Raw genomic sequence first — 72,089 nt, 5'->3', positions numbered from 1 at the left:
GTTATTATTATTTGAACAAAATATTGCAAAAATATAAAATATTATTATGATGTTTTGGGCGGAAGTCGACGCTAGAAAATAAAAAAATATCTATGTATATGCTGTGGCGCTAAATGTGGCGCCAACATATATTTTATTTTTGTTTTTATTTTATTTTGGTATCACTTTTGGCATCAATAATTTTTTTTTTTACTTAGTTGTGGCACCAACTTCGATGCCTTTTTTTTTCTTATTTATAGTTCCTTTAATGGAGCCAAGAGTTTATTTTTGGTCCGGAAATCAGGCGCAAAGGAAATTGGAATCGCAATTCTGTAGCGGAGTAAAACTGTGACACATGCCGCGCCATTTGAGCATAAAAGTTGCGGTTTTGGCGCAGTTCATTCCGCGTCAATTCCTCATTTTTCTGGTATTATTGTACTTTGAGTTGTTTTTTTGCAGCATTCCGTTTTAAATTTTTCATGTTGCATCCTTTTTTTTTTGGTGTTTTTACTTTAATTTGAAGTTCACAGTTTCTCCCCTGTGAAGAGAGGTCAACATAATTTGTTATGCTTTCCTTCGAGATCGTATGTTAGTAATAAAGAATAAAAGTTACCAACATCCAGATTTTCTGCACAGTTTTAAGTCCAGTGTTAAGTTTCTGCATGTTCTTCGTGCTATTGATGTACTGTTCCATTTGCAATTAAATTTTATTTCCTGCAAAAGCCATACTACATGAAGAATGAAAAATCTGATGGATTTCACTTTTACGCATTTGGACTTTGTCTCTGCTCATCATCAGCTCTTGGGTCTGATTTTACTTGTTTCTACAGGTCTTAAATCAATGGCTATAAGGATAGGTCCGCATTTTTTTTATTAGTTGAGTTATGTCTAAAGTTCTTCCTTGTCTTCAAGCTAGTTATGTGAAACCATTACACAGTTCGAGTTTTTTTTCAACTATCAATTTTCATGTGATCAAAATTTTGATAGTGTATTACAATACATGTGATTTAAGAACAAGAATAACAATTGATAAGGACAAACGGAAATAAAATAACAAAAGATGATTGATGACAACCAAGACAAGAAAATTTTATGCGTTAATCAAATATAAAACAACTTCTTTCCTTTTTTTTTTCAGCTTCTGGTGATAGTGGAATACCAGAAGTCATGGCTGATCCCCAAGGTGCAGTTGCAAGAGAATTTCAGAATTTGGGTGTTTGTGTGGTGCAACAGTGTGCCAAAATTTATCAACTAGGCACGTCAATATTCTCGTCTTATATTGTGGTTGTAAATTTCTTTTCAAGAAAATGCTTAAAACTCTGGGGTGATTCATTAATGTTAGTTGAAAGCTTCTTATGCGTGTACTGTATAGTGTCAACGACAACCACTTATGATAAATTTATGCAGGAACCGATTCAAAGGTTTGTTCAGCAGTTTCAGTCCCTCCATCATCATATAATACTAAAAGTGATATATATGGTTCTAATTCAATCCTAAAATAGAGTGCATATTGTGAACTAATGCGCGTTTAACTTATGTAGAAGTTTGCCCTATTTTTATGGAAAATTAGTGCATGTTTAACTTATGTTTTTTTGATAGGAAGTGGTCGTGTGTCAATGAAGGCATGCTGTGTGAATTCAGGATAGCCAGATTTGAGTTGAAGTTATGTTTTTTTTTTTTTTTTATAGGAAGTGGCCGTGTGTCAACGAAGGCGTGCTGTGTGAATCCGTGATAACCAGATTTGAGTTTAAGTTATGTTTTTTTATAGGAAGTACTGTGTGTCAATGAAGGCATGCTGTGTGAATCCAGGATAACCAGATTTGAGTTTATTCCCTATGTTGATACAATTTAAACATTAAGTACCTCTATAACAATATGTGCAAGGTTGGCCTCACTTGATTCCTTTGTTGTAGACATATTTACAAAATGAGCTAAACAAGATTCCCCCTGAAGGGCAGACTCCGGTTGTTCGGAAGACTCTATACCGACGGGCTCTTGGGGGAAAAAGCAAGAAGCGCTCAAAGGTTGATAGTGCTACGAGTTTAGGTCATCCCCTCAATGAAGCAACTAGTTTAATAGATATTGTTGCATTTCAGCAAGGGTGGGAAAAAATGCATAATGGAATTGCAGAGTTGACGACAACGATGACTGAGTTCAAAAATATCAAGGCTGATGTGTATCCATTCATGCACGAAAACTCTATAACAGTTACTGGCCCATTTGAAGTAGTCATAATATCCGTACTTTGCATAATTGTATCCTATGTGCTTTGGATGGCTAAGGAAGTCACTATGATCTTCTTATACTTGATAGGCCACAGCTCGTATTGATACGGTCTCTGAGCTTCTCAGGCCTGTTTCTGAATCACCTATGACGGTATGATATCTTCTAAACCTGAACTTAACTAATAATCCGTGCAGTGTCAACTTTAGGCCAATTCTCTTGGCCAACTATGTTTCTAACTCATTTGTAATGTCTATTGTAGGTCGGTACCCGTGTGCTTATATTATCTTGTACCAGATAAAAGAAATTTTTTGCTAAGGGACTTGTGCTCTGCCCCCCGTGCCTGGTTCGTGGCATTGTGTCTTGAGTTTTTTCTTTTAAATCCTTCAATGTGATGTTCATACCACATCGTCGATGTTGTGACCATTCAGGTCTCATAGTGCAGATGATCATGGTTTTATTGAGTTTGCGCATATTCAGTTTGACATACGTGGTAGTTAGAATATTATGTATACGTAGGCCATTAATGTAGGGGCAGTGGCTATGTTGGTATTATGCCAATTCTGTGCTGACTTTATATTTTTTATCGTTCACATGACATTGTTTATGGCTATGTTCCTATTACACTATTTAGGTGCACATTGCAGTTCCAAAATTGATGAATGTTGGCCTTATTATTGAGTATCTTGTAGTTCCGAGCTGCCTACAACAGCTATTTATGTGATGAGGATCACTAACATATAACTTGATTTATTAGTCATCGGGGTACTCTAAATTTGAACTCATCAGCGGGTGTATGCTCATATTTAATGCATAAATGGTAATTAATCTCCATGGGACATGATAATACAACGCATATATGAAGTAGTCCCATTTGGAGCTAACCATATGGATTTATTACTTATTGAAATTCTGTTGAATCTCAAGTATTCAGTTTCACCACTAAGATAAGTAAACTCACTTCACATTTGGAATTTATTTTAATGTTGTACATGATCTGCTGCTTTACTTAGGTTTTATTGGTGGATAAGTTGTTTACAGTTCGAGTTGCAATCACACAGGAAATTAAAAAAAAGTAGTGTTTTTTGGTGCCTAATTCATGGGTCGAATACCATGTATTGTAGTACCTGTCTGAATGTACATACTCATGTTGTATGAGTTGGGAATTTTATACTTCAAATGTGTTATGGCATGTTATATATACAGTTTGATTGTGTGTTGATATTTATGGTGGACTATATACTCAACAATTGTACTTGTGAATGTTGTTGGTGACACATTTTCCTTGTCAAGGTCTTCAATACATTTGCCTCAGTCCCGGACACACCACTTATTTTTCCGACAATTGCTGGGGCGACTACCATTCGCGACGTTGTCGGTGAAGATCCTTTTGAGTGAAACTACAAGGATGTTCGGATATACTTTAATACCTTTCATTTATTGAATTCCAAAACTTAAAAGAAATATTACTTAAACTAAATCTCCTTCTGTTGGTAATTGCAGCTCATGCGTCACCCCTGAAGCATATCAACCGATTCCTTAATGTTTTGCCCCCGTTTGCCTTATGGATTGGGTACCGTAGATGTGTTTGGATGGTAGGTTGTTACAGCTATGTGAAATACCTATGGAATAGATGCCTACATTTGGAGTTATCTTTTGTGTTGTGAGAATTTTTGCTATGGATTGATGGATTTCCCCACTTGTTTATTACTAGGTTGGATGTTTAAAATGCTTGCGTTTTGTGGAACATAATGTCGAAGTGAAGATGTTGCTAGGCTTGTTTGATGGGTTACTTTATTTTGTTGTTTGGTGGTGGAAATCGACTAGTAAATATTGTTATGTTATATCCTATGTTGAGATTCCCTTATAGTGTTTATTGTTTGCAATTATGGCCAATCATTATATTTATAGCATGGTTGTATACAAAATTTCCTTTGGTGTAAGAAAGATCACAACAGGTTAATTTCTTACGCCCAATTTCAACAGTACCACACCTATTTTTTTTTATGAGACGCCATTTTTTCGTAACAAAAGAAAGAAATGACGTAACAAACTATTGTTTTGGATGGTTGCTGTTACGACAAGTTCTGTGACCATAAGAATGGATAGTTTTTTTAAGGGTTTAATGACGTAACAAAAAAATGAAATGACGTAACAAAAAGTGGTTTTTGGACGTAACAAATATAAAGGGATAATTTTGTTACGGCTGGTTTCGTGACCATAAGAAAATATATTGTTTATTACGGATTCAATGACGTAACAAAAAATCGTAACAAAAAGCGTTCTCTGACAAGCGGTCAAAGAAAATTTTTTGGTAACGCGAGGAACTTTTGTAACAAATATCGTGACTAAAAGTCCTTGCACACACGTGGGAAGCTCGACTTTTTATTACTAGAGAATATTCGTAACAAATATCGTAACAAGAACCTTGCCATAAGGAACGTTGACCAAGAGTAGTGGTTACGAAAATATGCGTGGCAAAAAACATTCGTTACGCGAGTACCCATTAGGGATAAAAGACGTCACTAAGGCGTAGCAAATACGCAAATTACACGAAAATTGGCTTTTTCTTACGAATTTCCGGCCGTAGTAGAAAACTGTTTTTTTGGTAGTGAGAACACAAAGTATAATCTCATAATGTTCTTTACAATGAAAAGGAAAAAACAATGATGAAACAAAAACGTTATTTACACTACCTTAAAGCACCACGTAACATATACGAAAAATACTATAATTATAACTCTAGAGCACAAAGTATAATCTCATAGAGTGCTATATAATAAAAAGGAAAAACAATGAAAAAAGAAAAGCGTCATTTATACTACCTCAAAGCACCATGTAACATATACGAAAAACATTGTAATTACAACTCTAGAGCACAAAGTATAATCTCATAAAGTTCTACATAATAAATAGGAAACACAGTGAAGAAACAAAAGCACTAACTTTATTCCCTTAAAGCACTATGTAAACAGTTACGAAAAGCACTATAATTATAACTGTAGAGCACAAAGTATAATCTCAAAAAGTGGTACATAATAAAAACAAAAACATTCAAGAAACAAAAATGCTATTTATCGCCTTAAAGCACGATGTAACATATACGAAAAGCACTGTACTTATAACTACAGAGAACAAAGTAAAATCTCATAATGTTATATATAATAAAAAGGAAGAACAAAGAAGAAACGAAAATGCTAACTATATTACCTTAAAGCACTATGTAAACATATACGAAACGCACCATAATTAAAACTCTAGAGTACAAAGTATAATCTCATAAAGTTCTATAAAATAAAAAGGAAATACAATGAAGAAACAAAAACGCTAACTGTATTCCCTTAAAGCAGTATGTAAACATATACGAAAAGCACAATAATTATAAATCTAGGGGACAAAGTATATTCTCCTCAAGTTCTATATAATGAAAAGGAAAAGTTGTGAAGAAACAAAAACGCTAATTGTATTACCTGAAAGCACTATGTAACATATATGAAAAGTACTGTATTTATAACTCTAGAGCAGACAGTATAATCTCATAGAGTGCTATACAATGAAAAGGAAAAACAGTGAAAAAAGAAAAGCATCATTTATACTACCTAAAGCACCATGTAACATATATGAAAAGAACTGTAATTATAATTCTAGTGCACAAAGTATAATCCCATAAAGTTCTATATAATAAATAGGAAACACAGTGAAGAAATAAAAGCGCTAACTGTATTCCCTTAAAGCACTATGTAAACAGTTACGAAAATCACTATAATTATAACTGTAGAGCACAAAGTATAATCTCATAAAGTTCTACATAATAAAAAAGAAACCAATGAAGAAAGAAAAATGCTATTTATACAGTGAAGGAACAAAAGTGCTAATTGTATTCCCTTAAACTACCATGTAACATATATTAAAAGTGTTGTAATTATAACTCTAGAGCACAAAGTATAATTTTATAAAGTTCTATATAACAAATAGGAAACACAGTGAAGAAACAAAAGCGTTAACTGTATTCCCTTAAAGCACTATATAACATATACGAAAAGCACTATAATTATAACTCTAGAACACAAAGTATAATCTCATAATGTTCATTACAATGATAAGGAAAAAACAATGATGAAACAAAAGCGTTACTTACACTACCTTAAAGCACCATGTAACATATACGAAAAACATTGTACTTATAACTCTAGAGCACAAAGTATAATCTCATAAAATGCTATATAATAAAAAGGAAAAACAATGAAGAAAGAAAAGTGTCATTTATACTACCTCAAAGCACCATGTAACATATAAGAAAAAGCACCGAAATTACAACTCTAGAGCACAAAGTATAATCTCATAAAGTTCTATATAATAAATAGGAAACAAAGTGAAGAAACAAAAGCGCTAACTGTATTCCCTTAAAGCACTATGTAAACAGTTACGCAAAGCACTATAATTATAACTTTAGAGCACAAAGTATAATCTCATAACGTGGTATATAATAAAAATGAAAACAATGAAGAAACAAAAATGCTATTTATACTGCCTTGAAGCACGATGCAACATATATGAAAAGTACTGTAACTATAACTACAGAGAACAAAGTATAATCTCATTATGTTATATATAATAAAAAGGAAGAACAAAGAAGAAACCAAAATGCTAACTATATTACCTTAAAGCACTACATAACATATACGGAAAGCACTATAATTATAACTGTAAAGCACAAAGTATAATATCATAGAGTGCTATATAATAAAAAGGAAAAACAGTGAAAAAACAAGAGCGCTATTTATACTACCTTAAAGCAGTATGTAAACAAATATGAAAAGTACAATAATTATAACTCCAGAGCACAACGTATATTCTCCTAAAGTTCTATATAATGAAAAGGAAAAACAGTGAAGAAACAAAAGCGCTATCTATACTACCTTAAAGCACCGTGTAACTTATACGAAAAGCTCCACAGTTATAGCTCTAGTGCACAATGTATAATCTCATAAAGTTCTATATAATGAAACGGAAAAACAGTTAAGAAACAAAAGCGCTATTTATACTACCTAAAGCACCATGTAACATATATGATAAGCACTGTAATTATAATTCTAGAGCATAAAGCACAATCTCATAAAGTTCTATATAATAAATAGGAAACACAGTGAAGAAACAAAAGCGCTAACTGTATTCCCATAAAGCACTATGTAAACAGTTACGAAAAGCACTATATTTATAAAATAGAAAACAATGAAGAAACAAAAACGCTATTTATACCGCGTTAAAGCACGTTGTAACATATACGAAAAGTACTGTAATTATAACTACAAAGCACAAAGTATAATCTCACCAAGTTCTATATAATAAAAAGGAAAAACAGTGAAGAAACAAAAGATCTAACTTTGTTCCCTTAAAGACTATGTAATATATACGAAAAGCACTATAATTATAACTCTAGAGCACAAAGTATAATCTTATAAAGTTCTATATTAGAAATAGGAAACACAGTGAAGAAACAAAAGCGCTAACCGTATTCCCTTAAAGCACTATGTAACATACACGAAAAGCACTATAATTATAACTCTAGAACATAAAGTATAATCTCATAATGTTCTTTACAATGAAAAGGAAAAAACAATGATGAAACAAAAGCGTTATTTATTCTACCTTAAAGCACCTTGTAACATATACGAAAAACACTGTAACTATAACTCTAGAGCACAAAGTATAATCTTATAGAGTGCTATATAATAAAATGGAAAAACAATGATGCAACAAAAGCGCTATTTATACTACCTTTAAAGCACTATGTAAACAAATAGGAAAAGCACAATAATTATAACTCTAGGGCACAAAGTATATTCTCCTAAAGTTCTATATAATGAAAAGGAAAAACAGTGAAGAAACAAAAGCGCTATCTATACTACCTTAAAGCACCGTGTAATTTATACGAAAAGCTCCGCAGTTATAGCTCTAGAGCACAATGTATAATCTCGTAAAGTTCTATATAATGAAAAGGAAAAACAGTTAAGAAACAAAAGCTCTATTTATACTACCTAAAGCACCATGGAACATATATGAAAAGCACTTTAATTATAACTCTAGAGCACAACGTATAATCTCATAAAGTTCTATATAATAAATAGGAAGCACAGTGAAGAAATAAAAGCGCTAACTGTATTTCCTTAAATCACTATATAAACAGTTATGAAAAGCACTATAATTATAACTGTAGAGCACAGAGTATAATCTCAAAACGTGGTATATAATAACAATGAAAACAATGAAGAAAGAAAAATGCTATTTATACCGCCTTAAAGCACGATGTAACATATACGAAGAGCACTGTAATTATAACTTTAGAGCACAAAGTATAATCTTATAAAGTTCTATATAACAAATAAGAAACACTGTGAAGAAACAAAAGCGCTAACTGTATTACCTTAAAGCACTATGTAACATATACGAAAAGCACTATAACTATAACTCTAGAGCACAAAGTAAAATCTCAAAAAGTTCTATATAATAAAACGGAACAGTGAAGAAACTAAAGCGTTGTTTATACTACCTTAAAGCACCGTGTAAATTATACGAAAAGCTATGTAATTATAACTCTAGAGCACAAAGTATTATCTCCTAAAGTTGTATATAATAAAAAGGAAAAACAGTGACGAAACAATAGCGCTATTTATACTACCTTAAAGCACTATGAAACATATACGAAAAGCACTGTAATTAGAACTTTAGAGCACAAAGTATAATCTCATAGAGTGCTATATAATAAAAAGGAAAAACAGTGAAGAAACAAAAGCGCTATTTATACTACCTTAAAGCACCATGTAACATATACAAAAAGCTCAGTAATTATAACTCTAGACCACAAAGTATAATCTCATACAGTTCTATATAATAAAAAGGAAAGATAGTGAAGAAACAAAAGCGCTAACTGTATTCCCTTAAAGATCTATGCAACATATACGAAAGGCACTATAATTATAACTCTAAAGCACAAGGTATAATCTCATAGAGTGCTATCTAATAAAAAGGAAAAAGAGTGAAGAAACAAAAGCGCTAACTGTATTGTCTTAAAACACTATATAACATATACGAAAAGCACTATAATTATAACTCTAGAACACAAAGTATAATCTCATAATGTTCATTACAATGATAAGGAAAAAACAATGATGAAACAAAAGCGTTACTTACACTACCTTAAAGCACCATGTAACATATACGAAAAACATTGGACTTATAACTCTAGTGCACAAAGTATAATCTCATAAAATGCTATATAATAAAAAGGAAAAATAATGAAGAAAGAAAAGTGTCATTTATACACCTCAAAGCACCATGTAACATATAAGAAAAAGCACTGAAATTACAACTCTAGAGCACAAAGTATAATCTCATAAAGTTCTATATAATAAATAGGAAACAAAGTGAAGAAACAAAAGCGCTAATTGTATTCCCTTAAAGCACTATGTAAACAGTTACGAAAAGCACTATAATTATAACTTTAGAGCACAAAGTATAATCTCATAAAGTGGTATATAAATGAAATAAAAACGCTATTTATACCGCCTTGAAGCACGATGCAACATATACGAAACATATAATAAAAAGGAAGAACAAAGAAGAAACCAAAACGCTAACTATATTACCTTAAAGCACTACGTAACGTATACGGAAAGCACTATAATTATAACTGTAAAGCACAAAGTATAATCTCATAGAGTGCTATATAATACAAAGGAAAAACAGTGAAGAAACAAGAGCGCTATTTATACTACCATAAACCACTATGTAAACAAATATGAAAAGCACAATAATTATAACTCTAGAGCACAATGTATATTCTCCTAAAGTTCTATATAATGAAAAGGAAAAACAGTGAAGAAACACAAGCGCTATCTATACTACCTTAAAGCACCGTGTAACTTATACGAAAAGCTCTGCAGTTATAGCTCTAGAGCACAATGTATAATCTCATAAAGTTCTATATAATGAAAAGGAAAAACAGTGAAAACCAAAAGCGCTATTTATACTACCTAAAGCACCATGTAACATATATGAAAAGCACTCTAATTAAAGCACTATGAAAAGCACCATGTAACTGTATTCCCATAAAGCACTATGTAAACAGTTACGAAAAGCATTATAATTATAAAATAGAAAACAATGAAGAAACAAAAACGCTATTTATACCGCGTTAAAGCATGTTGTAACATATACGAAAAGTACTGTAATTATAACTACAAAGCACAAAGTATAATCTCACCAAGTTCTATATAATTAAAAGGAAAAAAAGTGAAGAAACAAAAGTACTAATTGTATTCCCTTGAAACACCATGTAACATGTACCAAAAGCACTGTAATTATAACTCTAGAGCACAAAGTAAAATCTTATAAAGTTCTATATAGCAAATAGGAAACACAGTGAAGAAAGAAAAGCGCTAACTGTATTCCCTTAAAGCACTATGTAACATATATGAAAAGCACTATAATTATAACTCTTGAACACAAAGTATAATCTCATAATGTTCTTTACTATGAAAAGGAAAAAACAATGATGAAACAAAAGCATTATTTACACTACCTTAAAGCACCATGTAACATATATGAAAAACATTGTAATTATAACTCTAGAGCACAAAGTATAATCTCATAGAGTGCTATATAATAAAAAGGAAAAACAGTGAAGAAAGAAAAGCGTCATTTATACTACCTCAACGCATCATGTAACATATACGAAAAACACTGTAATTACAACTCAAGAGCACAAAGTAGAATCTCATAAAGTTCTATATAATAAATAGGAAACATAGTGAAGAAACAAAAACACTAACTCTTTTCCCTTAAAGCACTATGTAAACAGTTACGAAAAGCACTATAATTATAACTGTAGAGCAAAAAGTATAATCTCAAAAATTGGTATATAATAAAAATTAAAACAATGAAGAAACAAAAACGTTATTTATACCGCCTTAAAGCATGATGTAACATATACAAAAAGCACTGTAATTATAACTTCAGAGCACAAAGTATAATCTCACGAAGTTCTATATAATTAAAAGGAAAAACATTGAAGAAACAAAAGTGCTAACCGTATTCGCTTAAAGCACCATGTAACATATACGAAAAGCATTGTAATTATAACTCTAGAGCACAAAGTATAATCTTATAAAGTTCTATATAACAAATACGAAACATTGTGAAGAAACAAAAGCGCTAACTGTATTCTCTTAAAGCACTATGTAACATATCTTAAAAGCACTATAATTAATACTCTAGAGCACAAAGTATAATCTCAAAAGTTCTATATAGTAAAACGGAAAAACAGTGAAGAAACAAAAGCGTTGTTTATACTACCTTAAAGTACCATGTAAATTATACAAAAAGCTATGTAATTATAACTCTAGAGCACAAATGATAATCTCCTAAAGTTCTATATAATGAAAAGGAAAAAAAGTGATGAAACAAAACCGCTATTTATACTACCTTAAAGCACCATGTAACGTGTACGAAAAACATTGTAATTAGAACTTTAGAGCACAAAGTATAATCTTATAGAGTGCTGTATAATAAAAAGGAAAAAACAGTGAAGAAAGAAAAACGCTATTTATACTACCTTAAAGCACCATGTGACATATACGAAAAAGCTCAGTAATTATAACTCTAGAGCACAATGTATAATCTCATAAAGTTCTATATAATAAAAAAGGAAAGATATTGAAGAAACGAAAGCGCTAACTGTATTCCCTTAAAGCACTATGTAACATATACGAAAAGCACAATATTTATAACACTAAAGCACAAAGTATAATCTCATAGAGTGCTATATAATAAAAAGGAAAAATAGTGAAGAAAGAAAAGCGCTAACTGTATTCCCTTAAAGGACTATGTAACATATATGAAAAGTACTATAATTATAACTTTAAAGCACAAAGTATAATCTCCTAGAGTGCTATATAATAAAAAGGAAAAACAGTAAAGAAACAAAAATGCTATTTAAACTACCTTAAAGCACTATGTAACATATGCGAAAAGCACTGTAATTATAAATCTAGAGCATAAAGTATAATCTCAAAAAGTTCTATATAATAAATAGAAAGCATACTGAAGAAACAAAAGCGCTAACTGTATTCCGTTAAGGCACTATGTAAACATATACAAAAAGCACTATAATTATATCTCTAGAGCACAAAGTATAATCTCATAAAGTTCTATATAATACAAAGGAAAAACAATGAAGAAACAAAAACGCTATTTATACTACCTTAAAGAACCGTGTAACATATAGTCAGTAATTATAACTATAGAGCTCAAAGTATAATCTCATAAAGTTCTATATAATAAAAAGGAAAGATAATGAAGAAACAAAAGAGCTAACTGTATTCCCTTAAAACACTATGTAACATATACGAAAAGCACTATAATAATAACTCTAAAGCAAAAAGTAAAATCTTATAAAGTTCTATATAATAAATAGGAAGCACAGTGAAGAAACAAAAGCGCTAACCGTATTTCTTTAAACCACTTTGTAAACATAGACGAAGAGCACTATAATTAAAACTATAGAGCACAAAGTATAATCTTATAGAGTGCTATATAATAAAAAGGAAAAATAGAGAAAAAACAAAAGCAGTATTTATACTACCTTAAAGTACCATGTAACATATACGAAAAGCTCAGAAATTATTACTCTAGAGAACAAAGTATAATCTCATAAAGTTCTATATAATAAAAATGAGAAACAGTGAAGAAACAAAAGCGCTAACTGTATTTCCTTAAAGCACTACATAACATATACGAAAAGCACAATATTTATAACTTTAAAGCACAAAGTATAATCTCATAGAGTGCTATATAATAAAAAGGAAAAACAGTGAAGAAACAAGAGCGCTATTTATACTACCTTAAAGCACTATGTAATATATACGAATAGCACTGTAATTATAACTCGAGTGCACAAAGTATAATCTTATAAAGTTCTATATAATAAATAGGAAACACAGTGAAGAAAAAGAAGCGCTCACTGTATTCCCTTAAAGCACTATGTAAACATATACGATAAGCACTATAATTATAATACAGTGCACAAAGTATAATCTCATAAAGTTCTAGGTAATAAAAAGAAAAAATAGTGAAGAAACAAAAGTGCTAACTGTATTCCCTTAAAGCACCGTGTAACATATACGAAAAGCTCTGTAATTATAACTGTAGAGCACAAAGTATATTCTCATAAAGTTCTATAGAATAAAAAGAAAAGACATTAAAGAAACAAAAGAACTAACTGTATTCCCTTAATGCACTATGTAACATATACGAAAACTACTGTTATTATAAGTCTAGAGTACAAAGTATAATCTCATAAAGTGCCATATAATAAAAGGTAAAAATAGTGAAGAAACAAAAGCACTATTTATACTACATTAAAGCACCATGTATAATATACAAAAAGCACTGTAATTATAATTCTTGAGCACAAAGTATAATCTCATAAAGTTCTATATAATAAGTAGGAAAAATAGTGAAGAAACAAAAGAACTAATTGTATTCCCTCAAAGCAATATGTAATTTTTACGAAAAGCACTGCACTTATAATTCTAGAGCACAAAGTATAATTTTTAGCAGTGCTATATATCAAAAAGGAAAAACAATGCACAAACAAAAGCACTATTTACACTACCTTAAAGCACTATGTAACATATACGAAAAACATTGTAATTATAACTATAGGGCAAAAAATATAATCTCAAAAGGTGCTATAGAAAAAAAAGAAATGGCCGTAAAGAAACAAATGAACTAATTGTATTTCCTTAAAGCACTATGTACCATATATAAAAAGCACTGTAATTATAACTCTAGAGTAAAAAGTATAATCTCATAGAGTGCTATATAATGAAAAGGAAAAACAATGCGGAAACAAACGCGCTATTTATTCTACCTTAAAGCACCTTTAAACATATATGAAAAATATTGTTCAAGCCAAACCTAAACAAGAGAAAGTAACAATTTCGATTTGACTTACGTTGAAAACCTTTACTTGATAGACTGCTCCACCCTAGTTGAATCTGAGGAAGGTATTGATTGAAAATCGACCTCGAGGAATCATAGTCAGTAGGAGCAGCTCCGGCACCTATTGTATTTCGACAGCGGTTGCCTTTGCTTAGTCGATTTCTGTTCGGTCTCCGGGGTCCCCTTATTATAACTCTAGAACAAAAAGTATATTCCCATAAAGTGCTATATAATAAAAAGAAAATACAATCAAGAAACAAAGACACTAACCGTGTTCCCTTAAAGCACTATGTTACATATTCGAGTAGCAATGTAATTATAACTCGAGAGCATAAAGTATAATCTCATGGAGTGCTATATAATAAAAAGGAAAAACAGTGCGGAAACAAAACCGCTATTTATTCTACCTTAAAGCACCTTTCAACATATATGAAAAATACTGTAAGTACAACTCTAGAACAAAAAGTATATTCCCATAAAGTGCTATATAATAAAAAGAAAATACAGTCAAGAAACAAAGACACTAACCGTGTTCCCTTAAAGCACTATGTTACATATTCGAGTAGCAATGTAATTATAACTTGAGAGCATAAAGTATAATCTCATGGAGTGCTATATAATAAAAAGGAAAAACAGTGCGGAAACAAAACCGCTATTTATTCTACCTTAAAGCACCTTTTAACATATATGAAAAATACTGTAAGTACAACTCTAGAACAAAAAGTATATTCCCATAAAGTGCTATATAATAAAAAGAAAATACAGTCAAGAAACAAAGACACTAACCGTGTTCCCTTAAAGCACTATGTTACATATTCGAGTAGCAATGTAATTATAACTTGAGAGCATAAAGTATAATCTCATGGAGTGCTATATAATAAAAAGGAAAAACAGTGCGGAAACAAAACCGCTATTTATTCTACCTTAAAGCACCTTTCAACACATATGAAAAATACTATAATTACAACTCTAGAGCACAAACTATATTCCCATAAAATGCTATATAATAAAAAGAAAATCCAGTCAAGAAAGAAAGGCACTAACTGTGTCCCTTAAAGCACTATGTAACATATTCGAGAAGCACTATAATTATAACTCTAGAGCACAAAGTATAATCATATAAAGTAGTATATAATAAAAAGAAACGGCATGCCGTAAAGAAACAAAAGAACTAACTGTATTCCCTTAAAGCATTGTGTAACGTATACGAAAAGCACTATAATTATAACCCTAGAGCACAAAGTATAATCCCATAAAGTGCTATATAATAAAAAGAAAATGCAGACAAGAAAAAAAAGAAGTAACTATGTTCCCTTAAAGAACTATGTAACATACACGAAAAGCACTATAATTATAACTCTAGAGTACATAGTATAATCCCATAAAGTCCTATACATAAAAAGGAAAAATAGTGAAGAAATAAAAACGCTATTTATACTACCTTAAAGCACCATGTAACATATACGAAAAGCTATGTAATTATAACTCTAGAGCACAAAGTATAATCCCATGAAATGTTATTTAATCAAATGAAAGTACAGTCAAGAAACAAAAGCACTGACTTTTTTCCTTTAAAGCACAATGTAACATACACGGAAAGCACTCTAATTATAACTCTAGAGAACAAAGTATAATCTCATGGACTGCTATATAATAAAAAGGAAAAACAATGCAGAAAAAAAAAATGCTATTTATACTACCTTAAAGCACCTTTTAACATATATGAAAAGCACTGTAATTATAACTGTAGAGCACAAAATATAATATCATAAAGTGTTATATATAAAAACAGAAAACAGTGAAAAAACAAAAATTCTATTTATAGTATAAAGCACCGTGTAACATACACGAAAAACATTATATTTATAACTCTAGAACAGAAAGTATAATCTCATAAAGTGCTATATAAAAAAAAGAAATGGCAGTAAACAAACAAATGAATTATGTGTATTCCCTTAAAGCACTATGTGACATATACGAAAAGCACTGTAATTATAACTATAGGGCAAAAAGTATAATACCATAAAGTGCTATATAATAAAAAGAAAATGCTATCAAGAAACAAAAGCACGAACTGTATTCCCTTAAAACACTCTGTAAACAAATACGAAAAGCACTGTAATTATAACTCTTGAACACAATGTATAATCTCATAAAGTGTTATATAATAAAAAGGAAAAAGAGTGAAGAACCAAAAGCGCTATTTATATTACCTTAAAGCACCATGTAACATATACGAAAAAATCTATGTAATTATAACTCTAGAGCACAAAGTATAATCCCATAAAGTGCTATATAATAAATAGAAAATGCAGTCAAGAAACAAAAACACTAAGGGTGTAATACCCCGTAAAATAATCGCCGAAAGTTTGCCGGAGTCGGACAAATTTCATTTTGGGCATGATTTATTTTGGTCTTTTAGTGTAATAAATTAAAGAGTTGGGCTTAAATTAGAAGTAAAAATTGAGTTTGGGCCAAAGTATGATAAAATAATTAATAAAGGACTAAGTATGTTATGTTAAATAAAAGAATAAAATAAAATAAAAAAAAGAACAGCAGCAGTAGCCATCACGCCGCCGCCGCCAGCCCTTCTTCTTCATTTGGGATTCTTCTTCTCCAAAATTTTTCCTTTTGGTCTCTTCTCTTGAGGTAAGTGGGATTAATCTTAGATAGATTGATATGTTCTAATCCCTAGACCCCTTCTATTGATATTTTTCAAAATTATTGTCAAATGGGTTTTCCCTAAAAGTATTAGGTTTTGCCAATTTCTTCTAGGAAATTAATTATAATGTCATTAAGGCTTATGTGAAGATTATTATTGAATTTTAAATTGAAAATCATAGAATTTTTGGGATGAGTTTACACCCTAGTTTTGCCCTAACCTAGTTATGTTTTTCGGAAAAAGATTTACGATTATATTTAAATATTATGATTTTTGGAATTAGACCATGTCTATTGTGGTTTGCATGTTTTTCGAATGTTTATTTGGCAAAATAAAGTGTGATTATAGCGAACTAGTTGGTTTCAATATCCTACTTTTGCATAGTTAAATATTGACAATTGGAATATTTTGAGTTTAAAACACTCTTTTTGAAATTTGCCTAAGAGCATGTTGAGTATTTGATCAAATTGGTAATTGAAACTACCCGTCGAGTCCGATCAACTCATCGATTGTTTGGATGATAAGGCATAGCCTTCCACCTCTGTGCCTTGCAAACACGTGAGGGTATACCGGTATTTTAGGATAACTAGCTAACCTTGAACTAGATCCCGAATGGGCTAAGTCGAGGGATCGAGATGGCAGGTTCCCTTTTTGGGTGATTCCGAGGTGCCCGTCATTCACGATGAAAAGGTCTTTAGACCGTCATCCGTGATGGAGGGATGGATTGCGTACAATCCCCTCATGGTATGTTATATTGGAGACTAGAGGGTTGTGGGCCGTTTGGCGCCCCTCACAAACTAATAATAAATTGATTTACGTGTACTTTGGATTTCGAGCCCTTATGTACACATTGTTGAGTTTCCTTTGAGGGTTATGACCCTATGTTTGTTATGTGAAATTATGTGATGTGTCATACGAAGTAACAACGTTGGAAAACCGGGTCGAGCCGGCCCTGATTAAGGCTTAGTGGAGTTTTCTTCGTAATGTGCTCATCACTATTATTTGAGAATGAAAAGGAGGTATAAGGGAGGCGCTAAAAGACTCGTGCGTGTGAGTTCCCCTTATGTGATATGTGTCATTTTATTCAATTATCATTTTCAAATGATTTTGTGGCATTATGCCATATTAATTTATCTTCGATTAATTGCGCTTACTCAACCGTTGTGTTGACCCTCTCCTTACGATCCTTTTTGTAGGTGATCACGCTTCCGTTATGCCTAACTGATGCATTCACGTCATATGATCCATTGGCGGAAATGAGAACTACCTTACCTTCTAAAATGTTTTGAAATTCATTGATTATGTTTAAAGACTAATGCATTTTGAACTATTTCCAATTTATGCTTTTAAATTGAACTTTATTTACTTAATTGATGAGCCGGTGCGCTTTAATTCTAAGTTCCTATAGTTGTTGGTATTTATTATTTTAGCCTTACCGCCACAATGTAGGACTCGTTGGTTGACGAACGAGCCTTCCGGTGTGGCGTCGCGGTGACGCTCCGGTCACTACAAGAAAAAATCATTTTTGTAACAAAACTTTTTTGTCTCTAAATCTACTTTTTCCATTACTAATGACATTAAAGACGGAATTAGTAATGGAATTACGTTAGCTACGTGAACTTTAGGGACGAAATTCTGTTACAAATATATTATTTTTTTGTAGTGGGTTTGAGCCGGCCGGGGTGTTACTTTGGGTGTGTTTGTTTGGGGGATTGGATTTTAATTGCACTATTCATCCCTTTTTTTCCCCCAAAAGCATCAAATCAAACACGTATTTTTCATTTTTTATATTATACAAAAAATCAATTTTACATTCAAAACATCACATCAACACCTAATTATATCACATCATACAACTATTCAAATTCAAAATTTTTACTATTAAAATCTCAACTCAAATTCCAAACCCCCAAACAAACACACCCTAACTATGTTCCCTTAAAGCACTATGTAACATATTCAACAAGCACTGTAATAATAACTCTAGAGCATAAAGTATAATCTCATGGAGTGCTATATAATAAAAAGGAAAAACAGTGCGGAAACAAAAGCGCTATTTTTTCTACCTTAAAGCACCTTTCAACATATATGAAAAATAATATTGTAATTACAACTCTAGAGCACAAAGTATATTCCCATAAAGTGCTATGTAATAAAAAGAAAATGCAGTCAAGAAAGAAAGGCACTAACTGTGTCCCTTAAAGCACTATGTAACATATTCGAGAAGCACTGTAATTATAACTCTAGAGAACAAAGTATAATCACATAGAGTAGTATATAATAAAAAGAAAATGCATGCCGTAAAGAAAAAAAAGAACTAACTATATTCCCTTAAAGCACTATGTAACGTATACGAAAATCACTGTAATTATAACCCTAGAGCACAAAGTATAATTCCATAAAGTGCTATATAATAAAAAGAAAATGCAGACAAGAAAAAAAAAACTAACTTTGTTCCCTTAAAGAACTATGCAACATATACGAAAAGCACTGTAATTATAACTATAGAGTACAAAGTATAATCCCATAAAGTCTTATATATAAAAAGGAAAAATAGTGAAGAAACAAAGACTCTATTTATACTACCTTAAAGCACCATGTAACATATACGAAAAGCTATGTAATTATAACTCTAGAGCACAAAGTATAATCCCATAAAATGCTATTTAATAAAATGAAAATACAGTCAAGAAACAAAAGCACTGACTTTGTTCCCTTAAAGCACAATGTAACATATACGGAAAGCACTCTAATTATAACTCTAGAGAACAAAGTAAAATCCTGTGGAGTGCTATATAATAAAAAGGAAAAAGAATGCAGAAACAATACCGCTATTTATACTTCATTAAAGAACCTTTTAACATATATGAAAAGCACTGTAATTACAACTCTAGAGCACAAAATATAATCTCATAAAGTGTTATATTATAAAAATAGAAAACAATGAAAAAACAAAAATTCTATTTATAGTACATTAAAGCACCGTGTAACATACACGAAAAACATAATATTTATAACTCCAGAGCAGAAAGTATAATCCCATAAAGTGCTATATAAGAAAAAATGTGTATTCCCTTAAAGTACTACGTGACATATACGAAAAACACTGTAATTATAACTCTAGGGCAAAAAGTATAATACCATAAAGTGCTATATAATAAAAAGAAAATGCTGTCAAGAAACAAAAGCACGAACTGTATTCCTTTAAAACACTCTGTAAACAAATATGAAAAACACTGTAATTATAACTCTATAACACAAAATATAATCTCATAAAGTGTTATATAACAAAAGGGAAAAAGAGTGAAGAACCGAAAACGCTATTTATATTACCTTAAAGCACCATGTAACATATACGAAAAAATCTATGTAATTATAACTCTAGAGTACAAAGTATAATCCCATAAAGTGCTATATAATAAATGCAAAATGCAGTCAAGAAACAAAAACACTAAATGAGTTCCCTTAAAGCACTATGTAACATATTCGAGAAGCACTATAATTATAACTCGAGAGCATAAAGTATAATCTCATGGAGTGCTATATAATAAAAAGGAAAAACAGTGCGGAAACAAAAGTGCTATTTATTCTGCCTTAAGGCACCTTTCAGCATATATGAAAAATATTGTAATTACAACTCTAGAGCACAAAGTATATTCCCATAAAGTGCTATATAATAAAAAGAAAATGCACTCAAGAAAGAAAGGCACTAACTGTGTCCCTTAAAGCACTATGTAACATATTCGAGAAGCACTGTAATTATAACTCTAGAGCACAAAGTATAATCATGTAAAGTAGTATACGATAAAAAGAAAAGGCATGTTGTAAATAAACAAAAGAACTAACTGTATTCCCTTAAAGCACTATGTAACATATACGAAAAGCACTGTAATTATAACCCTAGAGCACAAAGTATAATCCCATAAAGTGCTATATAATAAAAAGAAAATGCAGACAAGAAAAAGAAGAACTAACTCTGTTCCCTTAAAGAACTATGTAACATATACGAAAAGCACAGTAATTATAACTTTAGAGTACAAAGTATAATTCCGTAAAGTGTTATACATAAAAAGGAAAAATAGTGAAGAAACAAAAACTCTAATTTTACTACCTTAAAGCACCATGTAACATATACGAAAAGCTATATAATTATAACTCTAGAGCACATAGTATAATCCCATAAAATGCTACTTAATAAAATGAAAATATAGTCATGAAACAAGAGCACTGACTTTGTTCCCTTAAAGCACAATGTAACATATACGGAAAACACTCTAATTATAACTCTAGAGAACAAAGTAAAATCTCGTGGAGTGCTATATAATAAAAAGGAAAAACAATGCAGAAACAAAAGCGCTATTTATACTACCTTAAAGCATCTTTTAACATATACGAAAAGTACTGTAATTATAACTCTAGAGCACAAATATAATCTCATAAAGTGTTATATTATAAAAATGGAAAACAGTGAAAAAAAAATTCTATTTATAGTATATTAAAGCAACATGTAACATACACGAAAAACATTATATTTATAACTCTAGAGCACAAAGTATAATCTTATAAAGTGATATATATAAAAAAAAGAAATGGCAGTAAACAAACAAATGAATTATGTGTATTCCCTTAGAGCACTATGTGACATATACGAAAAGCACTGTAATTATAACTCTAGGGCAAAAAGTATAATACCATAAAGTGCTATATAATAAAAAGAAAATACTGTCAAGAAACAAAAGCATGAACTATATTCCCTTAAAACACTCTGTAAACAAATATGAAAAGCACTGTAATTATAACTCTAGAACACAAAGTATAATCTCATAAAGTGTTATATAATAAAAAGGAAAAAGTGTGAAGAACCAAAAGCGCTATTTATATTAACTTAAAGTGCCATGTAACATATGCGAAAAAATCTATGTAATTATAACTCTAGAGCACAAAGTATAATCCCATAAAGTGTTATATAATAAATAGAAAATGCAGTCAAGAAACAAAAACACTAACTGTGTTCCCCTAAAGCACTATGTAGCATATACGAAAAGGACTTTAATTATAACTCTAGAGCGGAAAGTATAATCTCATGAAGTGCTATATAATAAAAAGGAAAAAACAGTGCAGAACAACGCCACTAATTATACTACCTTAAAATACCTTGTTACACATACGAAGTGCACTGTAATTATAACTCAAGAGGACAAAGTATAAACCATAAAGTGGCACATAATAAAATGAAAATACAGTCAAGAAACAAAAGTACTAATTGTGTTCCCTTAATACATTATGTAGCATATACGAGGAGCACTGTAAGTATAACTCTAGAGCACAAAGTATAATATCATAAAGTTCTATATAAAAAGAATGAAAAATAGTGACGAAACAGAGTGCTAGCTCTATTCCTCTAAAGCACTATGTAAACATATATGAAAAGCACTATATTAATAACTCTAGTGCACAAAGTATAATCTCCTAAAGTGTTATATAATAAAAAATGAAAAACAGTGAATAAACAAAAATGCCATTTATACTAACTTAAAGCACCATGTAACATATACGAAAAGCTATGTAATTATAACTCTAGAGCACAAAGTATATTTCCAGAAAGTGCTATATAATAAGAAGAAAATGCAGTCAAGAAACAAAAGCACTAATTGTGTTCCCTTAAAGCACAATGTAACATATACGAAAAGCACTGTAATTGTAACTCAAGAGCACAAAGTATAATCTCATAAAGTGTTGTATAATAAAAAGGAAAAACCAAGAAGAAACAAAAGCACTAATTGTGTTCCCTTAAAGCACTATGTAACATATACAAAAGCACTGTAATTATAACTCTAGAGCACAAAGTATAATATCATGTTGTGCTATATAATAAAAAGAAAAAATAGTGCAGAAAAAAAATGCTATTTATACTACATTAAAGCATCATGTAACATATACGAAAAACATTGTAATCATAACTCTAGAGCACAACGTATAATCCCATAGTGTGTTATATAATAAAAAGAAAATGGAGTCAAGAAACCAAAGCACTAATTGTGTTCCCTTAATGCACTATGTAAGATATATGAGGAGAACTATAGAGCATAAAGTATAATCCTATAAAATGCTACATAATAAAAACAAAATGGAGTCAAGAAACAAAAGCACTAACTGTGTTCCCTTAAAGCACTATGTAATATATACGAAAAGCAATGTAATTATAACTCTAGAGCACAAAGTATAATCTCATAAAGTGCTATATCATAAAAACGAAAAACCGTGAAAAAACAAAAACACTATTTATACTTCTGTAAAGTACCATGTAAGATATGCGAAAAGCACGGTAATTATTACTTTACAACAAAAAGTATTATCTTATAAAGTTTTATATAAAAAAAGGAAAAATAATGAAAAAACAGAAGCGTTAGCTGTATTCCCTTAAAGCACTATGTAAAAACATACGAAAACCACTATAATTATAACTCTATAGCACAAACTATAATTCCATAAAGTGTTATATAATAAAAACAGAATGCAGTCTAGAAACAAAGTTCTAACTGTGTTCCCTTAAAGAACTATGTAACATATACGAAAAGTACTTTAGTTATAACTCTAAAGCACAAAGTATAATCTCATAATGTTCTACATAATAAAAAAGAAGAAATAGTGGAGAAAAAAAAACACGATTTATACAACCTTAGAGCACCATGTAACATATACGAAAAACACTATAATTATAACTATAGAGCACAAAGTATAATCTCATAATGTTCTATATAAAAAACAAAACACAATGAAGAAACGAAAGCGCTAACTGTATTCCCTTAAAGCACTATGTAAACATATCCGAAAACCACTACAATTATAACTCTAGAGCACAAAGTATAATCCCATAAAGTGCTATGTAATAAAAAGAAAATGCATTCAAGAAACAAAAGTACTAACTGTATTCCCTTAAAGAACAAAATGTAACATATACAAAAATCACTGTAATTATAACTCTAGGGCATAAAGTATAATCTCATAGAATGCTATATAATAAAAACAAAAAAGAGTGAAGTCAAAAAGATGCTATTTGTACTACGTTAAAGATACATGTAACAAATGTGAAAAACAATGTAATTATAAGTACAGAGCAAAAAGTATAATCTCATAAAGTTCTATATAATAAAAAGAAAACACAATGAAGAAAGAAAAACGCTAACTGTATTCTCTTATAGCACTATGTAAACATGTAAAAAAACCACTATAATAATAACTCTAGAGCACAAAGTATAATCCCAAAAAATGCTATATAATAAAAAGAAAATGCAGTCAAGAAACAAAAGTACTAACTGTGTTCTTTTAAAGCACTATGTAACATATACGAAAATCACTGTACCTATAACTCTAGAGCACAAAGTATGATCGAATAGAGTTCTATGTAATAAAAAGGAAAAAATAGTGTAGTAACAAAAATGCTATTTATACAACCTTAAAGCACCGTGTAACATATACGAAAAGCTCAGTAATTATAACTATAGAGCTCAAATTATAATCTCATAAAGTTCTATATAATAAAAAGGAAAACCAGTGAAGAAGAAAAAGCACTAACTGTTTTCCCTTAAAGCACCATGTAACATATACGAAAAGCACAATAATTATGAGTCTATAGCACAATGTATAATCTCACAGAATGCTATATAATAAAAAGGAAAAATAGTTAAGAAACAAAAGCGTTATTTATACTACCTTAAAACACCATGTAACATATACGAAAAGCACTGTAATTATAACTTTAGAGCACAAAGTATAATCTCATAACGTTCAACACAATAAAAAGGAAAAACAGTGAAGAAACAAAAGCGCTAATTGTATTTCCTTAAAGCACTATGTAAACATAAACGAGAAGCACTATAATTATATCTCTAGAGCACAACGTATAATCTCATAAAGTGCTATATAATATAACGCAATAACAGTGAACAAACAAATGCGCTATTTATACTACCTTAAAGCACCATGTTACATATACAAAAAGCTCTGTAATTATAACTCTCTGAATAAAGTATAATCTCATAAAGTGCTATAAAATATAAAGAAAATACAGTCTAGAAGAAAAAACACTAATTGTGTTCCTTTAAAGCAATAAGTAACATATACAAAATGCACTGTAATTGTAATTCTAGAGCACAATGTATAATCTCATAAAGTGAAATATAATAAAAATTGGAAAATAGTGAAGAAACAAAAATGTTATTTATACTACAGTAAAGCACCATGTAACAAATACGAAAACGTTGTAATTATAACTCTAAAGCAAAAAGTATAATATGATAAAGTTCTATATAATTAAAAGAAAAAAACCGCTAACTGTAATCCATTGAAGAACTATGTAAACATATACAAAAACCACTATAATTATAACTCTAGAGCACAAAGTATAATCCCATAAAGTGCTATATTATAAAAAGGAAAATAGTGAACAAAAAAAAATGCTATTTATACTACCTTAAACCACATGTAACATATACGAAGAACTCTATAATTAAACATTTTGCACAAAGTATATTCCCATAAAGTGCTAAATAATAAAAAGAAAATGTTGTAAAAAACAAAAGTACTAACTGTGTTCTCTTAAAACACTACGTAACATATACAAAAAGCACTATAATGATAACTCTAGAGCACAAAATATAATCTCATAAAGTGCAATATAATAAAAGGTAAAAACAGTGAAGAAACAAAAACGCTATTTATACTACCTAAAAGCACCATGTAACAAATACGAAAAACACTGTAATTAAAACTCTAGAGTAAAAAGTATAATCTCATAAAGATCTATATAATAAAAAGAAAAAACAATGAAGAAACAAAAGCGGTAACTGTATTCCCTTAAAGCACTATGTAAACATATACGAAAACCAATATAATTATAACTCTAGAGCACAAAGTATAATCCTATAGAGTGCTATGTAATAAAAAGAAAATGCAGTCAAGAATCTCAAATACTAATTGTGTTCCCTTAAAGCACTACGTAAGATATATGATAAACACTGTAATAGAGCAGAAAGTATAATCTCATAAAGTTCTACATAATATAAAGGAAGAACAATGAAGAAACAAAAGCGCTAACTGTATTTCATTAAAGCACTATGTAAATATAAGCGAAAAGCACTATAATTATATCTCCCTAGCACAAAGTATAATTTGATAAAGTGTAATATAATAAAAAGGAAAAACAATGAAAAAACAAAAGCGCTATTTATACTACCTTAAATCATCATGTAACATATACGAAAATCTTTGTAACTAGAACTCTCTGCAGAAAGTATAATAAGTGTTATATAATAAAATGAAAAAATGCAGTCTAGAAACAAAAGCACTAACTATGTTCCCATAAAGCACTATATGACATATACGAAAAACACTGTAATTATAACTCTAGAGCACAAAGTATAATCTTATAAAGTTCTACATAATAAAAAACAAAAACAGTGAAGAAACAAAAATGCTATTTATACTACCTTAAAGCACCGTGTAACAAATTTGAAAAACACTTTAATTATAATTCTAGAGCCAAAAGTATAATCTCATAAAGTTCTATATAATAAAAAGAAAAAACAATGAAGAAACAAACGCGCTAACTATATTCCCTTAGAGCACTATGTAAACATATACAAAAACCACGGTAATTATAACTCGAAAGCATAATGCATAATCCCATAAAGTGCTATATAATAAAAAGAAAATGCAGTCAAGAAATAAAAGAACTAACTGTGTTCCCTTAAAGCAGTATGTAAGATATACGAAAAATATTATAATTATAACTCTAGAGCACAAAGTACAACCTCATAAAGTTCTACATAATAAAAAGAAAGAACTATGAAGAAACAAAAGCGTAAACTGTAACTTCTTAAAGCACTATGTAAACATAAACGAAAAGCACTATAATTATATCTCTTGACCACAAAGTATAATCTCATAAAGTGTTATATAATAAAAATGAAAAATAGTGAAGAAACGAAAGCGCTATTAATACTACCTCAAAGCATCATCTAACATATACGAAAAGCTCTGTAATTATAACTCTATGCACAAAGTATAATCCCATAAAGTGCTATATAATAAAAAGAAAATGCAGTTAAAAAACAAAAGCACTAACTGTGTTCCCTTAAAGCAATATGTAAACAAATACGAAAAACACTGTAATTACAACTCTAGAGCATAAAGTATAGTCTCATAAACTTCTATATTATAAGAAGTAAAGATAGTGAAGAAAAAAAAGTAACTGAATTCCATTAAGGTACTATGTAAACATATAAGAAAAGCATTATGATTATAACACTACAACACAAAGTAAAATAAAAAGAAAATGGAGTCAAGAAACAAAATCACTAACTGTGTTCCCTTAAAACACTATGTGACTTATACGAAAAGCACTGTAATTATAACTCTAGACCACAAAGTGTAATCTTATAAAGTGCTATACAATAAAAACGAAAAACTGTGAAGAAACAAAAATGCTATTTACACTACCTTAAAGCCCCATGTAACAAATACGAAAACCACTGTAATTAAAACTCTAGAGTAAAAAGTATAATCTCATAAAGATCTATATAATCAAAAGAAAAAACAATGAAGAAACAAAAGCGGTAACTGTATTCCCTTAAAGCACTATGTAAACATATACGAAAACCACTATAATTATAACTCTAGAGCACAAAGTATAATCCTATAGAGTGCTATGTAATAAAAAGAAAATGCAGTCAAGAATCTCAAATACTAACTGTGTTCCCTTAAAGCACTACGTAAGATATATGATAAACACTGTAATAGAGCAGAAAGTATAATCTCATAAAGTTCTACATAATATAAAGGAAGAACAATGAAGAAACAAAAGCGCTAACTGTATTTCATTAAAGCACTATGTAAATATAAGCGAAAAGCACTATAATTATATCTCCCTAGCACAAAGTATAATTTCATAAAGTGTAATATAATAAAAAAGAAAAACAATGAAGAAACAAAAGCGCTATTTATACTACCTTAAATCATCATGTAACATATACGAAAATCTTTGTAACTAGAACTCTCTGCAGAAAGTATAATAAGTGTTATATAATAAAATGAAAAAATGCAGTCTAGAAACAAAAGCACTAACTGTGTTCCCATAAAGCACTATATGACATATACGAAAAACACTGTAATTATAACTCTAGAGCACAAAGTATAATCTCATAAAGTTCTACATAATAAAAAGCAAAAACAGTGAAGAAACAAAAATGCTATTTATACTACCCTAAAGCACCGTGTAACAAATATGAAAAACACTGTAATTATAATTCTAGAGCCAAAAGTATAATCTCATAAAGTTCTATATAATAAAAAGAAAAAACAATGAAGAAACAAACGCGCTAACTATATTCCCTTAGAGCACTATGTAAACATATACAAAAACCACGGTAATTATAACTCGAAAGCATAATGCATAATACCATAAAGTGCTATATAATAAAAAGAAAATGCAGTCAAGAAATAAAAGAACTAACTGTGTTCCCTTAAAGCAGTATGTAAGATATACGAAAAATACTATAATTATAACTCTAGAGCACAAAGTACAACCTCATAAAGTTCTACATAATAAAAAGAAAGAACTATGAAGAAACAAAAGCGTAAACTGTAACTTCTTAAAGCACTATGTAAACATAAACGAAAAGCACTATAATTATATCTCTTGACCACAAAGTATAATCTCATAAAGTGTTATATAATAAAAATGAAAAATAGTGAAGAAACGAAAGCGCTATTAATACTACCTCAAAGCATCATCTAACATATACGAAAAGCTCTGTAATTATAACTCTCTGCACAAAGTATAATCCCATAGAGTGCTATATAATAAAAAGAAAATGCAGTAAAAACACAAAAGCACTAACTGTGTTCCCTTAAAGCAATATGTAAACAAATACGAAAAACACTGTAATTACAACTCTAGAGCATAAAGTATAGTCTCATAAACTTCTATATTATAAGAAGTAAAGATAGTGAAGAAAAAAAAGTAACTGAATTCCATTAAGGTACTATGTAAACATATAAGAAAAGCATTATGATTATAACACTACAACACAAAGTAAAATAAAAAGAAAATGGAGTCAAGAAACAAAATCACTAACTGTGTTCCCTTAAAACACTATGTGACTTATACGAAAAGCACTGTAATTATAACTCTAGACCACAAAGTGTAATCTTATAAAGTGCTATACAATAAAAACGAAAAACTGTGAAGAAACAAAAATGCTATTTACACTACCTTAAAGCCCCATGTAACATATATGAAAATCACTTTAATTATAACTCTAGAGCAAAAAAATAATCTCATAAAGTTCTATATAATAAAAATAAAAAACAATGAAGAAACAAAAGCATTAACTGTATTCCCCTAAAGCACTATGTAAACATATACAATAACCACTATAATTATAACTCTAGGGCACAAAGTATAATCCCATAAATTGCTATATAATAAAAAGAAAATGCAGTCAAGAAATAAAAGTACTAACTGTGTTCAATTAAAGGACTATGTAAAATATACGAAAAAAAACAGTAATTATAACTTTAGAGCATAAAGTATAGTCTCATAAAGTTCTACATAATAAAAAGGAAAAACAATAAAGAAACAAAAGCGCTAACTGTATTTCTTTAAAGCACTATGTAAACATATACTAGAAGCACTATAATTATATCTCTAGAGCACAAAGTATAATCCTATAAAGTATTATATAATAAAAAGGAAAAACAGTGAAGAAACAAACGAGCTATTTATACTACCTTAAAGCACCATGTAACATATACGAAAATCTCTGTAGCTATTACTCTCTGCGGAAAAGTGCTATATAATAAAAAGAAAATGCAGTATAGAAACAAAAGCACTAACTGTGTTCCCATAAAGCACTATGTGACATATACGAAGAACATTGTAATTATAACTCTAGACCACAAAGTATAATCTCACAAAGTGCTATATAATAAAAATGAAAAACTGTGAAGAAACAAAAATGCTATTTACACTACCTTAAAGCCCTATGTAACATATATGAAAAACACTTTAATTATAACTCTAGAGCAAAAAATATAATCTCATAAAGTTCTATATAATAAAAAGAAAAAACAATGAAGAAACAAAAGCACTAACTGTATTCCCTTAATGCACTATGTAAACATATATGTGGAGCACTGCAATTATAAGTTAGAGCACAAAGTATAATCTCATAAAGTTCTCTATAATAAAAAGAAAAGACAATAAATAAATAAAACAACTAACTGTATTCCCTTAAAGCAATATGTAACATATAGCAAAATCACTACAATTATAACTCTAGAGCACAATTTATTGTCCCATAAAGTTCTATATAATAAAAAGAAAATGTAGTCAAGAAACAAAAGTACTAATTCTATTCCCTTAAAACAGTATGTAATATATACAAAAAGCACTGTAATTATAACTCTAGGGCACAAAGCATAATCTCATGTACCGATATATAATAAAGAGAAAAAACAATGCAGAATTAAAAATGCTATTTATATTACCTTAATGCACCTTGTTACATCTACGAAAAGCATTGTAGTTATAACTCTAGAGCACAATGTATAATCCCATAAACTGCTATATAATAAGAAGAAAATGCAGTAAAGAAAAAAAGCACTAACTATGTTCCCTTGAAGCAATATGTAACATATACGAAACGCACTACAATTATAACTCTAGAGCACAAAGTATAATCTCAAAAAGTGTTGTATCATAAAAAAGAAAAACCGTGATGAAACAAAAGTGCTATTTAACTTACATTAACGAACCATGTAAGATATTCGAAAAGCACTGTAACTATAATTCTAGAGCACAATGTATAATCCCATAAAGTGCTATATAATAAGAAGGAAATGCAGTAAAGAAAAAAAAGCACTAATTGTGTTCTCTTAAAGCACTTTGTAGCATATACGAAAAGCTTTGTAATTATAACTCTAGAGCACAAAGTATAATCCCATAAATTTCTATACAATAAAAAGAAAATGCAGTCAAGAAACAAAAATACTAACTGTGTTCCCTTAAAGCACTATGTAACATATATGTGGAGCACTGCAATTATAAGTTAGAGCACAAAGTATAATCTCATAAAGTTCTCTATAATAAAAAGAAAAGACAATAAAGAAATAAAACAACTAACTGTATTCCCTTAAAGCAATATGTAACATATAGCAAAATCACTACAATTATAACTCTAGAGCACAATTTATTGTCCCATAAAGTTCTATATAATAAAAAGAAAATGTAGTCAAGAAACAAAAGTACTAAGTCTATTCCCTTAAAACAATATGTAATATATACAAAAAGCACTGTAATTATAACTCTAGGGTACAAAGTATAATCTCATGTAGCGCTATATAATAAAGAGAAAAAACAATGCAGAATTAAAAACGCTATTTATATTACCTTAATGCACCTTGTTACATCTACGAAAAGCATTGTAGTTATAACTCTAGAGCACAATGTATAATCCCATAAATTGCTATATAATAAGAAGAAAATGCAGTAAAGAAAAAAAGCACTAACTATGTTCCCTTGAAGCAATATGTAACATATACGAAACGCACTACAATTATAACTCTAGAGCACAAAGTATAATCTCAAAAAGTGTTGTATCATAAAAAAGAAAAACCGTGATGAAACAAAAGTGCTATTTAACTTACATTAACGAACCATGTAAGATATTCGAAAAGCACTGTAACTATAATTCTAGAGCACAATGTATAATCCCATAAAGTGCTATATAATAAGAAGGAAATGCAGTAAAGAAAAAAAAGCACTAATTGTGTTCTCTTAAAGCACTTTGTAGCATATACGAAAAGCTTTGTAATTATAACTCTAGAGCACAAAGTATAATCCCATAAATTTCTATACAATAAAAAGAAAATGCAGTCAAGAAACAAAAATACTAACTGTGTTCCCTTAAAGCACTATGTAACATATATGTGGAGCACTGCAATTATAAGTTAGAGCACAAAGTATAATCTCATAAAGTTCTCTATAATAAAAAGAAAAGACAATAAAGAAATAAAACAACTAACTGTATTCCCTTAAAGCAATATGTAACATATAGCAAAATCACTACAATTATAACTCTAGAGCACAATTTATTGTCCCATAAAGTTCTATATAATAAAAAGAAAATGTAGTCAAGAAACAAAAGTACTAAGTCTATTCCCTTAAAACAATATGTAATATATACAAAAAGCACTGTAATTATAACTCTAGGGTACAAAGTATAATCTCATGTAGCGCTATATAATAAAGAGAAAAAACAATGCAGAATTAAAAACGCTATTTATATTACCTTAATGCACCTTGTTACATCTACGAAAAGCATTGTAGTTATAACTCTAGAGCACAATGTATAATCCCATAAATTGCTATATAATAAGAAGAAAATGCAGTAAAGAAAAAAAGCACTAACTATGTTCCCTTGAAGCAATATGTAACATATACGAAACGCACTACAATTATAACTCTAGAGCACAAAGTATAATCTCAAAAAGTGTTGTATCATAAAAAAGAAAAACCGTGATGAAACAAAAGTGCTATTTAACTTACATTAACGAACCATGTAAGATATTCGAAAAGCACTGTAACTATAATTCTAGAGCACAATGTATAATCCCATAAAGTGCTATATAATAAGAAGGAAATGCAGTAAAGAAAAAAAAGCACTAATTGTGTTCTCTTAAAGCACTTTGTAGCATATACGAAAAGCTTTGTAATTATAACTCTAGAGCACAAAGTATAATCCCATAAATTTCTATACAATAAAAAGAAAATGCAGTCAAGAAACAAAAATACTAACTGTGTTCCCTTAAAGCACTATGTAACATATATGTGGAGCACTGCAATTATAAGTTAGAGCACAAAGTATAATATCATAAAGTTCTCTATAATAAAAAGAAAAGACAATAAAGAAATAAAACAACTAACTGTATTCCCTTAAAGCAATATGTAACATATACGAAAATCACTACAATTATAATTCTAGAGTACAAAGTACAATCTCATAAAGTGCTGTATAATAAAAAGGAAAAACCGTGAAGAAACAAAAGCGCTATTTATATTACATTAAGGCAACATGTAAGATATATGAAAAGCACTGTAAATATAACTCTAGAGCACAAAGTATTATCTTATAAAGTTTTATATAATAAAAAGAAAAAACTGTGAAGACATAGAAGCGCTAGTTGTATTCCCTTAAGGCCATCTCCAACCGCACAAGTCCATTTATGCAGTTATAACTGTAAAAATGCAGTTGCTACAGTAATTTAACTCCAACCCACAACTCTATTTTCAACTCGAAACAGAATATTCTCTAAATATTCTTTTTTATATATTATTTTAAACAACTTTTTATATATACAATTCACACCCAATCTTTATTATTATTTACGTAGTTTTAATTATTAGTTAATAATATATTTTCAATATAAATTATTATTTTTTACTGTTACAAAAAATAACTTTTACAAATTAAATACAAAAACGAACAAGTATTATATTAAATAAAAAAAATTACAAAATGGTAAATTGAAACAAATATTATATTAAATACGAAAAGTATACAATGCTAAATTAAAACAAACGTTATGTTAAATATGAAAATTACATAGACGATTAATTATCCGAATTACTATATTCCTCCCATATATGTTCAATCAACTCATTACAAAGTGATATATGAGCTTCTCTATCTATAAGTTGTCTGTATCGCTGAAAAAGAACCTTCACGTTGAGCATTTTGACCTCTTCCCAATTTAACTTCGATAGGCGGTGCTTCAACATGTTCAATGATTGGAGCACTGAGGTCGCGTTCCTCTTCTATTATCATATTATACATAATGATACAAGTAGTCATTATATCATGCAAAATATATTTTTGCCAAAAATGACCAGGTCCAGCAATTGTTCCACAATGCGACTGTGGAACACCAAATGCACGTTCGACATCTTTTCTACATGACTCCTGCTTTTGTGAAAAAAGTTTCTTCTTCGACCTCGTGGATCACAAATACTTTGCACAATTGTAGACCAGTTTGGATAAATGCCATCAGCTAAATAACAACCAGTATTATATTTTTTCCCCCGGATAACATATCTTACCGGAGAAGAAATTCCACTAGTGAAATTTGAAAATAAATGTGAATTCTCCAAGACGTTGATGTCCTTGTTGGTTCCTGGTAAACCAAAATATGCATGCCAGATCCAAAGATTGTAATCCGCCACTGCTTCTAAAATAATAGTTGGTGAACCGCTTCGACCTGCATATGCACCTTTCCAGGCAGTTGGACAATTTTTCCATTCCCAATGCATACAATCTAAACTACCCAACATACCTGGAAAACCACGAGATTCGCCAATTTGAAGTAGTCTCGCAAGATCATTAGCATTCAAAGATCTAAGATATTGTTCAGAAAAAACTTCCACCACAGCACGACAAAATCATTTTACACTCTCAATGACCGTTGATTCGCCTATTTTAAAATATTCGTCAGTTGCATCTGCTGCTGTACCATATGCTAACACGCGAAATACAGTTGTTGCTTTTTTATAAGGCGACAATCCAGGATGACCAAGTCCATCATATTGTTGTTCAAAATATGAATCATGTTGTTTAACTGCATCAATAATACGAAGAAACAAACTTCAAGACATTCGAAACTGTCGGTGAAAGGTTTGTTCATCAAATAATGGGTTAGGTGCAAAGTAATCATTAAATATATTATGAGCAGCTTCTTCACGATTACGATTAACAACTTTATGGCCTGGCACAGACCCTCCATGAGTTGGCTGTTGTGAATTGAAAAAATGATCATACCAAATATTATTTCGCTCGACAACTGAGATGGCTACCTTCGCACACTCCTGAGTATTTGCTAGGATGTGTTGGCCGATTCCATCATTTTCGGACGAAGATATTGATGAAGAAGAACTTTGAGCAACCACATTTGTAGACCCTCCCATGTTGAAATTCATTTTTACACTAGATAAATGTTTTTATATTTGGTTGAAGTATATAATATATGCCACAAATGTGTCAATTCATATAAGGTGTATAAGGATAGTGTTAGGTGGATCCAATGGCTCTCAATTGATCCTCGTGGTAGGTGAATCGGACGACTCTCATTTAATCCATCGTGGTAGGTGAATCCAATGGCTATCGTTTGATCGTGATTCACCTATAAAAATTGAATACTGTATATTTAATATTTTTCAGTTCGGTTCGATTTATATATTTATATTATTATATTTTATAATTTATATTAATAATTATATTCGGTCCGATTTTGGATCAGATATTTGAAATATTTGCAAATTTGTTTATTTAATTAGAATTTTAATTTTTTATAATATATACATTTTTTAAATTCGGTGCGGTTTTCATTATTTGTAAATATTGTAAATATTTTTGGTTAACCAAAAATTTGGTAATCGAAATTTTTGGTCCGAACCATACCCACCCCTAGTGGTAGGTGAATCCAATGGCTCTCATTTGATCGGTCGTGTTAGGTAGATCGAACGATTCTCATTTAATCCATCGTGGTAGGTGAATCCAATGGCCCCCATTTAATCGGCTATGTTAGGTAGATCGAACAGCTCTCATTTAATCCATCATGTTAGGTGAATCCAATGGCCCTCGTTTAATCGGCCATGTTAGGTAGATCGAATGGCTCTCATTTAATCTATCGTAGTAGGTGAATCAAATGGCTCTTGTTTGATCGTGATTCATCTATAAATATAGGGTTTTGTTTAATATCATATACACCACATTTTTCTAGAATTTAAGAAAAAAATGTCTTCTAAACATTCTGCTGGTTTCTCCCATGTTGAAGATTAGTTGCTTACTGAGAAATTTCTCGAAATTTCTCAAGATGTAATTACATCCACTGATCAAACATCTGTCATGTTTTGGACACGAGTGGCCAAAACTTACAATGCACAGAAGGAAGCAGAATGGGTTGAGCATAGTTTTCGATCAGTTCAGACTCAAATGGTCAAATTACACAAAGATATCAGACAATTTCTTGCATTATGCTTTTCACATTTACTTATTTCTTCCATAATTAAACTTAAAATAAAATAAAAAGTTTTTTGGCTAACGATAGAGCCATAAAGCAGAAGAATATTTCTAATGAAACACATAACTCTGCGCAGTGAGCCTACAGCCCTTCCAGGGATATTTGTCTACCACAGTTGTTACACGAAATTGGCGGAACGTACTCTGAATAAAGCACCAACTCTTCCACACCTTCTGTGGAGACGAACGGATTGGTGCTAGCTTCCATAGTAAATACTTGATCTCCTTCCCAAAACATGATTTGTTGATGGAGAGAAGAAGGCACGCATTTGGAAGCGTGAATCCAATCTCGCCCCAACATGACTGAATAAGTAGTGTTGGCATCTACCACGAAAAAGACTGTTGAAATCACCTTTGGTCCGACTTCAATAGATGCCACAATCATCCCTTCTGGTTTGGTTGGTTGTCCTGTGAAGCTTGTCATCTCGACATCCACTGGAGATAAATCGCCAATCCCTTTGCCTAATTTTCTCAGAGTTTTAAGAGGCATAACGTTGAAGACAGCCCCATTATCAATAAAAACCTTGTTAATCGGCTTACCACAAATGTGAGCGTTAACATACAATGGTTTCAAGTGTGGAATTGCTCCTTCTGGTATAGGTGGAAAAACCATAGGTGGGGGATTGCCAGTCATCGCCGCCTATTCCGGTTCTTTTTCTTCCTCGAACTTTTCCCAGATGGGCTCTTCTTCCTCCTCGAACCATCGCATATCCGTCATCCTGACTTCAAACCCGGCTTTATCAATCTTCACTATTTTGCTGCACAGAACTTTAGTTTCCTCTGGAGCAAATGACCTAAAGATTTTCTTAGGAATCTCTTCCTCGGCATCTTCTATCTCAGGGTCAATGTTGATCCGTCTGCAGAACCGACACCGAAAGCACTTGGCCTTCTTGATAGGCTTTTCAATCTGCCAGTACTCCTGTTGGTAGCTCGAGCTTTTCCTTTTAGGTGACAACTGTTTCTTCTCCTTCCCTTTATCTACCCGCTTTCCATGCCGAGCCGCATACCTGTGCTTAGCATTACGGATTTGCGTACGATTCATACCTGGAAATCGGGGATCTATGTCTATTGGCAGAGGCTTTCTGTTTCAGCTCCATTTGTCATGGATTAGCTGTGGTTTGCGCGTTGGTCGGTCTCGTACCACAGCTTTATCCTTCAATTTCACTTCGAAGGACCCATCTTCTTTATCCCATTTCTCCACCACTCTGGTTTCGCAAACTTTGAACTTTTCTTCCTGATTGTGTTCCCGCTCTTTGGGCTTGCGCTCCTTTCACTTGGTATTTTTCTCATCATCACTTTGCGTATCTTGTGAAGAACGCAAAGAGATCACAGCAGCAGTCACTTTTGGGAACGGCTGGTGCTCCACTCCCATTGTTACATACTTGAATCTTCCTGCTTTGATAGCCTTCTGTATTTCCTTTCGGAAATGCGTACATTGATTAGTGTAATGCGTAAAAGAATTATGCCACTTACAGTATGACCTCCCTTTTATCTCTTCCTTCGTTGCTAAACGATGGCCTTTAGGAATGCGAATTTGCCCATCTGCTAGCAGAATATCAAAAATTTCGTCTGCTTTTGGCGCATCAAAAGTCGGTTGTTCATTCTCTTCTGTCACCAGAAGGGGCTTTAGTTTGGAACGCACATAAGGCTTGCCGCTTACAATCTCAACTGCCATTTCTTCAATGATGTTTCCCTGCTCATCATCTGGCGCATACATTTATGTATCGACACAGGCCATCTATTGGACTCTGTTCCATCAGAAATTATGATCTTTTTCTCTAAAAAGAGATTCTAACCTTCCTGCTTTGGAAGCCAAACTGGCCAGATCCTGAACATCGTGGGCTGTCAACGCCTCCCGTAGTCTGGTATGCATATTCCTGACCACTAAATTGGTCATCTCGCTTTCTTCAATGATTGTTGAGCAGCGTCCCTTCATTAGACGTATCCGCTCTATAAATTGATAAGCAGTCTCTTCTGGCATCTGCCGGATCTCCATAAGATCTGTGAGCAAGACCGTCGGGAGCGGATTAAAGAACCTTGCATGGAATGCGGCCTCCAGACCTTCCCAAGTTTACAACTGTCATGGTGGCAGATTAGCGAACCATGAAAAAGTGGTTCTTGTGAGTGATAATCCAAACAACTGTAATTTGTAAAATAAATTATTTCCAACTTCCCCCAATTGAGCCGTGAAGCGTCCCACATGCTCAATGGTTGAGGCTCCATCCTCTCCTGAAAAAGAATGAAAATCGGGTGGTCTGTAATTCCTTAGAAGGGGTGCTCATTGATGATTCCTTATGGGAATGGCCTCTGGTATGCCGGTCTGTTGACCGTTTGAGGATTCATTCCAAAATGCACCCTCAAGACTTGAGCAATGTCTTCTGGATCTACCCTGGGCGGAACAGGGTCAAATACAGGAATGGGATTGTGAGCCTGTCCTCCCAATCCTTCTTCTCTGAGGTCGGTTGGTTCGACCCTAACACCTAGTGGAACATTATTTGGGTATGTGGGGGGAGTCTTTCCCCTGTCAACCCTAGTAGCAGTAGCGTTTAGAAAAGTGTTATCCACGTATGAAGGCCCCACAAAATTTGCCTGTAATCTGGATGGTGACAACTCTGGCGGTGTCTGGGTGGGTTGCAGAGTAACCCTTGGTAACGCCTGATTTAGCATATTTTGCATAAGGTTTTGTTGCTTCCGCAACATTTGTTGCTTGCGCAACATTTTTTGCTCGCGCAACATATTCTTCATAGCCAAATTATGCTAATTGTTCAATTGTTGAACATAGAAAACCCAGTCAGCAGGTGCTTGTGGTGTTTCCCCTGCATTTGGCATGACAAGTGGTGAGATGGTTTCTCCCACCGGTGCTGAAGATGCTTGAGGTTGTGTGCCTGCCATGTGGATCCTTTCGATGATACGACCGGACCTCAGTCGTATGAAATTCTCTGTTGATGTAGGATCAGCAATGTTGCCTTTCTCCCACTGTGGTCGCCAAATTGTTGATGCAATTTTTCAACAATAAAAAGTAAAATCCAAAAATAGGAAATTATCTTCGAATTTGATATAATTAGTGCCTGAGATTAGGAATCGCTAAACACTGTAGGATACATAAATAAAATAGGAAAATAAAAATACAGAGTGGAAAATAATGTGGTGATCCCTAAAGGCAATTCTTTTGAATTTGATGTCGATTGAAGATGGTTTCTTAGGTCAGGAACAAACCTATTTAAAACCCTTTAAAGAAACGGTTTTGAACCGCCGTCTGGTCGGTTACAGCAACCGTTGTAAACCGCCCAGAAAGTCCTCTTCTGTTGACACGTATGTTAACCGACTTACCAAGTCGTGCCTTCAAATCCGCTCATTAGTTGAAACTTCCTCCAACTGTCTAGGAACTGCTCTTTCGCCCGACCTGCACATCTGCTGCTTCGTCTTCTCTTGCCCATCCTTCCCTTGTTTAACCTCCTGCCTTGCCTGAGTCCGCTTTGCCCGACCTATATATATAACACCTGGACTTATCACATCCGACCTCCGTACCCGACCTGATCACATCCGATCTCAGTTCCCAACCTTATCACATCTGATTTTTCTTGCCCGACCTGATCACGTCCGACTTTAGTGCCCGACCTTATCACGCCCGACCTTATCCCGTCTTATCTCTGTGCCCGACCTTCGAGCTCGACCTAATCACGTTTGACCTTAGTGCCCGACCTTATCACGCCCGACCTTCGAGCCCGACCTTATCCCATCTTATCTTTATGCCCGACCTTATCATGCCCGACCTTCGAGCCTGACCTGATCATGTCCGACCTCAGTGCCCGACCTTATCACGCCCGACGTTCGAGCTCGACCCGATCACGTCCGACTTCAGTGCCCGACCTTATTACGCCGGACCTTTGAGCTCGACCCAATCACGTCCGACTTCAGTGCCCAACCTTATTACACCCGACCTCCAAGAATGACATGATCAAATCCGACCTCAGCACCCGACCTGATCATGCCTGAGTTCCGTGCCCGACCTTCTCACGCCCGATCTTTGCACCCAACCTTATCACACCTGAACTCCGTGTCCGAACTTATAACACCTGAGCTCCGTGTCCGACCTTATCACACCTGAGCTCCGTGTGCGACCTTATCACATCCGAGCTCCGTGTCTGACCTTATCACACCTGAGCTCCGTGTCTGACCTTATCACACCTGAGCTCCGTGTCCGACCTTATCACATCCGAGCTCTGTGTCCGACCTTATCACACCCGATCTCTGCCTTCTCCCGAGGACGCCTTTTCCTTAACCATGTTCGGATTTTATATTCGGACTCTCTTTTTGAAATCCTGCTACCATTAACAAGCCCATTAAACTCTACATCAGTCCTTAACCTAATTTGATAGGCCTATTCTCGGAAACCCTACTCATCATTTTTTTGTGCTCAACAACTTGCCTCCTCCCGCCTAACTCCTAAACGTCACTCCTTGAACTGTGTGAGATGCGACGTTTAGGGGTTTGAGACATAGTGCTATTATTACACTGTGTTATGTCACATCACAGGGTTTATGAAAAATCCTTCCCTGACCCAGCCATATTCACGCCCTAAAAATCCTAAAGTTCTAATTTCTCTCCCCAGCGATCAACTTCCAAAAAAACCCTCTGCTTCTTCATCTTTTGCAATTTCTACTCAAATGGCTAACCAAAACATCCCTGTATTTATAACTCTATAGTCCAAAGTGTAATCTCATGGAGTGCTATACAATCAAAACGAAAAACAGTGAAGAAACAAAAATGCTATTTATACTACAGTAAAGCACCATGTAACATATACTTAAAACACAATAAATATAACTCTAGAGCACAAATTATAATCCCATAAAGTGCTATATAATAAAAGAAAATGCAGTTAAGAAACAAAAGCACTAACTATTTTCCCTTAAAGCACTTTGTAACAAAGACGAAAAGCACAGTAATTATAAATCTAGAGCAAAACGTATAATCTTATAAAGTTCTATATAATAAAAACAAAAAACAGTGAAGAAACAAAGATGCTAGTTATACTACAATAGAGCCCCATATAACAAATACGGAGAGACCCTGTCATTATATTTCTAGAGCACAAACTACAATCTCACAAAGTGCTATATAAAAAAAGAAAAGGCAGTAAAGAAAAAAACAAACTAACTGTATTTCCTTAAAGCACTTTGTAACACCTATGGAAAGCACTATAATTATAACTCTAGACCACAAAGTATAATCTCATAAAGCTCTATATAATAAAAAGGAAAAAAAACAGTGAAGAAACAAACGCGGTAAACGCGTTAACTGTATTCCCTTAAAGCACTATGTAAACATATAGCAAAAGCACTATAATTATAACTCTAGAGGACAAAGTATAATCTCAAGTGTTATATAATAAAAAGAAAAAACAGTGAAGAAACAAAAGCGCTATTTATACTTTGTACTATAGAGTTATAAATACAACGTATACTCCTATAATGTGCTATAATGGACCAAAGCACTAACTTTGTTTCCTTAAAGTACTATGTAACATATACGAAGAACACTGTAATTATAACTCTAGAGAACAAAGTATAATCCCATAAAGTGTAATATAATTAAAAAAAAAAAAGAGTAAAGAAACAAAAGAACTAACTGTATTTCCTTAAATCACTATGTAACATATATGAAAAACACTATAATTATAACTCTAAGAATAATGTATAATCTCAAAGAGTGATATATAATAAAAGGGAAAAACAGTTAAGAAACAAAAGCGCTATTTGTTCTACATTAAAGCACCATGTAACATATACGAAAAATACTGTAATTATAACTCTAGAACACAAAGTATAATCCCATAAAGTGCTACATAATAAAACGAAAAGGTAGTAAAGAAAAAAAAGAACTAACTGTATTACCTTAAAGCAATATGTAACATACACGAATAGCACTATTATTATAAGTCTAGAGCACAAAGAATAATCCGAAAAAGTGCTATATAATAAAAAGAAAATACGGTCTATAAGCAAAAGCACTAACTTTGTTCTGTTAAAGCACCATGTAACATATACGAAAAGCATTGTAATTATAACTCTAGCGCACAAAGTATAATATCATAAAGTTCTATATAATAAAAAGGAAACACAGTGAAGAAACAATCGAACTAACTGTATTCCAATAAAGCACTATGTAACACATACGAAAAGCACTGTAGTTATAACTCTGAAGGAAAAAGTATAATCTCATAGAGTGCTATATAATAAAAGGGACAAATAGTGAAGAAACAAATGCGCTATTTATACTACCTTAACGCACCTTGCAACGTATACAAAAAGTGCAGTAATTATAACCTTAGAGTACAAAGTATATTCTCAAATAATTCTATATAATAAGTGAGAAAACAAATGAAGAAATAAAATTGCTAACTGTATTCCCTTAAAGCACTATGAAAATATATACGAAAAACACAATAATTATAGCTCTAGAGCACAATGTACAATCTTAAAATAAGCTATATAAAAAAAAAAAAAAAGCAAAAGGCAGTAACGAAACAAACGAACTAACTGTATTCTCTTCAAGCACTATGTAACATAGACAAAAAGAACTGTAATTATAACTCTAGAGTACAAACTATAATCTCATAGAGTGCTATATAATAAAAAGGAAAAAATAGTGAAAAAACAAGAGTACCTATTTATACTACCTTAAAGAACCTTGTAACATATACGAAAAATACTGTAATTATAACTCTAGTATACAAAGTATAATCTCACAAAGTATTATATAATTAATAGGAAAAACAATGAAGAACAAAAGGGCTAACTGTACTCCCTTAAAGTACTATATAAACATACACGAAAAACACTATAATTATAACTGTAGAGCACAAAGTATAATCTCAAAAAGTGTTATTTAAACTACCTTAAAGCACCATCTAACATGTATGAAAAACACTATAATTATAACTCGAGAGCAAAAAGTATAATCCCATATGGTGCTATATAATAAAAAGAAAAGGCAGTAAAGAAACAAAAGCAATAATCGTATTCCCTTAAAACACTATGTAACATATACAAAAAGCTCTATAATTATAACTCGAGAGCACAAAGTATAATCTCATAAAGTGATATATAATAAAAAGAAAAGACAGTCAAGAAACAAAAGCACTAACTGTGTTCCCTTAAAGCACTATGTAACATATATGAAATGCTCTGTGATTATAACTCTAGCGCACAAAGTATAATCCCATACGGTGCTATATAAAAAAAAGAAAATCAGTAAAGACACAAATGAACTACCTGTATTACCTTAAAGCACTATGTAACATATACGAAAAGCACTGTATTTATAACTCTAGAGCAAAATGTATGATTCCAAAAAGTTCTACATAATAAAAAGAAAAAAAAATGAAGAAACAGAAGTGCTATTTATACTACGTTAAAGCACCATGTAACAAATACAAAAAGCACTGGAATTATAAATCTAGAGCACAAAGTATAATCTCATAAAGTTCTATATAATAAAATGGAAAAAACAGTAAAGAAAGAAAAGCCCTAACCGTATTCCCTAAAAGCACTATGTAAAGATATACAAAAAGCACTATAATTATAACTCTAGAGCACAAAGTATAATCCCATATGGTGCTATATTATAAAAAGAAAAGGCAGTAAAGAAACAAACGAACTAACTGTATTCCCTTAAAACACTATGTAACATATACGAAAAGCTCTGTAATTATAACTCTAGAGCATAAAGTATAATCTCATTAAGTGCTTTATAATAAAAAGAAACGACAGTAAAGAAACAAAAGAACTAAATGTGTTCCCTTAAAGCACTATGTAACATATACGAAAAGCTCTGCAATTATAAGTATAGAGCACAAAGTATAATCTCATAAAGTGCTATTTTTAGTACATTCAAGCACCATGTAACATATACTAAAAATACTACAATTATAACTCTAGAGCACAAAGTATAATCCCATAAAGTGCTATATAATAAAAAGAAAATGCCGTAAAGAAACTAAAGAACTTATTGTATTCCCAAAAAGCACTACGTAACATATACGAAAAGCCCTGTAATTATAACTTAGGAGCACCAACTATAATCTCATAGAGTGCTATATAATAAAAATGAAAAATATGAAGAAACAAAAGCCCTATTTATACTACCTTAAAGCACCATGTAACATATACAAAAAATACTGTAAATATATCTCTATAGCACAAATTATAATCCCATAAAGTGCTATATAATAAAAAGAAAATGCAGAAAAGAAACTAAAGAACTAAATGTGTTCCCATAACGTACTATGTAACATATACGAAAAGCTCTGCAACTATAACTCTACAGCAAAGAGTACAATCTCATAAAATGTTATATAATAAAAAGGAAAAACAGTGAAGAAACAAAAGTGCTACCTATACTACCTTAAAGCACCATGAAACATATACAAAAAGCTCTGTAATTATAACTCTAGAGCACAAAGTATAATCTCATAAAGTGGTATATAATAAAAAGAAAATGCAGTAAAAAAAATGTACTAATTGTGTTCCCTTAAAGCAATATGTATAACTCTAAAGCACAAAGGGCGTGTTTGTTTGGGGGATTTGATTTTATTTTCACTATTCATCCAATTTTTTCCCTCCAAAAACATCAAACCGAACACCTATTCCTATTTTTCATTTTTATATTATACTAAAAATAAATTTTACATTCAAAACATCACATCAACACCTATTTATATCACATCATACAACTATTCAAATTCAAAATTTTTACTATTCAAATCCCAACTCAAAATCCAAACCCCCAAACAAACACGCTACTTAGTATAATCTCATAAAGTGCTATACAATTAAAACGAAAAACAGTGAAGAAACTAATTTGCTATTTATACTACAATAAAGCACCATGTAACATATACTTAAAACACTGTAAATATAACTCTAGAGCACAAAGTATAATCCCATAAAGTGCTATATAATGAAAAGAAAATGCAGTCAAGAAACAAAAGCACTAATTGTGTTCCCTTAAAGCACTATGTAACATATACGAAACGCACTGTAATTATAACTCTATAACACAAAGTATAATCTCATAAAGTGCTATATAATAAAAAGAAAAGGCAGTAAAGAAACAAAAGAACTAGTTGTATTCTCTTAAAGCACTATGTAACATATAAAAAAAGCTCCGTAATAATAACTTTAGAGCACAAAGTATAATCCCATAAAGTTCTATATAATTAAAAGAAAATGCAGTCAAAAAGCAAAAGCACTAACTGTATTCTCTTAAAGTACTATGTAAACATATACGAAAAGCACTATAATTATAACTCTAGAGTACAAAGTATAATCTCATAAAGTGGTATATAAAAAAAGGAAAAATGTGATGAAACAAAAACGTTATTTATAGTACATTAAAGCACCGGGTAAAATATACAAAAAGCTCTGTAATTATATCTCTAGAGCACAAAGTATAATCCTATAAACTGCTATATAATAAGAAGAAAACGCAGTCAAGAAACAAAAGCATCAACTGTGTTCCCTTAAAGCAATATGTAACATATACGAAAAGCAATATAATTATTACTCTTGAGCACAAAGTATGATCTCATAAAGTGTTATATAATAAAAAGAAAAGGCGTTGAAGAAACAAAAGAACTAATTGTATACCCTTAAAGCACTATTTAACATATACGAAAAGCACTGTAATTATAACTCTAGAGCACAAACTCTAATCTAATAGAGTCCTATATAATAAAAAAGAAAAACAATGAAGAAACAAAAACACTATTTATTCTACCGAAAAGTAACATATACGAAAAGTATTGTAATTATAACTCTAGAGTACAAAGTATAATCCCATAAAGTAGTATATAATAAAAAGAAAAGGCAGAAAAGCAACAAAAGAACTAATTGTATTCCCTTAAAGCACTGTGTAACATATACGAAAAGCTCTGTAATTATAACTCTAGAGCACAAAGTATAATCTCATAAAGTTCTATGTAATAAAAATGAAAAATAGTGAAGAAACAAAAACACTATTTATACTATATTAATGCACCATGTAACATATACAAAAAAAACTATAATTATAACTCTAGAGAAGAAAATATAATCCCATAAAGTGCTATATAATAAAAAGAAAATGCAGTCAAGAAGCAAAAGCACTAACTGTGCTCCCTTAAAGCACCATGTAACATATACGAAAAGCTTTAGAGCACAAAGTAGAATCTCATAAAATGCTATATAACCAAAATGAAAAAACAGTGAAGAAACAAAAACGCTATTTATACTACATTAAAGCACCATGTAATATATATGAATAACATTGTAATTATAACTCTAGAGCATAAAGTATAATCCCATAAAGTGCTATATATTAAAAAGAAAATGCAGTAAAGAAACAAAATAAGGAACTGTATTCGCTTAAAGCACTATATAACATATACGAAAAGCTCTATACTTATAATTCACGAGCAAAAAGTTTAATCTCATATAGTATTATATAATAAAAAGGAAAAAACAGTGAAGAAACAAAACGCTATTTATACTACCTTAAAGCACAAGTATCATATACGAAAAGCTTTATAATTATAACTCTAAAGCATAAAGTATAATCCCATAAAGTGCTATATAATAAAACAAAAATGCAGTCAAGAAACAAAAGCACTGACTGTGTTCCCTTAAAGCACTATGTAACATATAGGAAAAGGACTATATTATAACTCTAAAGGATAAAGTATAATCTCATAAAGTGCTGTATAATAAAAATGAAAAACAATAAAGAAACAAAAACGCTATTTAAACAACATTAAAACAGCATGTAACATACACTAATAACACTGTAATTATAACTATAGAGCACAAACTATAATCTCATAAAGTACTATATAATAAAAAGAAAATGCACTAATGAACCAAAAGAACTAACAATATTCCTTTAAAGCACTATATAACAAATACGAAAAGCTCTATAATTATAACTCTAGAGCAAAAAGTATAATCTCTTTAAGTGCTATATAATAAAAAAGTAAAATAGTGAAGAAACAAAAATGCTATTTATACTACATTAAAGCACCATGTAACATATACAAAAAGCACTGTAATTATAACTCTATAGTACAAAGTATAATCTCATAAACTGTTATATACTTACTAGGAAAAACTAGTGAAGAAAAAAAAATGCTCTTTATACTAACTTAAAGCAGCATGTAACATATTTGAAAAGCACTTTAATTATAGCTCTAGAGCAAAAAACATAGTCACATGAAGTAGTATATAATAAAAAGAAAATGTAGTAAAGAAACAAAAGCACTAACTGTGTTCCCTCAAAGCACTATGTAACATTTACGAAAAGCACTGTAATTATAACTCTAGAGCACAAAGTATAATCTCATAAAATGCTATATAATAATAATAAAAAAAAAAACAATGAAGAAACAAAAATGCTATTTATACTACATTAAAGCACCATGTAACATATACGTAAAGCTCGGAAATTATAACTCTAGACCATAAAGTATAATCCCATAAAGCGCTACATAATAAAAAGAAAATGGACTCAAGAAACAAAAACGCTAACTGTATACCCATAAAACACTATGTAACGTATACGTAAAGCACTGTAATTATGACTTTAGAGCACAAACTCTAATCTCATAGAGTGCTATATAATAAAAAAGAAAAATAGTGACAATAGAAAAGAGCTATTTATACTAACTTAAAGCACCATGTATCACAAACGAAAAGCACTGCAATTATAACTCTAGAGCATAATGTACAATCTCATAAAGTTCTATATAATGAAAAGGAAAAATAGTGTAGAAACAAAAACGCTAATTGTATTCCCTTAAAGCACTATGTAAACATATGCAAAAAGCACTATAATTATAACTCTAGAGCACAAAGTATAATCTCAAAAAGTGGTATATAATAAAAAAGAAAAAATAGTGAAGAAACAAACGTGCTATTTATAATACCTTAAAGCACCACGTATCATATATGAAAAGCTCTTTAATTATAACTCCAAAGCACAAAGTGTAATCCCATAAAGTGTTATATAATACTACCTTAAAGCACCATGTATCACATACAAAAAGCACTGTAATTATAACTCTAGAGCACAAAGTATAATCTTATAAAGTTCTATATAATGAAAAGGAAAAACAGTGAAGAAACAAAAGCGCTATTTATATTACATTAAAGAAGCACGTAACATATACGAAAAGCTCTGTAATTATAACTCTAGAGCACAAACTATAATCCCAAAAAGTACTATATAATAAAAATAAAATGTAGTCAAGAAACAAAACTGCTAACTGTGTTCCCTTAAAGCACTATGTAACATATACGAACAGCACTGTAATTATAAGTCTTGAGCACAAAGTATAATCTCATAAAGTGCTACCTAATAAAAAGATAAGGTCGTAAGGAAAAAAAAGAACTAATTGTATTCCCTTAAAGCACTATGTAACATATACAGAAAGCAGTAGAATTATAACTCTAGAGCACAAAGTATAATCTCATAAAGTTATATATAATAAAAAGAAAAGGCAATCAACAAAGAAGAGCACTAACTATATACCCTTAAACCCTTATGTAACATATACGAAAAGAATTGTAATTATAACTCTACAATACAAAGTATAAGCTCATAAATTGTTGTATAAGAAAAAAACAAAACAATGAAGAATCAAAAGTATTGACACTATTTTCTTAAAGCACTATGTAAACATATACGAAAAGCAATATAATTATAACTCTCGAGCAGAAAGTATAATCTCAGAAAGTGTTATATAATAAAAAGGGAAAAACAGTGAAGAAACACAAATGCTATTTATACTACAATAAAGCACCATGTAAGATATAAGAAAAGCTCTATAATTATAACTCTAGGGCACAAAGTATAATCCCATAAAGTGGTGTCTAATAAAAAGAAACTGCAGTCAAGAAAAAAAACCACTAATTGTGTTTCCTTAAAGTACTATGTAACATATATGAAAAGCACTGTACTTCTAACTCTAGAATACAAAGTATAATTTCATAAAGTGCTATATAATAAAAAGAAAAGGTAGTAAGGAAACAAAAGAACTAACTGTATTCCCACAAAGCACTATGTAAGATATACGAAAAGCTTTTTAATTATAACTCTAGAGTACAAACTATAATCACACAGACTACTATATAATAAAATGAAAAAATAATGAAGAAAAAAAAGCGTTATATATACCACCCTACAACACCATGTAAGATATATGAAGAGCACTAGAATTATAACTCTAGAGCACAAAGTATAATCTCATAAAGTGCTATATAATAAAAAGAAAAGGCCATAAAGAAACAAAAGGACTCTCTGTATTCCCTTAAATCACTATGTAACATATACAAAAGGCACTGTAATTAGAACTATAGAGCACAAAAATAGTCTCACAAGGTGCTATATAATAAAAAGAAAAGCCAATCAACAAACAAAAACACTAACTATATACGCTTAAAACCCTATGTAACATATACAAAGAGAACTGTAATTAGAACTCTACAACACAAAGTATAAGCTTATAAAGCGCTAAATAAAAATAAAGGAAAAAAAGTGAAGAATCAAAAGTGCTAATTGTATTTGCTTAAGGCACTATGTAAACACATACAAAAAGCACTATAATTATAACTCTAGAGCACAAAGTATAATATCATAAAGTACTATATAATAAAAAAAAAGGCAGTATAGAAAAAAAAGAACTAACTATATTTCCTTAAAGGACTATGTATCATATACGAAAAACACTGGAATAATAACTCTAGAGCAAAAGTATAATCTCATAAAGTGCTATATAATAAAAATGAAAAAATAGTTAATAAAGAAAAGGGCTATCTATACCACCTTAAGGCACCTTGCAAGATATACAAAAAACACTGTAATTATAAGTCTAGAGTACGAAGTATAATCTCACAATGTTCTATATAATAATAAAAAAAAAGGTGAAGAAACAAAAATGCTATTTAAACTTATACGAAAAGCACTATAATTATAACTCTAGAGCACAAAGTATAATCTTATAAAGTGCTGTATAATAAAAAGGAAAAACAGTGAAGAAACAAAAGCACTATTAAAACTACCTTAAAGCACCATGTAACATATATGAAAAACACTGTAATTATAATTCTACAGCACAAAGTGTAATCCTATAAAGTGTTATATAATAAAAAGAAAATACAGTAAAGAAACAAAAGAACTCACTGTATTCCCTTAAAACACTATGTAACATATACGAAAAGCTCTCTAATTATAACTCTAGAGTACATACTACAATCTCATAGAGTGCTATATAATAAAAACGAAAAGCAGTGATGAAACAAAAATGCTATTTATACTACTTAAAGCACTATGTAACATATACGAAAAGCACTATAATTTTAACTTTAGAGCACAAAGAATAATCTCATAAAGTGTTATACGATAAAAAAGAAATCATGAAGAAACAAAAGCGCTATTTATAATACCTTGAAGCACCCATGTAACATATACAAAAAACTCTGTAATTATAACTTTAGAGCACAAAGTATCATCCCTAAAGTGCTTAATTATTAAAAGAAAATGTAGTAAAGAAACAAAATCACTAATTGTGTTCACTTAAAGCACTATGTAACATATACAAAAAGAACTGTAATTAAAACTCTAGAGCCCAAAGTATAATCTCATAAAGTGCTATATAATAAAAATGAAAAACAATGAAGAAACAAAATTGCTATTTATACTACATTAAAGCACCATATACTATATACGAAAAACACTGTAATTATAACTCTAGAGAAGAATGTATAATCCAATAAACTGCTATATATAAAAAAGAAAAGGCAGTATAGAAACAAAAGGCCTACTTGTATTCCCTTAAAGCACTATGTAACATATGCGAAAAGCACTGTAATGATAACTCTAGAGCACAAAGTATAATCTCATAAAGTGGTATATAATAAAAAGGTAAAACATTGAAGAAATACAAGCGCTATCTATACTACCTTAAAGCACCTTCCAAGATCTACAAAAAGCACTGTAATTATAGCTCTGGAGTACAAAGTATGATTTCAAAAAGTTCTACATAATAAAAAGGTAAAAAGTAAAGAAACAAAAGCGCTAACAATATACCATTAAAGCAGTATCTGAACTTATACGAAAAGCACTATAATTATAACTCTAGAGCACAAAGTACAATCTCATAAAGTGTTATATAATAAAAAGGAAAAACAGTGAAGAAACAAAAGTGCTAATTGTATTTCCTTAAGGCACTATGTAAACATATACAAAAAGCACTATAATTATAACTCTAGAGCGCAAAGTATAATCTCATAAAATGTTGTATAATAAAAAGGAAAAAACAGGGAAGAAACACAAACGCTATTTATACTACCTTAAAGCACCATGTAACATATACGAAAAGCTCTGCAAATTTAACTCTAGGGCACAAAGTATAATCCCATAAAGTGCTGTATAATAGAAAGAAAACGCAGCTAAGAAAGAAAAGCACTAATTGTGATCCCTTAAAGCACTATGTATCATATACGAAAAGCACTATAATTATAACTCTAGAACAAAAACTATAATCTCATAAAGTGCTATAAAGTAAAAACAAAAGGTAGTAAGGAAACAAAAGAACTAACTGTATTCCCATAAAGCAGTATGTAATATATACAAAAGCATTGAAATTATAACTCTAGAGCACAAATTATAATCTCACAGAGTGCTATATAATAAATATGAAAAACTGTGAAGAAACAAAAATGCTATTTACACCACCCTAAAGCACCATGTAACATATACGAAAAGCACTGTAATTATAACTATAGACTACAAAGTATAATCTCATAAAGTTCTATATAATAAAAAGGAAAAACAATGAAGAAACAAAAGTACTGAATACATTTCCCTAAAGCACTATGTAAACATATAGGAAAAGCATTATAATTATAACTTTACAACACAAAGTATAATCTCATAAAGTGTTATATAATTAAAAGGAAAGAATAGTGAATAAATAAAAATGCTATTTATACTACCCTAAAGCACCGTGTAAAATATAAGAAAAGCTCTGTAATTATCACTCTAGAGCTCAAAGTATAATCCCTTAAAATACTATATAATAAAAAGAAAATGTAGTGAAGAAACAAAACTCACTAACTGTGTTCTCTTAAAACACTATGTAACATATACGAAAAGCACTGTAATTATAACTCTAAAGCACAATGTCTAATCTCAAAAAGTGCAGTAAAGAAACAAAGGGACTAACTTTATTCCCTTAAAGCACTATATAACATATACGAAAAGCATTGAAATTATAACTCTAGTGCACAAATTATAATCTCATAAAGTTCTATATAATGAAAAGGAAAAATAGTGAAGAAACAAAAACTCTAACTATTTTTCCATAAGGCACTATGTAAACATATACGAAAAGCTTTATAATTATAACTTTATAGCACAAAGTATAATCTCATAAAGTGTTATATAGTAAAAAGGAAAAACAATGAAGAAACAAAAATACTATTTATACTATCTTAAAGCACCGTGTAATATATACGAAAAGCACTATAATTATAACTCTAGAGCACAAAGTATAATCTCATAAAGTGTTATATAATAAAAAGGAAAAAATAGCGAAGAAACAAAAGCGCCATTTATAATACCTGAAAGCACCATGTAACATATACGAAAAACTCTGTAATTATAACTTTAGAGCAAAAAGTATCATCCCATAAAGTGCTTAATTATTACAAGAAAATGTAGTAAAGAAACAAAATCACTAATTGTGTTCCTTTAAAGCACTATGTAACATATACAAAAAGAACTGTAATTAAAAGTCTAGAGCCCAAAGTATAATCTCATAAAGTGCTATATAATAAAAATGAAAAACAATGAAGAAACAAAAGTGCTATTTATACTACATTAAGCACCATATACCATATACGAAAAACACTGTAATTATAACTCTAGAGCAGAACGTATAATCCCATAATCTGCTATATATGAAAAAGAAAAGGCAGTATAGAAACAAAAGGACTACTTGTATTCCCTTAAAGCACTATGTAACATATGCGAAAAGCACTGTAATGATAACTCTAGAGCACAAAGTATAATCTCATCAAGTGCTATATAATAAAAACGAAAAAGAATGAAGAAACAAAAATGCTATTTATACCTTAACACCACGTATAATATACAAAACGTTATGTACTTATAACTCTAGATCACAATGTATAATCCCAAAAACTGTTATATAATAAAAAGAAAGGGCAGTCAAGAAACAAAAACACTAACTGTGTTCCCTTAAAGCACCATGTAACATATACGAAAAGAACCTTAATTATAACTCTAGAGCACAAAGTATAATCTCATAAAGTGCTATTTAATAAAAATGAAAAACAGTGAATAAAGAAGAACAGTGAAGAAACAAAAGCAGTATTTATACTACCTTAAAGCACCAAGTAACATATAAGAAAAACACTGTAATTATAACTCTAGAGTACAAAGTATAATCTCATATAGCGCTATAGAATAAAAATGAAAAACAGTGAAGAAACAAAAGCACTATTTTTACAAACTTAAAGCACCATGTAACATATAGGAAAAGCTCTGTAATTATAACTTTAGAGCACAAAGTATAATCTCATTAAGTGGTATAAAATAAAGAGGAAACACAGTGAAGAAATAAAAGCGCTATTTATAATACCTGAAAGCACCGTGTAACCTATCCGAAATGCTCTATAATTATTACTCTCGAGCACAAAGTATAATGTCATAAGGTGGTATATAATAAAAAGAAACTGCTGTCAAGAAACAAAAGAATTAGCTTGGTACCCTGAAAGCACTATGTAACATATACGTAAAGCACTTTAACTATGACTCTAGAGCACAAAGTATAATCTTATAAAGTGTTATATAATAAAAAGGAAAAACCGTTAAGAAGCAAAGCTGCTATTTATACTACCTTAGAGCACCATGTAACATATACGAAAATTTCTATAATTATAACTCTATACCACAAAGTCTAATCTCCTAAAGTCCTATATATTAAAAACGAAAACAGTGAAGAAACAAAAATGCTATTCATACTACATTAAATCACCATGTAACATATACGAAAAATACTGTAATTATAACTCTAGAGCACAAAGTATAATCCCATAAAGTGCTATATAATAAAAATAAAAGGTTGTCAAGAAAGAAAAGCACTAATAGTGTTGTCTTAAAGGACAATGTAACATAGAAGAAAAGCACTATAATTATAACTCTAGAGCACAAAATATAATCTCATAAAGTGCTATATAATAAAAACGAAAAAGAATGAAGAAACAAAAATGTTATTTATACTACCTTAAACACCATGTAACATGTACAAAACGTTCTGTACTTATGACTCTAGAGCATAATGTATAATCCCAAAAAGTGTTATATAATAAAAAGAAAGGGCAGTCAAGAAACAAAAACACTAACTTTGTTCCCTTAAAGCATTATGTAACATATACGAAAAGAACCTTAATTATAATTCTAGAACACAAAGTATAATCTCATAAAGTGCTATTTAATAAAAATGAAAAACAGTGAATGAAGAAAAACAGTGAAGAAACAAAAGCACTATTTATACTACCTTAAAGCTCCAAGTAACATATACGAAAAACACTGTAATTATAAATATAGAGTACAAAGTATAATATCATAGAGTGCTATAGAATAAAAAAGAAAAACAGTGAAGAAACAAAAGCGCTATTTATGTGACCTTAAAGCAGCACGTAACATATACGAAAAACACTATAATTATAACTCTAGAGCACAAAGTATAATCTCATAAAGTGCTATATAATAAAAAGAAATCAAAGTAAAGCATCTAAAGAACTAATTGTATTCCCTTATAAGAACTATGTAACATATACGAAAAACACTGTAATTATAACTATAGAGCACAAAGTATAATCTTATAGAGTCCTATATACTAAAAAGGAAAAACAGTGAAGAAACAAAAGTGCTATTTATAATACCTTAAAACACTATGTAACATATACGAAAAGCACTTTAATTATAACTTTAGAACACAAAGTATAATCTCATCAAGTGCTATATAATAAAAATGAAAAACAGTGGTGAAACAAAAGAGTAATTTATACTAGATTAAAGCACCATGTAACATATTCGAAAAGCACTGTAATTATAACTCTAGAGCACAAAGTATAATCTCATAAAGTTCTATATAATAGAAAGGAAAAACAGTGAAGAAGCAAAAGCGCTAACTATATTCCCTTAAAACACTATGTAAACATATACGAAAAGCATTATAATTATAATTCTAGAGCATAAAGTATAATCTCATAAAGTGTTATATGATAAAAAGGGAAAACAATGAAGAAACAAAAGTTGTATTTATACTACCTTAAAGGACCATGTAACAAATACGAAATGCTTTGTAATTATAATTTTAGACCAAATAGTATAATCCCATAAAGTGCTATATCATAAAAAGAAAATGTAGTCAAGAAAAAAACACTAACTGTGTTTCCTTAAAGCACTATGTTAACATATACGAAAAGCACTATAATTAGCACAATGTATAATCTCATAAAGTGTTATGTAATAAAAAGGAAAAACAGTGAAGAAACAGAAATGCTATTTGTACTACCTTAAAGACCCATGTAACATATACGAAAAGCTCTGTAAATATAACTTTAGACCACAAAGTAGAATCCCATAAAGCGCTATATAATAAAAAGAAAATGCAGTCAGGAAACAAAAGCACTAACTGCGTTTCTTTAAAGCATTATGTAACATATAGGAAAACCACTGTAATTATAACTCTAGAGCACAAAATATAATCTCATATAGAGCTATATAATAAAAACAAAAAATAGTGAAGTAGCAAAAATGCTATTTATACTACATGAAAGCACTATGTAACATATACGAAAAATATTGTAATTATAGCTATAGAGCAAAAACTATAATCCAATTAAGTGGTTTATAGTAAAAAGAAAATGCAGTCAAAAAAGAAAAGCACTAACTGTGTTCCCTTATAGCAATATTTAACATATACCAAGGCACTGTAATTATAACTCTAGAGCACAAAGTATAATATCATAGAGTGCTATATAATAAAAAACGAAAAACATTGAAGAAAAAAAAGTACTATGTATACTACCTTAAACCACCATGTAACATAGAGGAAAATCACTGTAATTATAACTCTAGAGCACAAAGTATAATCTCATAAAGTTCTATATAATAAAAATGAAAAACAGTGAAAAAATAAAAGTGCTATTTATACTACATGAAAGCACCATGTAACATATATGAAAAACACCGTAATTATAACTCTAGAGCACAAAGTATAATCCCATTAAGTGGTATATAATAAAAAGAAAATGCAGTCAAGAAAGAAAAGCACTAATTGTGTTCCCCTATAGCATTATGTAACACATATGAAATGCACTGTAATTATAACTCTAGACCACAGTGTATAATCTCATAAAGTTCTATATAACTTTAGAGCAAAAAGTATATTCCATAAAGTGCTATATAATAAAATGAAAATGCAGCTAAGAAACAAAAGAACTTACTGTGTTTCTTTAAGGCATATGTAACATATACGAAAAACACTGTAATTATAACTTTAGGGCACAAAGTATAATCTCATAAAGTGTTATATAATAAAAAAAATAGTGAAGAAACAAAAATGCTATTTATACTAAAAATACTGTAATTATAACTCTACGGCACAAAGCACCATGTAACATATACGAAAAAAACTGTAATTATAACTCTAGAGCACAAAGTATAATCCAATTAAGTGGTATATAATAAAAAGAAAATGCAGTCAAGAAATAAAAGAACTAACTCTGTTCACTTTTAGCACTATGTAATATATACGAAAAGAACTGTAATTATAACTCTAGAGCACAAAGTATAATCTCATCAAGTGCTATATAATAAATACGAAAAATAGTGTAGAAACAAAATCGCTAATTATACTGCATTAAAGCACCATGTAACATACACAAAAAACATTGTAATTATAATGATATAACACAAATTAAAATCTAATAAAATGCTATATAATAAAAACGAAAAAATATTAAGAAAGAAAATCGCTATTTATATTACATTAAAGCACCATATAACATATAAGAAGAACACTGTAATTATAAATCCAGAGCACAAAGAATATTCTAATAGAGTGCTATATAAAAAAAGAAAAGGTAGTAAAGAAACAAATGAACTAACTTTATTTACTTAAAGCATTGTAATTATAACTCTAGAACACAAACTAAAATTCCATAGACTGTTATATAATAAAAACGAAAAACAGTGAAGAAACAAAAGCGCTATCTATACTACCTTAAAGCACCATATAACATATACGAAAAGCATTGTAATTATAACTCTAGAATACAAAGTATAATCTCATAAAGATCTATATAATAAAAAGGAAAAACAGTGAAGAAATGAAAATGCTAACTGTATTCCCTTAAAGCATTATGTAAACACATACGAAAAGCACTGTAATTATAACTCTAGAGCACAAAGTATAGTCTCATAAAGTCTTATATAATAAAAAAGAAAAACAATGAAGAAACAAAAATGCTATTTATACTACCTTATAGAACCGTGTAACATATACGGAAAGTTTTGAAATTATAACTTTAGACAACATAGTATAATCCCATAAAGTGTTATATAGTAAAAAGAAAATGCAGTCAAGAAACAAAAGCACTAACAATGTTCCCTTATAGCACTATGTAACATATACGAAAAATACTGTAATTATAACTGTAGAGCACAAAGTATAATCTCATCAGGTGCTATATACTTATATAAAGTTTGAATTTAGAGAATTTCATTTCACTGGTTTAGAGCAAGAGAAGAATTGATTATATGAGCCTTGTTATGCGCCAAAAGCGGTCTCAAGGTAGTTCAATTTAGTTAAGTACGCGGGAGCCTTGTCGACCTGCTTAACTGCTGTTATGAATTTAATTTTGATTAAAAAGAGGTAGCAGAAGGGTAAAGCCACTAATGAGGCAGATATTGGGAAAATTAACGGGCCATAGGCGGTGGTCTATTAGGTCGCAGAGATTCCTAGTGACAGTAGGGTTTCTTTCTTATAATGTCTCGATTCTGGGTGTCATTGAAGTCTTGTTGTAAATTCCTTAAGGTCAAAATTCCAGTGTTATAAATTCTTTATATTTCAGTTTATATAATTACATTACCCTCTTCTAACCGCTTCTGTAATATACATATATTTCCGTTAACACACTTACATCGCTCGCTCATTACATCCAGGGAAGTCTATCCATTTAGTAACGCACAGATCAGACACAACACCTCTCCTTCACTCTATGTCGCATATCTATATACATGTATATACATATACCATGTGTAGCTCGTTCATGTCCCGTTCACTCGGTAACCGCTATTCATCCATGTCCCGTTCATCTGGTCCCCACTTCCGCTCATGTTCCGATCATCTGGTAACGTTGGCACTTTACATTCCGCCCTCGCTTCGCTCGCTTCCGCTCATCTCATTTTTATCGCTTTACTTACTGCTTTCAATAGCTTAGATTTTGGATCCGCTGCAAGCGGATACCTTCCTACATTTTCGTCGCTTTCTCAAAGATTTTCACCTGTGAAATTCATGACTTATAATCCTTGTGTTCGTATTGGAAACTCACCAGTAAAAAGAGTATAAATAATTGTGATAACTACTTAGGGTCTACAACCACAACATTACTATATCTGATCACTTTTATATGTTCCACTCACTGATTTTCAAATATAAATTCCCTGTGAATTGTGTAAACATATACACACACATTTTCAAGTTATCATAATTTGGCGCCGTTGCCGGGGATTTTATACTCATGAAAAGTATCTTGGTTCAGGATCTTTTGAAGTGCCATAATTTACTCTTAATTCTTTGTAATCGTAAGTTTTGTGTTTTTACTAATTTTGCTAACTTTTACTTTGGTGTGGCTCTCATAATGTAGGGGTCCGAAGCATTTTCAGCGTCCCACAAGTCCTACTCCTTTCGTTCGATCACAAAGACGTATGTTCAGAGAGCAAGGGTGAGAACAACTTATGGCAAACCAAGGAAATGCCACCGCTCCTTCTACTTCCGTCTCAACTTTCCAGACTGTCGCTAGGATATCTTCTAATTCTACCACATCTGCATCCTCGCAGGACTTTCCGCTCCATATCCCTACTATGGTCCCCACTATCATTCCCCATGCGCTCACACCGACTGAGGAGCAGCTCATGAGAGCCCTCGGTAGCATTCAACAGGGAATGGCAGGGCTGCAAGCGTACCTCGCTTAGGTGGAGAAAGCTCAGGCTGCGCAGGGGGCGTTTATCGCTTCCTAAGCGGCTCAAGCTGCCAACACCGCTGCGATTCCCGCTACCATCATTCCCCCACCACCTACTTCTGAGCCTAACCAGATGGCTGAGGGACACAGGGCTGCTGATCGCCCGGTTGCTGAAGTCCCCATGGACGTTCACTACCAGTCCCGTCTGGATCATACATTAATTACAAGTTCTGCGTCCAGAGGCTCTGGCCATTATGAGGTGAAACCAGCGCTCGTCAGCCTGGCAAGCCAAAGCTAATTCCGTGGGCTGCTCAACGAAAGCCCTTATGAGCACCTATAGAACTTTAACAGGATCGCTGCCACCTCCAAATCTTATGGCATCACGGAGCATGCTGCAAAACTGATACTATTTCCATTCTCTTTATCAGGAGACGCCAAGAAATGATTCGATAACCTTTATCCCATTCCTGGCTCTTTTAAGGAAGCAGCGCAATCCTTCGTGAGTAAATACCATCATGTATCAAAGACCATTCGCCAGAGGAATGAAATAGTCACTTTCAAGATGGCGAGTGACGAGACCCTTCCCAAAGCCTGGAGCCGATTCAAACAATTGCTCCGCAACTGCCCTTACCATGAAATTCCGGACTTCATGGAGTTGCAAATTTTCTACTCAGGAATCACTCCTCAACTGAGGATGTCCTTGGATGCAGGGGCAGGAAGCTCGTTGATGGGGCCCTGTGCCTTAGAAGCGAGGGCTGTAATAGTGAAGATGGCGGCCAATCAGTCAAGTTGGCCAGAGTCCAACAGGCCCGAGCCATCGAGGGGTCTATACCAAGTTCCTGCTTCCGTTTCTCATGATGCAAGGATCGACAGTCTGTCGATCTAAGTCAAGGAGCTGTCTAAGCTCATGAAGCAGGACCTGCGTGATAAAGGAAAACATGCACTGCATGAGGCCACAGAATACGAGGAAAGAGCTTTTGAAGACCAACAAGGTCAGCAGGTTGCTGAGTGCTCGACTGAAAAGGCTTAGAACCCAGCGGAGGTCTACTATATGGCTGACAGAAATGCCCCTCGATTCCAGCAGTTCCAAAAGGGGCAGGCTCAAGGCCCCGCTGGACCGCGTCCTTAGCAACAATTTCAGAGGCCACAACAATTCTCTACGCCACAATATCATCAAGGGGGATATTATCCACATCAACAACAATACTTTCAAGCCCCCCATTTTCCGCAGCAGGCACCTGCATTTGCCCAACCTCCCACAACGGCCCAAGCGCCGCTGAGTCTGGAGGAACTCTGGACGAACACAGAGCGTGCAAATTAGGAGTTCCAAAGAAATACATCTGCCTCAATCAAAATGCTAGAAATACAAGTCGGGCAGATAGCAGAAGCCATGAAGTTGAAGCAAAAAGGAACTTTGCCTGGGACAGTCGAGACTGTCCGGAACCAAGCAAAGGCCATCGAAACTAGGGGTGGGAAACGGACGCAATCACCACCGCTGCCAAACAGAGGTATAAATCATTCTCCTACCCCTATTGTTGCTAACATGACTGTGCAGGATGAAGTAATACAAAGTCAAACAGAGGAGGAAGGTCCATTCCAACCTCGAATGATACCAGCCACTCGGGTGCCTGAACCGAAGGAAAGGGGTCCCGCTCAGCCTTTGGCTCGAGCCCCCTTTCCCACACGACTTGGGAAGAACGACAACTCCAAGTAATTTGATAAGTTTGTGCATACTTTCCGTAGTCTTCAAATTACTATACTGTTTGCTGATACTTTATCACAGATGCCATATTACGCTAAATTTATTAAAGATATAATAAACCGAATGCGGGCGTTCCCTGACGAAGCGGCAGTGGTGCAGCTGGAGAGTGTGTGCAGCGGCGCCGTATTTAAGGAGGACCTCCCAAAGAAACTCGGCGATCCTAGGAGTTTTATTATTATTTGTACTATAGGAAATTTAGAGCTGATTAGGGCATTATGTGATCTAGGTGCAAGTATCAATCTTATGCCCTTCTCACTTTTCTCTAAATTAGGGCTTTATGAGTTAGAAGCATGTAGAACTGTAATTCAGCTTGCCGATAAATCAATAAGATTACCTAAAGGAATTATTTGTGATGTACTCGTGCAAGTAAACAAATTGATTTTCCCTGCAGATTTCATCATAATGGAAATGAGCGAAGATCGCGAAATTCCAATTATCTTAGGGAGACCTTTCCTAGCCACCGCTCAAGCTACGATAGACGTCGCCGATGGTGAAATCTCATTAAGCTTCCGTGGGGATAAAGTCACATTTTCCATGAACTCAACATTATGTCAACCTCAGGAAGAAAATTGTGATTTTATCAATGAGTTAAATGAAATATCAATTTTTGAGAGCTATATAACACTTGGAAATCTGGAAGGAATTTCAGATAATGGGTCGCTTGAGCTGGAAGAAGAAGAGGATTCAGCAGAGGCAAGTGATGAGACGCCAGCGCTCACTGAATCCATTGAACGAGCGACGAGGGAACTAGCAAGCGATACCAACATAAAGGACGAGCTGAAGAAATTACCTGAACACCTTAAATACATATTCCTTGGCCCAGAGAAGAGTTACCCGCTGATAATCTTTGCCTCACTGTTGCTGGACCAAGAGGCTCAGCTCGTCTCACTTCTCAAAAGAAGAAAAACGGCATTTGCATGGAAGATCACATATATTAAAGGAATCAGCCCAACGGTGTGCATGCACCATATTAGGTTGGACGCTGACACTAAGCCATGCAGACAGCCTCAGTGGCGACTCAATGAAAATATGCAAGAGGTAGTAAAAAGAAGGTGATCAAGCTGTTCGATGCTGGAATCATATACCCTATCAGTGACAGCCAGTGGGTCAGCCCAACCCAGGTGGTCCCCAAGAAAGGAGACTTTGTTTAGTAGACAAGCGACGAGGGGGAGGTCTTCATGACAAGACCTGTCACTGGATGGAGGGTCTGCATCGATTACAGAAGATTAAATTCCGCCACGAAGAAGGATCATTTCCCACTTCCCTTCCTTGATCAATGCCTTGAGAAACTCGCAGGTCATGAATACTACTGTTTCCTCGATGGCTACTCAGGGGTAATCAAATTCCCATCAAACCGGAGGACTGTGAGAAAACTATGTTTACCTATCCATATGGGACCTTCACTTATAGGAGGATGCCGTTTGGGCTCTGCAACGCTCCGGCCACCTTCCAGCGATGTATTTATCATATCTTCAGCGATATCCTAGACTCCTGTATAGAAGTATTCATGGATGGCTTCTCAGTATATGGCAAGACATTTTCCAGATGCCTGAACAATCTGGAAAAAATGCTTCTCCACTGCATTGAGACTGATCTCGTGTTGAACTGGGAGAAGTGTCACCTAATGGTAAATGAAGGAATTGTCTTGGGCCATAAGATCTCGTCTGCCGGTATTGAGGTGGATAGATCCAAATTTAGTGTAATCGAAAAGATGCCAGCACTATCGAATGAGAAAGGAGTACGAAGTTTCCTTGGAAATGCGGGGTTCTACAACCGTTTCATCAAGGGTTTCATTCAAATCACGCAACTGCTAACCGCACCGTTGTGCAAGGACTCTAACTTTTACTGGTCAAGCGAGTGTGAGGAGGCTTTCCAAGTTTTGAAGGAGAAGCTGACCTCCGCTCCTATAATTTCAGCACCAGTGTGGAGCGACCCATTCGAGCTTATGACGGATGCAAGTGACTATGCCGTCGGCGTTGTACTAGGACAAATGGTGGAATCCAAGCTGAACGTTATTTACTATGTGAGTAAATCACTGGATTCCGCTAAGAGGAATTACACTGCAACCGAGAAGGAGCTGTTAGCTATTGTGTTCGCTTTCAAAATATTCAGATAGTATCTTATCGGAAGCAAGACAATGTTCACACTGATCATGCAGCTATCAAGTATTTGATGGAGAAGAAGGAGACAAAGGCCCGCTTGATCAGATGGGTTCTGTTGCTCCAAAAATTTGACATAGAGATCAAGGATAAAAAAGGGAAAGAGAATCATATGGCAGATCACCTTAGTAGGTTAAGGCAAGAAGAGGACATATTCTCCAGGAATCAATGAACAATTCCCAGATGAAAAGTTGTTCCTGGTGCAAGTGAATGAGCCATGGTTTGCGGACCTGGCCAATTTCTTCATTATAGGACAGTTTCCGGCACATACAGTACAACGGGAAAAAAAACAGATTGCTCAGTTTGGCAAAGGATTATTTTTGGGATGAACCCTATTTGTTCAACCTCGGTGCAGATGGATAATCCACCGCTGTGTAGCGGAATCTGAGATCCCGCTGATCTTGAATGAATGTCTTGGGTCCTATATAGGAGGGCATTTCACTGGCCTGTGCACAGCGGCCAAAGTTTTGCAGTCAGGCTTCTTTTGGCCTACCCTACAAAAAGATGCTGATGGCTTTGCCAAATTTTGCGACAAATGCCAAATATTGGGATCTTTCTCGAAGAGGGATGAGATGCCCCAAACTGAAGTCTTGTTTCTGGATATATTTGATGTATGAGGGATATACTTTATGGGTCCCTTTCCACCTTCTAATGGGAAACTATCCATTCTGGTGGCGGTAAATTACGTGAGCAAGTGGGTTGAAGCGCAAGCGCTCGCCACTAATGATGCTCGATCTGTGATCTGCTTCCTAAAATATACCATATCCCCAAGGTTTGGGGTCCCCAAAACGATTATAAGCGATGAAGGCACCCATTTTGTGAATAAGACGCTGCAATCTTGCCTTCAGCAATATGGTGTCCGCCAACATCTGACTTCCCCCTATCATCCACAAGCGAGCGGTCAGGTGGAAGTTTCAAATCGAGAAATCAAACACATCCTCCAGACCACAGTAAATAAAAGTTGCAAGAATTGGGCGGAGAAATTGGATGATGCGCTGTGGGCATATAGAACAGCCTTCAAGACTTCAATTGGAATGTCCCCTTACCGGCTTGTATATGGAAAAGCCCGCCACCTACCTCTAGAACTCGAGCATCGCGCGTATTGGGCCATCAAGTATCTCAACTTTGATCTTCTCCCAGTGCAGGAGATGCGTGTCAAAAGATTGCTCGATCTAACTGAGTTTCGATATCTTGCATATGAAAGCGCCAAGCTCTACAAGGAAAGGATAAAATTCTATCATGACAGGAAGTTGAAGAAGAAAGAGTTCACTGTGGGATCCAAGGTTCTTTCATATGACACTAGGCTCCACTTATTCCCAGGGAAATTGAAGTCACGGTGAACTGGGCCTTATATAGTCCGACAAGTGCTGCCAAGTGGAGCCATAGGGATCAATAATTTGGAAACCCCTGGAGAAAAAAAACTCCTTCGTAGTCAATGGAGCGAGACTGAAACCCTATATCGAAGGGCCTGTATTGCAGCAAGCCAATGCAGATATTAATCTGGTGGAGGTTCAGAATCTTGTTCGATGATAGAATTTCAAGAAGAAGATCCAGAAGCCTAATCTTATATCCTCCAATTTTACAGCTTTCTTTCATCGCTTTACTAGTTAGAATGTACCGTTTTCATAGTTAAAATTTACAAGTTTTCTTATATTGCTTTCATAGATAAATTTTATAATTCTTATCGGTTTCGTAGTTTAGGTTTACAGTTTTGTTATCGCTTTCATTAGAGTAGGATTATCGCTTTCTAATAGTAGCTTAATGTTAGAATTTTAACTTCTAATCTGAGCCTGACCCAAGCCATCCATCGCTTCGCTTTTCTCACCTTGATATTCACTGGGCGAGCAGTATCGTTCACTCAGTACCGCTTCCATCACCGCTTGTGTGTCACCCTTAGGTAAATAGAAATATTACTTTACTCGCTCACTCGCCCTGAAAACCATTCCTTATACCTTTACAAGTGATTACAGTAGACTAGGCAGCGTTCCGCTTGCCCTCCAGACGAGCGATAGAAAAAATTCTATAAATACCCCAGTCAACAGTCATTTTCCACTTTTGCCCTACAGTAACTTCCTCCAGATGCTTTAGTAACTGCCACTCACCAAACAAAAAAATTTTCAAAATCTCGACATTTCAACCAGTAATAGCTTCATCTAAGGTAAGATCTAGGTTAAACTTAGTACATACACTCGATTTTACGGTTGATTTTCCCCGATTTAACGTTCAAAAACATAGAATCCCAAATTATTTTCGCGATACCTGTCTGATCTTCGTTTTTGTGAAAATGTTTCTATGTTTGATTTCTGTGAATCTAGGTCTATTATCTGCTAGATTTAGATACAATAACTGATATTCTCGCTTCCTATGGTTCATTTTTACAACAATCTGTATGTTTTGTGTTGTTCTGTGATTTTCTCCCTTTTTCACAACATAACACTCACAGTAGTGTTCTGTTTCGTTGCAAGTGGGAGGATCTAGGGTTAAAATCACCGAAATTGTGAAAATGATTGTCTGTGCATGAATGTTGTTAGCATTTTAAAGCAGTAAGGCAGGATTCATAAATTTTTATATTAAACAATAATTTTGGAAACACTAGGTTCAGGACAGACTGGATAAAATAGATCCAGTCAAGCGAGAAACATTGAATAAGGAGTTCGAGAAGGTTGAGGAGAGAATTGAAAAGAGAGTCCAAAGGATCAAATCCACGGACGAACGAAAGGTGGTGACAACAACCTCAGGGGCTGAATTCGTAGAGCCAGCGCCGCCTGAGGCATATTATAGGAGGAGGAGAGTGTTGGAGCTAACAGAGGACTGGGGGAAGCTCAGGCAGCTGAAGTCACTTCCCTTCAGAAAATTCATCCCAGAGTTCCCGGAGGACTACCTCAGATTTCAATACACTGAGGAGACAGAGCAGAGGTATCTGGTGAGCGACTGCCGGCTGGACTACGAGGAATTGAAGGAGTACCGGCTGAAGGAGCTGAAGGACAAACTTGCCTGCCATGAGGCACTGCTAAGGAAGATGAAGGCATTCAGAGGCAATACCTCTAAGAAGAATGTTGCGGACGCTGAAAAGGATGTGTTGAGGTCCAATCAATTCGACAAACTTCACTTTGTCAACATTGATGCAACAGCAACCTACGAGCGGATGAAGGCAATGGGAATCCTCTATGAGAGAGGATTCGAGCCCGAGAAGATCACAGGCCCGCTCTCTAACTGGTTGGAGGAGCTGGGCCTGTCATGGTTGATCAAAAACCCCAGTGATCCAGTGGATGTTTCGCTGGTGAGGGAATTTTATGCTAATCTGAAGCAGGCTGAGAGTCTAAAGAATGTATACATTCGAGGACGATGGGTAGACTGCTCAGCCAAGAAGATCAACCGACTTCTGGGTTGGGAACACCACTATCCCACCCAGGAGATGAGGGACAAGTTGAGGGCAACGGAGATTTGCAGCTCGCTTAAGCTGCAGACAGTTTACAAGACCTTCGCCACCACCCCTGCATAGGAAAAGAGGAACCTAAAGTTTGGGTCGGTGGACGAAGAGAAAAAGAAATGGGTGAAGTGGTCACTGAGCAAAGTGATGATTACCACCCACACCACTGACATCCGTCCTGACTTTCTCCTTGCCCTCCACTCAATTCTGGAGGAGACTACTGATGTGGATTTGGGCGCGATCATCGGCATAGATATCTGGGATCGAAGAAACAGAGATACAAAACTTGGTCATGGGACCCTGATCACAGAGCTATGCCGGCGCGCGGGCGTCGACCTGCCCACTTCAGCCCCAGAACTCCAAATGAAGCCACTGCTTCCAGCGGCCTTCCACAAAAACTGGTTGTAGTCCAAGGGGTTTACTTTCATGCCAAGTAGAAAAAGAGGAAAGCGCAAGTGGCAGCGCCGCCTCCACCAGAAAGGAAGATGAAGGTTGTGGGGGGGAAATCATCAGAGAGGAGGTGGCACCTCAGACCGAGCCCGATTCTGAGAGGACAGTCTCCAATGAAGCTCCCAGCGATGAGGAAGAGGAAGCCCTCCGCTTCGCTCGGGAGATAGAGGAGGATCTATTTGGGGCATAAGCGGTCGGGAGCGATAAGGGAGGCAAAGAGCCAAGAGCGGCCACTGGTGTAAAGAGGTCAAAGAAGCAAGAAGACCATGCTCTAGCGCATGTCAAAAAGCCGAGGGTCAAGAAAGCTCTCCAAAATAATCCAACACCCCCTCGGCGAGCGACAAGGCAGGAGAAAGGGAAGGGGAAAGTGGTGGATGTGGAGGCAAGCGAAGACACAATCCCCCTCTCCAGGCTACGGAAGGGGATCGTTATGAGAGAACTCACCGCTCAACCCGAGAGACTTTCGCCAGTGAGGCCAGCGACGGTGGAGGTGTCACCAAGATTGCCAAGTCCGCTTGGCAATGAACCAGTTCCCTTTGACCAGTAGGGGGCAGGTAAGCCAACTGCTGGTGGAACAGGCAAGGAAGCCACACCCGTTAATCAGCCGGTAACGGTAGAGCCTACTGTTGCTGGAGCAGAGGAGGAGTGGGAGACCGTACTTACTGAGGAAACCATCGGCGGGATTGATGTCACCATGGAGTCTTACAAAGAATATCCCGCCGAGATCCCCGCTGCCAGAACCGCTGAAGCTGCCTATGAAGCCGAGGACGTGGAGGCAGTAATTTTAAACCTTCCTATCTTGCAAGTGTCCCCACGCAGCCCAAGAACACCTACCATGATCGGGACACCTGTAGAGATTCTGACTCCAGCCTCAGCCAAATTAGACAAAACACTAATAGAAGAGGAGGAGGAGGAACAGGATGGGAAGCTACAAGAGAAACAAGCTCAGCTGCTCGCCGAAATACAAAAAATTGAATGACTGTGGTAGCTCGAGCGACAGAAGAAGAGGAAAATGAAGGTGCTGGTCAAGCTGCTTAAATATTGGAAGCCGCTGACCCAACTCCAGCTGCGATTCAGGAGATATTTAGAGCAAAAGAAAGTAGAGCAGCTGAAGTACGAGGCAACAAGGCAGCTAGTATTCCTTAGAGATGTCACCCCTAAACCAGCACCCGATTCCCTTCAGGAGAAAGCGCCAGTGGAGATCTGTTCGGCTGAGTCCGACACAGTCACCAGCAGCGGCGGAGGCTGGACCATCAGCTCCCCGCTCATCTCTAGAAAATATCGAAAGAAGACTGGAGGAACTCGACTCAGCCATTCTCATCCAATACATGATGACTCAGATATTAATTGATACATATGCAAGGAGTCTGGCTGATGAACTGACCACTGGCAAGAAGGCAACTGCCGCACTGGAAGCACGCGTAGAAGCACTGAAGACTCAAGCTGCAAGCATGAGTACGACGCTGCACGAGATTATGAAAGCACTCATAGCTCTCACCCAAAAAAATGCCATCCTTATGAAACACCAGCTTGACACAGCCGGGAGTCCCCAACGAATGGAAGACCTAGTGCGGCAGATATCCAAAAACCTTCCTCAGGGGCGAGGACCTTTGAGCGAGAAGAGGAAATGAAGAAAGGTCCTGCCCCATGTACACATTTTGATAATGGCAAGGGTTGTACATAACACTGATCAACGAAACAACACTTTTTGGTAACAAGTGACAATTTTTCTTTATTGTATGCCAAACATAACCTGAAGTATGTGTTCTTATGTGAAATGCCTGTGATATCCTGCTAAGTTAACTCTGTGATTTGTTTTAGAGTAGAGTTAGATGACTTAAGCACATCAGACCAAGTAATTGTCCTTTGAACTTCACAATAACTTGAACATTAGCGTTAAACTAAGTAACAACGAATAAGACTTGTGAAGATTAGTGCCCCCTTCATTTCAACTTTCATACTCAATACGGCAAGCGAACCTATGTTTTTCGACTGTGTTCATAAGAAATAACTTGAAAAGAGAAGTCCTTAAATATGGTTTAAGATACAATGCAAGCAAAGCAGGGAGGACCTATCATTACAAAGGAACTGAAAAGGCCTAGGCGTGTGAGAATCAAATAAGATCTTGAGCAGACACAATGTTTGTTTGAAACTCTCGATCCAAAAAAAAAAAAAAAACCTCCGCGCCTTCGGCTGAAGGTTTCCTAAAAATAAAAAATATTTCCTGCTAAGCAAAAAAAGTTGACAATACCTGGATGACTCCAATCTTGTTAAATCAAATGACAAGCTGAATACTTATGGCTTCTTTGTTTCTATTTTGAGATTCACTTTATTCCCAATCATGGCACTGGTTGTTTAACACTTCTTAATTGCAGTGAACAATATAACCTCTTGATCTTTTAATATAGTTTGTTCGAGGACGTACAAAGGTTTAGTGTGAGGAGGTTTGATAACTCCAAATAGGAGCATATTCTTAGCTTGACAAAACTGTGTATTACTCGAATTTCTGTATAAAAACCCTCATAATAACCCATTAATGGCATATATTATTGATCTATATCGCTTGCCATGATCCAAATTTTGTTGTTAAGATTATTAACGATTTTTGCCCTTTTTAAGCGGTAGTCTGGTGCCAAAAAAGCTAAGGCAGATGCCACAAGCGACAGCCACCTCCGCTCGCAAGCGCCCAAGATATTTCCTGGAAAAGACTAAGGCATGAAAAGCAAGCGGTAGCTTTCACCGCCCGCAAGCGACAACCTCTCCCGCTTGCAAGTGACAGTCCAGACACCCACCGCTGCAAATTATCACCAGATTCCAACTAAGTGTTCCAACTGCAGCGGTACAGCCATTTCATTTCCAGCCAAAGCACAAGCGAGCCTAGCTACGCTGATGTCCTCCAGCTCTTCGGCAAGCGAGGAAGGTCTGTGCCCTTACAGTTCAATGCAATCAAAGCGAGCACCCTGGGAGTTATGGCCAGGAACTGCTTTAACAGAATACTACCAGTAATCGCCTAACTGCCCAGCGGTTGGAACCGCCCAACAACTGATTGCAACCGTCCCGTTTTACTTACTATAAATAAGGCCAGATATCTTTATGTAAAGAATCGATACTTTGATTTAATATACTCCTAGCATTTACTTTTCGCAAGCCAGTCGTCTTCTTATCTCCGAGAGCTCCAACCCTGTAAGGGAGTTCTCCACAGGAATGGCCAAGGGAGTAGGGGTTTCCCTCCTCCCTTGGCCAAGTCTTTACAACTTTCTTAGATTAGATTACTTCTTTCGTTTACAGCTTTTTAGTTCCCGTCTTTCCCTGCTTTCATACTAGATAATGAAATATCATTCAGTTCTTCAACCTCATTTCTTCCATACTTTCTACATACTTATATAAATTTTGAATTTAGAGAATTTTATTTCACTGATTTAGACCAAGAGAAGAATTGATTATATAAGCCTTGTTATGCTTCAAAAGCGGTCTCAAGGTAGTTCGATGTAGTTAAGTACGCGGGAGCCTTGTCGACCTGCTTAACTGTTGTTCTGAATTCAATTTTGATTAAAAAAAGGTAACAGAAGGGAAAAGCCACTAATGAGGCAGATATTGGGAAAATTAACGGGGCATAGGTGGTGGTCTATTAGGTTGCAGAGATTCCTAGTGACAGTAGGGTTTGTTTCTTATAATGTCTCGATTCTGGGTATCATTGAAGTCTTGTTGTAAATCCCTTAAAGTCAAAATTCCAGTGTTATAAATTCTTTATATTTAAGTTCATATAATTACATTACCCCCTTCTAACCGCTTCCTGTGTATTGTAATATACATATATTTTTTATAACACACTTACATCGTTCGCATATTACATCCAGGGAAGTCTATCCATTTAGTAACTCACAGATCAGACACAGCACCTCTCCTTCACTCTCTATCGCTCATCTATATACATATACACATATATATAAATATACCATGTGCCGCTCACTCATGTCCCGTTCACTCGGTAACCACTATTCATCCATGTCCCGTTCATCTGGTCCCCACTTCCGCTCACGTTCTGATCATCTGGTTACCGCTGGCACTTCACATTCCGCCCTTCTTTTGCTCGCTTCCGTTCATCTCATTTTTATCACTTTACTTACTGCTTTCAATAGCTTAGTTTTTGGATCTGCTGCAAGTAGATCCCTTCCTCCATTTTCGTCGCTTTCTCAAAGATTTTCACCTGTGAAATTCATGACTTAAAATCTGTGTGCTCGACCTGCAAACTCACCAGTAAAAAGAGTATAAATAATTGTGATAACTACTCAGGGTCTACAACAACAACATTACTATATCTAATCGGTTTTATATAAACTTCTACTCACTGATTTTAAAATATAAATTCCCTGTGAATTGTATAAACATATACACAAACACATTTTCCAATTATCAGAACGTCAGGTGAGGGCTAAGTGGTCTAGAAGCATCATCCTTAAATAGATTCTCCATAAAAATCATCCGATCAATGCAATGACGGATTTTTAAAACTAATGAGCTCGGTTTCAAGTAATGGGTCCCACGAACGTTTAAATGCTTGAAGATTGGACGTCCTCATCAATAATCTCATAAAGTTGTATACAACAAAAGAGAAAAGACAGTCAAGAAACAAAAGCACTAAGTGTGTTCCCTTAAAACACTATGTAACATATACGAAAAGCATTGTAATTATAACTCTAGAGCACAACGTATAATCTCATAAAGTGCTATATATTAAAAAGATAAATAAGTAAACAAACAGAAGAACTAATTGTATTCCCTTAAAGCACTATGCAACAATACGAAAAACACTGTAATTATAACTCTAGAGCACAAAGTATAATCTCATAGAGTGCTACATAATAAAAAAGAAAAACAATGAAGAAACACAAACGTTATTTATACTACCTTAAACCACCTTGTAACATATACGAAAAGCCCTACAATTATGACTCTACAATACATAGTAT

General features: G+C 33.1%; 1 pseudogene; it reads right to left on the bottom strand.

Moving 5' to 3' along the window:
- Positions 1-33,615: 33,615 nt before the first annotated feature.
- LOC127250153 (uncharacterized) lies at positions 33,616-34,901 on the bottom strand (annotated as a pseudogene).
- Between the last annotated feature and the right edge of the window lie 37,188 nt (positions 34,902-72,089).

The sequence above is a fragment of the Andrographis paniculata genome, unplaced genomic scaffold, assembly GCF_009805555.1.
Source record: "Andrographis paniculata isolate CXL003 unplaced genomic scaffold, ASM980555v1 Contig37END, whole genome shotgun sequence".
Lineage (NCBI taxonomy): Eukaryota > Viridiplantae > Streptophyta > Magnoliopsida > Lamiales > Acanthaceae > Andrographis > Andrographis paniculata.
Note: the sequence above shows the minus strand (reverse complement) of the source record. Positions and strands in the feature narration are given on the sequence as shown.